This window comes from Astyanax mexicanus, chromosome 5, assembly GCF_023375975.1.
Source record: "Astyanax mexicanus isolate ESR-SI-001 chromosome 5, AstMex3_surface, whole genome shotgun sequence".
Taxonomy (NCBI): Eukaryota; Metazoa; Chordata; class Actinopteri; order Characiformes; family Acestrorhamphidae; genus Astyanax; species Astyanax mexicanus.
This window is the reverse complement of record NC_064412.1, coordinates 8,664,224-8,724,283: the sequence shown is the minus strand read 5'-3', so window position 1 is coordinate 8,724,283 and position 60,060 is coordinate 8,664,224. Positions and strand designations below refer to the sequence as shown.

The following is a 60,060-nucleotide window of genomic DNA, read 5'->3' as shown; positions in this document are numbered from 1 at the left end:
AGCGGTCCATTAAATCGTGGATCCTTCAGCTTTCCTGATATTTATTGCATCTTCTGCAGGAATCTGTAAAAAAACCCATCAGCAGTAAAGCTGTAAAGCTTAGCAGAGAATCCATTTCTAAAACATCCAGATAAGCGACCGGAAAAATGGCAAGAAAGAAATCCTCCCAATCTTAGCGACCTTCTGCTGCCCCCAACTACCCCTTCTCTCCACTAAAGCAAAGCATTCTGAGTAACAATCGTCCAGTGGAAGATCGTGATAAAGAAGAGCTCAGATACGAGGCAGAAAGCGCATGAACCAAAAGCAGAGCAGATTTATGATAAGAAGTTAATTAAAATCTTTATTTCATTACATGTGTTACATTCAATACCCAATGTGTTTCTTTAGGACACATATATGATAGGCATAAATACAAACAAGCGTTCTTTTTTGTGCCTTTCCTAATAGAATGAGTGAGCGAAACTTCACACCCTCATATTTACATGTAAAGTCCAACTTTATACAAAGTCGATGCCCTCAATATTTACAGAAAAAAGAAGAAAAGGACGTCTCTAACCAACCGAATAAAGGCCCAAGTCTTGTGCACTGGAAGAAACGGTTCATGAAAGTTGGTCTTTTTTTATAAAGAAGGAGGAATCTTCTTTAATTAATCGAGTGTGATTTTTATAGACACAAAATGGATGTGAGGTATTATCAATTTTCGGCATATTTACTTATTATTTAAAGTATTATTTAAAGTCTGTCGACTTTAGTTTGTTTACTTAGAGGGCATATGAGACTTTTATTGATTTATTAGACCAACACAAGACTTGTCCTTTACTGACTAAAGGCAATTCCTCTTTAATCAATGGAGAGAAATGAAAGAAAAGAAGAATGAGCAGGTTAACCTGAATGAGCATCATGGACCAGCTACAGTAATGTTTTAACAGTCATTCCTTTCAATCGACTCTTCTCTGTAGTGACCTGTGTTTTAAAAGTTGCGTGTCAAAATACAAAGACAAAAATGACACTAGAAGCGTCTCTCAGGAAACGAGAGACAAAACATGGATTTCCTGTGGATCAAATTCTCATTTTGTAATCGAAATAAAAAAGTTTGAAATAACGAAAATAACGTCTAAAAAAAAGACCAGTGTTTCTGACATCCAGCAGAAATTGCAAAAAGAAAAAAGTGGCACCTACATTTACCAGATAACTTACAAAATAAAACAGAAAGAGAACACAAGAAATGAAGGATAGAAGCCCTTATGACTCTTTGAATTGAAAATGTGTCTGGATGGATCACAGTCAAGCTGCAACAACGAACACCTACTGGTGAGATTGATCAAGAAATAAAATAGTGTAATAGAGTAGTGTATCCCACCACAGGTTCAGCCGCGCCAATCCCATAGTAAGCGCCAAAAAACGTGTGGGATCTAGAAGTCTAGAAGTACTGGAGTGCTCAGTAGTTTGTCAATGACTTTATAAAACTCAACCATTCTGGAGGACTTTTGAAGCCATCTTCACAACCGTTACATAAATAGATTCGATGGAAAAAGCCAAACATTCTCTGAATGGAGTATTATTAAGGACCTGGCATGATCATATTTGAGAGGGAAAGCGACAGACAGAGAGAGAGAGGGAGAGAAGAACAAAACGAAAGAAAAGAAAGAAGAAGAAAAAGACGAGGAGGAACATAAAGCTGAGGTCAGCTTGTTGGAGTGCATTGAATTACATGACCATGTCAATGCATATGAAGAATGGTAAAACCACCTGAGTTTGAAAAGAAAATTATTCATGTTATGCATCAACACAGACTGGCACTATTTGTGTATTTGTGTGTGTGTGTGTGTGTCTAAGGAGGACAAAGAAAAGCCATAATCAACCTCTCCTATATATATCTCTATACCCCACTCCTGCAACTGCATTAGTGTTTCTTAATGAATGATAGTATTCTCAGAGTCAATTGTCTCCTCTTGCATCTATATCGTCTTCTTTCCAGTCTTGGTTGATGTCAAAATAAAAGCATGTGAAATACAGTAATGAGGAAATGGAAAAAAGCATCCATTCTGGCATCAGCTTTTAGACCAGCTAGGAAGTTGTCATGGTTATGACTGGAGCTGCTGACAGCTCAGAGACTATGGCCATGTAGCCAAAAAAAAAAAAAACACAGTAATTCTCCATCCATCATGTGTGCGCCTGTGTGTGTGTGTGAGAGAGAGAGTATTTTTGGGGTGGGTTGTGTGTTTAGGGATTGAGGCTAGTCTCTCCGACCTCCTGGAACAGTGACGTGTAGAACTCAGGCTCCAGCTGCTTGTTGCGGTAACGGTTAACGATTTCGGATATTTTCTGTTTCCGTCGTACGTGAGGAGGGCTGTACGAGTCGCTTTCCAGGCGCTTCCTCCGACATGCGTTTATTACAGTCTGTCTCACCAAAAAGCCTGAAAAACAAAGACAGGAGGAGATGGATCAGAGAAATACACCTGCATCTTGTATTTAGCCAATTACAGTGCTGTAGCCTTTAACTTTATTCAGTTATAGATGTGTAAAAAAGGCATCAATAAAAAAATTGCACAAAGCACAAACCACTGCTGACCAAATTTAACTCACTCAAAGGCTTATTTTTTAATGTTCAAATAAACATTGAGAGGAGGGCTCTAAAGGTACAGAAAATTCACAGTTTGGTTCACACCTCAGTATAAACCCTGTGGTTCGGTAGGTTTTCGGCACAAAAAAAATGATGGTGAAAAAAATAGCTGGGCATTCTGTATAGCTGCACCTTTATTAACTTCACAATAACAATGAATCTTCATTACAACCCTGTTTTGCTTTTTTGAGATGGAATGTCTTTCATTAAATGCTTGAAACCAGGGTTCTCTCCTACTGTCATCATGAGAGACTCCATCTTTGGAATATTGTTGGAATAAACAAAATATGAGCATGATTGTCGAGCTTTATTATGAACAAAAACAACAGCATTACTTTAATTGCCTAAACAACCCATATTTTAGTTACATTTAAATTATTTTAGTGGTGTCAATCACTAAAAAATAAAATCTTTTTTTATTTTTATTTTTTTATGAAAATTTCATTAGTTTGTAACTTGAAGCCCAAGCATAGTTGGGTTATGCAGCAGGACAATGACCTGAAGTAAATATGTCAAAAGGCTCAAAGGATTTGCGTCCAGACTTAAATCCCTCAGAAATTATGTGGCAAGACCTTAAACAAGCAATTCATGCATAAAACCCTCCAAATTAAAACAACTCTGCAAAGAACATTGGGCTGCATTGTTGTAAGACTGATTACAAGCTATGAAATATGTTTTTGCAGCTGTTACTGCAAAGGGTGATACAAACTGTTATTTAATTTTGGATTTTCTTTTGTTAATGGGTGACACGGGTCTTGAATGCATTTTTTCTTTAATAAATGTAATCATAATTTTTTTCATGTTTACATCTTTATGTGTTAACTTATACTGTCTTTATATAACTATAACAAAATGTGCTGAAATATTTAAATGTGACAAAAATGCAGAACGAAATGAAATTTTACAGCATTTTCAATTCAACAGTAGAAAAAAAAAACACAGAGAAGAAACTTCATTACTGGTGATATTCAAACGATCCTGACATGCTTAAAATCAACAGGTCATACTAGAACAGAACAGTCCACGTGAGAACAGATTTACAAACAGGAACTAACCTAGTGATCGCCTGCTGACCACCATGTTGTCCACTAGAGGGATGACCATGCTGAACTTGCCCATGGCTCCGTGCAGCTTGATGCGGAACAGACCGGTTTTCAGTGGGTGGATGAAAATGACTGGGACGTCTTTCTCCGAGGAGCTGGATCTGCGACAAAGACTTGGACGATTATACAACCCTCGAAAAAACACCTCAGAGTTACACAAGAGTCCTCATGACTGAATCCTTCTCTAGGTAAAATCTTTAGTGTTTTTTTTTTTTTTTTTTTCTTAAAAAGTGGAAACTGTGGCCTAATGCAGGTTCTCAACCTTTTCATAACCCACTCATAACCCTGTTCATAACAAGACAGCATAACAACCCACAAGAAACAAACAAAAAAAAAACGATATAGACTTATTTATTTATTTGTTTAGGCTGTGTGTCTGCATCAGGCACCCGTGACTGAGATTTCTCAAACTAATGGTTTTCATCATTAGCATATCCTCTGCAATTATTTATTTTTGTGTTTCTATTATATTTGCATGTTTATATTTTGAACATGATTCAACTCTTAGATTTTATATATGGACTACTGCGTCCCCCTAAGGTGGTTTGTGGACCACTACATGGTGGTCCACGACCAACTACAAAACCCTGGCCTAACGGTTAGAGAAGCAACATAAAAACCACCCTTAAGCAAGACACCTAACCCCCAACTGCCCTTAATCACATGTTAAATACAGAGGTTTCATTCAAATGAACTTAAAAAGAGGTAAAACGATGGTGTATTGCTCTGTGGTTGCTATGGTATTCCAGGTGTTTACCATGGTGTTGCTAAATGGTTGCTAATGTGACTTGTTACGCTACATTTACACTGCTCCGTCATGCTGATGCACAGTGATGTATCACATTCATTTTCAATGGGAAGCGTTGGCTCAGTCAGACGCAGTCGCGCAGTGCATCGTGGCTCTGGGGGATGTGATACGATGAATAGTTGAGCTGAGGCGAACTTCATGCAAATGAATCTGTCCAAGGTAATACGTCTATCCAATCAGAGAGCAGGTGTTTGCGCAATACATGTCCTCAGCACAGCGTACAAAGACATTTGAGCTCTTCTTTCAAGCGTTCCAGAGAAGAATGGAAGAAAAGCTAATCATTGCGGTTTCAGGCTTCCCTGTCATTTTTGATCCATCCCTGCCAATGTACAGGGACTCCTTGTTGCTGAGATTATCACTGGTGGGTTTTGAAAACTTTGTTATAAAATTTAATTGGAGAAGTTTGCTTTTGTTAGCCTATATGCTCCTCACTAGGCAGTGTTATGAAGCTCAATCGAACATTTATATCTGAATATACATTTAACATTGGACGACGCAGTGAACGTCTTTGTTACGCCCACATGTGACAGTCTGGATTTGGAACGATGATGAAACTAAAAAAATAAATACAATGTGCTACAAATACTTTATAATACTTAAATCTTAAGTTATAGAAGTGACTTAACCGTAGAAATGCATTAATGGAGGTTTAAACAAGCCAATGTATTCCCATAATCAACAGGCAGTGTAAATGAAGTAAAATATAGAAGAGAGGGGTGGTGTTATTAACCTGGAAGCATTACTGTTGACTGCACTCTCCACTCCTGTACTGGTCTCCGCCAACAACTCGGACACAGGGAAGTTTTCTATAAAGAAGAACAATTACAATGTCAGAAAAGACAGTTCCAAGTGCATTTAGCAACAAGACTTGGAGAACTGGATGCAGGGCTATCGTTCCAGAGAACACAAATATACTGCTCTAAAGCTTAATACTGGAGTGGCCTTATACCCTTCTTCCCGATGTCTGGAATTAGGTACGCATATCAACAGATGCTCCAGAGTTCTTTCTTTTGGGAATACTTCTCTACAGAGAGTCTTTTAAAAAATAATTTGTAAAATGTAGATACATTTGTGTGGTGTTTTTTTTCTTCTTATTCAACACAAGTGTATAAAAATCCCTAAAACTCTGGATATGAGGTGCAAAAAAGCTTCAAGAGCAGTAACTATAGCTTTGTTGAAATATCTTCTAAGTCACAAACCTACAAATAAAAGCCTTATATAAAGATTTATGATCACAAAACAAAAAAAATCCTCTTACCAATGTCATCATATCGCTCCACCCAGACCACCAGTACTTTAGTCTCTGGACCCAGTGGAGGTATACTCCTGCCCGACGGCAGCTTCTTACTCTTCACTGTGGGAGACTGACACAAACAGGACAACCGTTACACAACAACTACACACACCCAGACAACACAGGGTTTCAGCTCTTTCCTGACTGAGGGGGTATTGAGGGTATCCTGCTTTTAAAACACATCTTTGTTATCGGATGCGTCAAGGGCAGACATGTAAAGTGAGAAGCCGTGTGCTGTAAAGGGAATTCTGCTACGGGAAAAGCAATCAGCAGCTTCTGTCCTCCCTGCAGCGCACTCTGCCAAACACTAGAGCCGTGCACTGCCTTTGTGCATGTTTACGCAGTGCTGCTTTCTCTTCGGAAAACTGAGAATAGTTGGCTGAAAGTCTGAGACCACAAAGAGAGACGGAGTGTAAATATGTGTGTGTATGCTTACCCGCTGTGTCAGGCCCATGTTGTCCGAGTGGTTGGGGAAGAGCTCCAGTGTGAGGTTGGGTTGTTTCAGCAGGCTTGGCAGCAGCTCCATCTGAGAATCAGAGTCTGCCGTGGGGAAACTGTTCTCCGATGACTCCGCTAAACATGGAAACACACACAGACATGCACACTCAATTCAAATAGCCTACTGTATTTTTCGCTCTATAAGGCGCACTATCAATAAACGTCTCTTTTCTGGTCTATTTTCATACATAAGGCGCAGTGGATTATAAGGCGAATTTTAAGAGACACCATAAGGAACTTCTAATTCAGCAGGTCTCTCCGTTAAGTGGTAGTGGGGGGTAGCTAACTAAGTTAAGTAAAGCTAAGTAAATAAAACTAAGTAAATAATTCTAACAAGCACTGGATGTTAATCTACAAAGATTACTCTTCTAAAAACTATTTGTTTGGGTTAAGTGCTTCCATTTATTTACAGAACGCTTAGATTACCGAATTTCTCCAGTAATAGGGCTGGAGCATTAGCATTAGTGGCTAACTGTTAGCTGGTAATGCTAACGCTGCTCCAGCAGTGCTAGCCGGGGTTAGGAGCAGGCTACAGGCTGATAATACTCACCTCAGAGCGGTAAAAAGCTAGCGCAGTTAGTGGATAATGCCAAAGCTGGTCCAGCAGTGCTAGCTGGAGTTAGGAGCATGCTACAGTCTTATAATACTCACCTCTGAACAGGGAAATAGCAGTTAGCAGTTAATGCTAATGCTAATCCAGCCCTGGTGCTGGAAAACTAAACTGAAACAACTGTATAATGCTGTACTTCAGTGGAGTGGTTCTATCTGACTGGTAGAATTTGTACATAAGGTGCATCGGATTATAAGGCACACTGACAATTTCTGGGAAAATTTAAGGATTTAAGTGCGCCTTATTGTGCAATTATCATTAATTATTAATTATCATTAATAATTTCCAGTCAAGTTCACTAGTACATACGCATCTCAAAATTTTTAATATAATTGAAAAGTTACTTTATTTCAGTAATTCAGTTCAAAATGTAAAAGTATTATATAGATGTATTACACACAGAGTGATCTATTTTAAGCGTTTATTTCTTTTATTGTTGATGATTACGGCTTACAGACAATACAAACCCAAAAATCAGTGTCTAAGAAAATTTGAATATTATATTAGAGCAACTTTTTGCAGTGTGAGCAGTGTGCCAAGTCCTGCTGGAAAATGAAATCCTCATCTCCATAAAAGTTGTCAGCAGAGGGAAGAAGCATAAAGTGCTGTAAGATTTTGTGGGAAAACAAAACTGCACTGACTATGGACTTAATAAAACACAGTGGATCAACACCAGCAGATGACATGTCTCTCCAAATCATCACTGATCATCAGTAAATTTTACATTTAATTTGTGAATCAAGGGAGCAGAGTCTGGAGGAAGAGTGGAGAGACAATGCTGAGTCAATTCTGCTTGATGTCTAGTATGAAGTTTACATAATCAGTGATGGTTACAGTTGTCTCACTGCAATATTTTTCATAAATATAAATATATACACACTATTCTAGTAGTGAATAGGGTATCCTCCCCTTGCTCTCACACACTGAAAACATTTTTGAGGTTTTAGTTCATGCTGATATGGCTTTTTAAGCAGTACAAGAATTAACACATTTCTACAATAAAAGTGGATCCAAATCAAATCTGAAGAGTCTGTACTTACCGGAGGAGTCACTGAGTGAGGGCACCACAAAAGCAATTTCAGTGAGGGCATCAGCGTAGTACAGCACTCTCTTCTCACCATTAAAAACCCCGCCTCCAGTGTCTCCCACCGACACACACTCATCTGCAACACGGACAAAAAAAAAAGAGGTAGAAAAAGGAATCAATATATATCATGATATGACATGAAAACATTCTGCCTCAGAAAAACCCAAAATCACACCAAAAAGTACACTGTTCAACAGGGGTCGGCAATAGGCATAAAACCTCTGGCCCGTGAGGTTGTTTGAACTATAATGACAAAACGAAAAAATAATGAAAAGAAAAAAATAATAATAATAATAAATAAAATGCTTATCTGGCGAGCTTTTGTTTACATTCCTCCCCTGTCTCTCTGTCGTGTTCGGCTTAATTTTAGGTTACGTCCGTCCTTGCGTCCTTGTTTTTTGCTCTTTTTTGGGCTCCCTATCTCCTTATAAGGGTGTTTTTTCCCGGCCGTGTCCCAACTAGTGTTCGGGTTCGATTCCGTGTGCGGAGCAGTGCGTTTTTTTTTTTGTTTTTTGTTTTCCTTGGGTTTAGCTGCTTTAAGATCAACTGTTCTGCAATTGGGTTTAACAAACCTCTGGGCTGGAGAGCTACTAGCCTGTAGCTCCATCCTATTACACTTCATTTTCCAAAACAGATTTTTTTTTTTGTGGCTGCCACGTAATGGCTTAAAAAAAGTCTGCCCCGCGGTCAAACTTAATTGCCGACCACTACCATACAACATAGTAAAGGCTGTACCTGGTGTTTCAGTGCCACTGGATGTGTTGATTGTCCAGCTGGTGTACACACTTCCAGTCCAGCCTGGGTGTTGCCCGACTTCCACTGGCCAGCCCAGAGACAGCAGCAGCTCCAGGAAGTGTGGCTGGACATTCGCAGACGACTCCACGTTTCTCAAGATCTACAAGAACACATGAACACAGTGAATCACTTTAAATGTGATGCAGGAACCTACTCCTTATAACTGTGTGTAAATGTCACTGGCGGTGTAAGGACAGCGCAGTGGGATGACCTGGCTTTGACTGCGTTTACCTCTTGGCTGCTCTTCTGCCCCGCCTTCATGTAGAAGATGAAAACGGTGTCGCAGGGTCGGCATGGTAACAGGTCTAGGAAGCCAATATCATCAAAGAATCCTGGAACAGCCGAGTCGAGAGCAATGAGGTGGGGAGGCAAACGGCTATTACCTGGCTCCTGGAGATAAAACACACACACACACACACACACACACACACGCTCTGAATTACTGCTGGTCTCCTTTCTGACCGTTTTGAGCTGTATCGCTGTATTTTCACCTTTTAAAGGGTAAGTGTTAGCACTCATTTATAATCAAGAGATACAGCGTCTCAGTCTGAATAAACAAATGCTAAATTTAAAACAAAGCTAAAACATTTAGCAGCCCTATTAATCATGTGATCTGTGTGTTGTTTGGCTGCTTTAAGGATCTGGAGTGATCGATGGGTGAGTCTAGAGTCGACTCATTGAGTGAATTGGTTCACAAATCGAGCCCAAGCACAGCTGCAGGGAAACTCAGGGACTGGATTATACCTCAGAATGTGTGTTTGTGTCTGAAAACTAAGAAATAAAGCAGAAAACGAGTCACAGAAAGTTACTGTTACAAAAACTAGGATTTTTTTCCAGCTCTATCTAGTCATATTCATGCATATATATGCTTTATGCTGATGTGTTAAGGCATTCTTGAGTTCTTAAGCTGAAAATACGCCTCACCTTTGTGAGCATGTTGTGCCCCTTTAAAAGTAGTAGTAGAAAAATATAATATATATATTTTTTGTAATCGCGGTACTCAAATTATTTGAGGAATCGGTTCACCCCTAGAAGTATCTGAAGAGTTGTTTATTATTTACTTATATATGTCTCTGCTACAGAAAAGCAGTAAGAAATGAAAGTACCTGAAAATAGCATCCACAAAAACAATGCTATAATGAAGTTCAGTCTGTCGTTTCTAATACCTTAAGAGCCTCTAGCGACAGGAAGCCGAAGTGTGACAGGAAGAGACGGGCGGTCTGGAACTCCTGTGCTGGAGGAGGAGGTTTGCAGTCAGTTAGAGGGTCAGGAAAAGGTTTGTTCTTCCACACCTCCTCAGTGTGATGCTCCAGGGTTGTCTCATACTCTATCTGCTTCACCATCACACCACGCAGCTTCTCATGCTGTTGCTCCAGCTGAAACAAAACACACACACACGCTCATGAAAATCAGCATGATTTTCACATTATACATTGAATATAGTGGGTCTTAAAACTACAAAGACCTGCTTATCTCCCACCATCTCCCTCAGCTCCATCCTATAAACACCTAAACATCACCGTGACATTACACCAGTTACAAATACAAACATAAACCTGCAGACAAGCTGAGCTTTGTTAGTTAGGTCCAAATTAGCTTTTTAACTTATTAAACCCTAGGCTTATTATTATTATTATTATTATTATTATGCAGTTCATTATAATATATATTATACGTGGAATCATCCAGTATCTCTCAGTAAATGTAAATTATTCAGTAAATGTTGTGAATAATTTTATATCTATTAGAAATGATTCTGTATTTATTTTAATGGATAGAATATATCAGCTATTTAATCTCCATCCAGGTCCAAGCATTCAGAGCGCCATCTGGTGTTCTCAAGATGCCATTAATGGACAAGACTGCCCACTATTTTATGTTGGAACATGAATTATGCAATGATCTATTTAAAATGATTGTTTAAAATGATTCAGTAACTGCTAAAAATGATTTATAACATCTTATATCTATATCGTAGTAACAATTATAAAAAGTTCAGCAACTGCAAATAAACTGATATGTAATATACAATATTTTAAGAAAAGTATTCGCTCACCCATCAAAATAATTAAACTCATATGTTTCAATCACTTCCATGATCACAGGTTTATAAAAACCAACCACCAAATCATGCAGACTGCTTCTACAAACATTAGTGAAAGAATGGGTCTCAGGCTCTCAGTGAACTCCAGCACTGTGGTAATGTGATAGGATGCAGCACCTGTGCAACAAGTCCAGTCGTGAAATTTCACTACTCACTACTAAATATTCCACAGCCAACTGTCAGTGATATTAAAACGCAGTAGAAGCAACTGGGAGTTCCAGTTATCAGAGTATTTTTTTCTGACATATATGTTTATAGGTCTTCTGTCGCCACAGAAACAAAGAAGTAGGATAACATGTACTTAACAAATAAACAATAAAAATAAAATAACTTCAGTTATATAGCACAGGACAAGTATGATTCCTGTCAGTCAAAATATACAGAATATAATAGTAACTATCAGTATAAACTCCTTCCGAGACCCCTCTTACCTCCTTATCCACTATATCATGCAGGTCGGGAATGCTGAGATCAGCTTTCACAAATGGAATCTTGTCCACCTCTTCTGGAAACGGACGGTGCTTCACATTAAACCGAATCCCTACATCGTTTTTGGGAGTTGGTCGACCCTCTGGAACAAACACCTGCTGCAGGAGAAAAAGAGATATGGATTTTCATATGGGAAACTGATCCACAGTACTGGGTACTGTATTTACCAGTCATGCGAACCAGAATTCTGCTCTTTGTCAGAAGGTGTGGACTGCCTGCTATAATTGTATGGTGAAATAACCACTGTTTTATTGCGGTGTGCAGTGGATAGGTGCCTGGGCTTTGACATAGTGCTGGGCGATTATGGCCTAAAACAAAATCTTCCATTTTTTACATGAATTCAAACAACAAAAAAAAGAGAAAGAAATGGTTCAAAACTAGGTTTACCTTTTAAAAAAAAATATCAAGGATTCAAAACATTGTTTATGAGCCTATAAGTTAATTATCAGGCGCTGACCGCATGTATACACAGACAAGGAGTTACACACACACACACACACACACACACACACACACACACACACACTGACAGACACTGGATTATACTTCAGAACGAGTCTATGGGAGGTGCCGATAACCAAAGTAAGACAGATAAACACTTCAGAAATGAGTTGTATTTTCAGATATATTAGATTTAAAAAAAAGTATTTATGTAAAATGGTGATTTCTCAATTTTGAGAATCGCATTAAAACTGTAATTTGAATTAACTGGGTATTAATAGGGAAAATCTGAAAAATCGACCAGCACTACTTTGACAAACCCCTTTTTAAAAGCTAAAATAAAAAATTACTCAAACTGCATGCTCTGACTGAATGCTGGGGTATACAGTATCTTACCTTCTGATTGGCCCTGGCTCCTCTGGGCTGATGGAAGAGTTGCATGGTCCAGGCATGACGGCCACACGTGCCTCGGATCAGCATTGTGACAGATGGACAGGGGTCTGATGACACACATGTATATCAAATGTTTTTTATTAGTTAGCCCAAACTGAACATGCTGAAACAGTGTTGAAACTGTTTTGCTGTGGATACCTGGAACAGACTACCAGAAAGTCTTTGATGTGCCCTAAACGTAGATATGTTTAAATCCAGATTAAAGATGTTTATTTTTTTCTTATGTCTGTGATTGTCATCTGAATTTTGTCATTTATTTTAATTTTTTTCCTCGGTTTTAATTTTATGTTCTTAGAATGTTAAGTTTCTGAGGTGCTACAGCTCAGGAATGTTTTCTTTATGTAAAGCACTCTAACTTGGCATTGTGTTTAAAAGTTCCTGTATAAATAAATTTGCCTTGTCTTGCCTAGACACAGTGGAAATATTTCCACTCAACAGGCAGAAAATTAAACATTAAAACCACTTTGGAAAACATATGTATGTATTATTATAATACTTAAAAAATATGTTCCAACAGCATTGCACTGATTAAATAAATGTTCTTATTCTTATCACCATTTTAGCACACAGAGCCGAAGGTGTGTCACTCACTCTGCTCGTTGCCAAGGGGCTGCTCTAGCATGGCCAGGATGACAGAATTGTCGAGGACGAAGTATCTGAAGTTGCTGTGAGAGGTGGACGTCAGCCGGGAGTATTTAACTAAAGTGTCCTCATTCAGCAGACTACAGGGGGAGGCGGGACCGCTCGGGGATGGGAACGCCCCCAGCACCTGCATTATACTGGAACAGAACACGCAAAGTAAACTATATGCCACTTCAAATGTTAAAATCAGCAGCATTTACAAAAATAACAAACATAAGCTTTAAGATTTTTTTAGATTTTTTTTCTAAACCTAGGAAAACGCTATTTTTTTGTAATCAAGTTTTTATAGTAAGTTTTATAGACAACAGATGTAACAAATAGAGTGTAACACAAAACTGACAATGTTTTCTTATCTATTTTAAATTATTACAAAATTGTTCATACATCCTTAAGAGCTAGGAAAAGCTTTATTAAACTATGTTTGGCTAAACTTAAACTGGACAAAAAAAGCTTAGCTCATTGCTGTTTTGCATGTGTGTCCACTATTTAAAAAAAAATGTTTTAAAAAAGTTTAAATCAAAGGAAAAAATAACAGGGTTGTAAAATGTTTTTTTTTTTTTTTATCCCAACCGACACCACACACTTATTATTACATAACAAAACAAGCAAAAATAATCAATAATCTGATGAATTTTATTCATATTGTACTGTATTTTCAGTCAAATCTCACTGTTATAATCTTAACAGTTTCAGGTGTCAAACTCACCATGACAAAGTGGCTTCAGCTGCATCTTTGACCCTCATGGAGGCAGGGTTATGCTCCTTATCACCTTTATACCTCACTTCCTGCTCACCTGTCTTTGACTTGCTGCCCGAGATGCCGAGTTCTACAATCTCTAACACCTCTATTAGGCAATCCTGCAAGATACAGACATACACTCAACCCAAACAACACAACCTGACACACTAAACATACTACAGTATGTTTAAAAAACAGAAAGAACACTATGCAGGATCAAAAATCAATAATGATCAAATATATTGAAATAATGATTATACTTTTCTCTGCTTACAGCTGTAATGCTCACTGTTTCTTTGAACCTGATGTGGTAAAGTGACGGTTCATACCTTCTCATTCAGCATGTCAGGATGCTCTGTGAGCCACACACACAGGCACTGGAAAGCAGCTACGATCATGGAGTGCAGGTCTCTGGAGTGGAGGGGAGCGGGCCGACTGCACTGATATACAATATAACCACAAACCGAGCTGACGGCTCGCTTACGATCAGACGACTCCACACTAGCCTTCACCTAGAGAGAGAAGAAATGTACATATCATTTTATTGTATTATGCCAATAAAATTACATTTAAAATGGTTTTCATCAAAATTTTAAGTGAAATATTTTTGATAAATTAAACTTTAATCTTTAATATGAATTCAAAACCAACAGTAAGAAAGGAGCTGAGCACTCGGTCTTAGGCTACGATCACACAACAGGTTCACACATTCGTCAGTCACTGTGCTTCACAAACTAAACCACTGCTTGTGCTGAAATTGCGAGTTGTAAATTGTTGAAACTTTCATACTTCATGAATGATCGGCGACAGAGGGTGACAAATTACACAATTTTTCAGTGGCTGGTCTCCAAAAACGTTTTATCACAAGAACATACCAGCACTAAAAGAACTAGCAATAGCAGGCCACAGAATCTCTTGAGGAGAATACACACTTGCAATGAAACCAAAATGAATGGGATCATATGAAGCAATTGAGTAAAATCAGAGTTTATAAATGTCTGATCATATTTATACTGAAATATGTACTTGTGTCCTCAACACAGAACTATATCAAATATTTCAACACCACAGACAGTTCTAAGTCTTTTAAACTGTGTGACTAAACACCATTTGATGTAGAAGAATGTAAGTTTATAGACATGCTTTCTTAACTTTTTAAGATAATTAAATGAATACAGTAGTTAATCACTATTTTTATTTTAAATGTTTAGCTTTTAGCTCCATTCACCCTATTCATAGAGGACTCACTTGCGCCCTCTAGTGTTTAACAGTAATTTACTGATATAACAGGGAAATAAAGGTTGGATATCAGTCAGCGACGACTCCGCAAACGTCTCTCAGTAGTTTACACTACATGACTGAGTGGGCGTGAGAATCAGATTTTTTTTTTTTCCTACCAAATCCCATGTCTTTAATGGGACCTCACAAAAGAGCAATGCTTCACGTGAAGTTTTGGTTTCATCTTTGCCAGCATCACAGGAGCTACCTAGTGTCTGACAGCTGGGCTTATCACAGTGTTATTCAACCACAACCACATCTTTTGTCAGTGTTCTTGTTTTCTATAAACTTCGCTATAAAGCTCATTATTTTACTTTGAGCCTCCAGCCACATCCTCCTTCGGATGGACAGCTAACTCTGACTGTTGACTGGCTTAAAAAAGGGACAGACTTAAAAAGCGGTTGTGTCATTGGCTTCAGTCTAAAATGATTGACATGAAATGATGTCCCCCTCCCTTTTCCTTTGTTAACGACCACTGGTTCTCCGGTCTGCCCAAGTGGATTTCTGAAATGCAACTGCATGAGATTTTATAGTAACAGAACGTGGAATCTCCTTTTCTTCCTCTCCTACTTTTAAGAGTGTAGTACAGAAAATACAACTCTCCCACCTACAATTCTGCAAGTTTCCCAACTTCTGTAAAACACCTGAGTCAAGGATTTGAAACAGTATGGGAAAGCCAAAGTTACACAAAAGAAGCAAAAAAATATACAGAACTGTCTAGTTTTTATTTAAACTGCTGAATGACATAAGAAAGTTGAGTACGTCCTCATTCAGTCAGTGCAGCTGAGGGGCTGAGACAAGCTGGAAAGTGGAAACAGAGATAACAGTGAAGCTAACTCAGCTGATGCGTAGAGGGTATGAACTGCACAAATCTGAGAGTGCGAGGCATATTTTCTTAGTAGATTGAAGTTTTCATTCACAGTGCAAAACAAACGTGGCCCTGTGCTTAGTATAAATCAGCTGATTGAACCATAAAAAAAAATGTCTCCATGCCTTAATCTTACATCCAGATCATCAAACTGAGCAGAACACCACTCAGCTGCCTCTGTAATGTACATAGTGTTCACCTCAATACATCACGGCCACCTGCAGCAGTTAAAATCCTATTTTAGAAAAACTCCACGTACCTTGGCGAGTCCGGCAAGCAGCTCGAGAGCGGCGAGTGAGATGCTCATATCAGCTCTCCACTGAGAGTTTAGTCTTTGGGTGACCAGGTGGATGCTGCGGATCAGCAGGCCAGCCGCTGTGTCTGTGTGAAGAGCTGGGATATAACACACAGCACGCCACAGAGAGCGGGTTAGTGGCACACACATTCACACACACCAAGCCAAGCGCAGACACACAGCCAGCAGCCAGTAGTGGTATGTCATACAAACAAGCACAGGGATGCACACATGCATGTACAGATGTCTTCAACATTATTGGCACCCTTGATGGGTGCATATACGCGGATAAGCATTGAATGTAGGCCTGTCACTGAGATTTTTTTTTGTGGATATATATATATATATATATATACTTTTTTCTTCACCTTCTTTAGTCCACATTGTGTGTATGGAGTCACAGTTATTAAAGCATGTCTGGCTAAAATACTATTCACTGTTATGTGTGTGAACAAACATTCAAATAAACACAATAGACAATATCACGATTATGAAAAATGATTGAGCTCATGTTCATTTATTGTACGATAAATCGATACTGCAAATATTGTGACAGGGCTAATTGAATGCATGTCAAACAAAAATATTATTTTAGTTTAGTTTAGTTATTTTAAGTGAAAAAAATCTAATAATTTATATGGAACAACGATTATTTTATTTTAAATCACACTGCAGCGTTTTCTCTAACATTAACATTTTGTAAACAGTGGTAGCCCTGCTTTATTTAGTGTGCAATATATTGTACAGGTTCACACCCTCTCTTCTAGACATCTCCAGCTTAGCCTGAATTTCCTCAGATGTTCTTTGTGGTGTCTATGCCACATCTTAAACAACCTTGGATCAATGGATCTCTCATCAATTTCCTCTTTCCACCAGATTATAGAAGGTTTCTGACTGTTGCATGAGTAGTAAACTTGTTATAGGAGAAACATGGTGTGAAATGGACTTGGGGTGTAATAAAACATGATAAAAAGTATAAATTGTGTTAAATAACCTACCTCTCTTCGACCCCAACATTCCGAAATACAGTGCTTTTAGCTAATGCTCCCAACAGGCTTACAATGTTAGCGATAGGTGCACAGTGTGGAAATGCATGAATTCCAGCCGTTGCTGAAAATGTCTCTAAAATATTCATGCATTTTTACAGAAATCATTTTGTAATTTGTTCCTCTATCCTACCCATTTACTCATGCTCAGTGCCTCATTTTAAAAGTCAGGGCCCTCAGAATTCTACCAATAAAGTGTGGAGCTACTTTGAGCTTTTCAATGGCGTAAAAATAGCAATTTCTTTGCATGGGCAAAGCCCATTGCATCGTAAGCCTGTTGAAAGCATCACTTAAAACTTGATTTGAAATGCTGGGGGTGAATGGAGGTTGGCTATTCAATAAAAATCGTCCTCATTATCTTGTTTCACTAAAGCCCAAGTCCAATTCACTCCAGATGCTTTTTCCTTTGATGATATTTTATTTAGAAACATTGAAATCAAACGTTTGGACAGCTTGTTTTTTAACAAGGTGTATTTTATATGCAGGGTTACCAATAATGTTGACCACAACTGTATACAATCAAAAATGCTGCACTACATTACATTCACATCTATTAATTGTCAAATCAACAAGAAATAACATTCTCCTACTAAAAAAAATGCACATGATTTCAGGCAGCTGACTGAAAAAGTTTCAGTTCTGAGTTTACATCAACTGCTATACACAGACAATCAAACAATTAGCAAGAAATACATTTAGACCATGCTGCATCTAAAATAAGACAACATGCCCTGTAGAATAAAAGCACTTCAGAGCATAGAAATGCATGTTTTTAATATCAACGAGACAACGAGGTAGATAACATATATAAAGCAAAAGCTGATCTGAGGCAAATGCATTTAATGACAAAAGCATCCAAAAAGATGAATTGTATACATCTCAAAAAAGAAAATAATATGTAAAATGTTCTGGTAAGAAAAAAAGGTAATATGAGTCTACTGCATCATCTATGACCTGCGTGTCAGCAGTGAGTCTCTCAGGACTTACCATAGTCTCGCAGCAATGCCTGGGCGGGTCTCTCGCTGTCTGGAGTGGTGGCCTCTGAGCTGCCTGCACTAGCATTGCTGATTCCACTGTTATTGCGACTGTGGCTCTTTGCCAGGGAATGACTTCCATCTACACTTCCCTACACGTGGCAAATCAGACAGAAGTGCAACAGTTTCAAAAAGATTTTATATATATATATATATATATATATATATATAGAACATGGATGAGCTATCAAACTAAGCTGAACTGCTTGAAGTTTTGCACCAGGAGTGGTATAAAGTTATCCAAAAGCAGTGTGTAAGACTGGTGGACAAGAACTTGCCAAGATGCATAAAAAACTTTAGAGATTAGAGATTAAATCAGGGTTCTTCCACCAAATGTTGATTTCTGAACTCTAACAACTATATGAATATAAACTTGTTTTCTTTGCATTATTTCACGTCTGAAAGCTCTACATCTTTTTTTTATTTCAGCCATTTTTAATTTTCTGCAAATAAATGCTCTAAATAAAAAAATATTTTTTTTATCTATCTCCCTATAGAATTTAAATTACTAATAATTACTAATAGAAAATAGAAAATGAACTTACAACTTCAGCTTGAGCACCTATAGACTCCAAAAGCGCAGAATCCTGAACAATATTCAGCATTGCAGCTGTAGACAGAACACAGTGTACATTTAACTTGGATTCAATGCTGAAAAAAATCTGTAATTTTTATTTGAACAAATTTGTGATGAACAAATCAGTGAACAGAAACAGTGAGGAAACACACCTAGTATCATCTGTGTGTTGATTGGGTCTGTCTCTGTTTGCAGGGCACCAATTAAGACATTGACCAGCCGCAGCTTCAGTGAGAGGAAGGTTACAGCTTTGTCATGAAGCGAGTTATCATCATTGCTGAATTTTCCTTCCAAAAGAACCTAATAACAAGTTTACACAATCAATTCATTTCTTCCACTGGCTGCTAGAAAGAATGGTATAAACATTTCTATAGTGATATCAGTCAAAAATAAGATTACATATGCAAAAAAATAAACAAACACCAGTCACGTTTGGACACCTGTATTTTCTTCATTGTAGATTTATATTAAAGACATAAAAACTATTAAGGGACACATATGGAATTACATAGTAAACAGTATAAAAAAAGTGTTAGTCCTCCACATTAATCCCCTGATCTAATCCTGATGAACTGAGAAGGTGATTTGAGGTGATTTAATTGGGAGGAAAAGCAACAGCTATTGTTCAGCACCTCCAGAAAGTCCTTTCTTCAAGATGCTGAGAAAACCATTCCAGGTGACTCTCCCTCATGAAGACACTGAGTTTAAAATACCAATAGTGTGCAGATCTGTCTTCAAAGATAAATGTGCTGCTTAGAAGAATCTAAAGTATAAAACATATTCTGGTTTATTTAACACTTTTTGTTTACAGAATAATTGAGCATGTGTTCCTGTGCAGCTTTTATATAGTCTTCAATATTACATTTACAATGTAAAAAAAGAAAAAAAAAAAAAAAAGAAAGAAAAATCATAAAACATTTTAGCCAAACTTTTGACTGGTACTGTATACATATATTAAATACACACAACACAAATCTAACTGCCCAGGTCTAACACTGCTGTCGAATACTTGCAAGGTACCAAACACACACATTACATATGTGTATTATTCTTTTTACTGTTACTTAAAATAAAAATCGATGCAATTTATATTGTGATACCAAAAACCTGTGTCAATAATCAGTAACAAAGCATCACCTCTGATTTGACTTTGCCAAAATGGTGTGGTAGAGGCAGCATAGACAGCAGAATGTTGATGGAAGCTCTTCTCAGTTCAGTGGGGTTCACATATGACTTAAATTTGGTCAATTCACTGCAAAAAAAATAAAATAATAATAATAATAAAACATTTAAAAGAAGATTTTTTTTTTTTAATAGATTTTAAAGCCTTATGTAAGCACAGAAAATTATCTAGCAAACTGACACCATCTATTGTCTAGTAGAAACGGAGAAGTTCTCTGTCCTCACCGATCAGGTAGAATTATTTCCAGTGCAGATATAAAGTAAGGAACCACTACGTTAATCCCTTTCAGATCAGAGCAGAACAGAGCAGAGGAGTTCAGAATAATACTGGCCAGAACTGGTCTGCAGATAAAGTCGGAAATCTGAAGGCCCTGGATGAGGACCATGTAGAACCTGAGAGGAATGAAAGACGATCATAACATAAAGAAGGAAGAAAAAGGACAGAATTAGTCAGGTTATACATACGTTTATAAACATATATATAAAAAAACTCATTTTGATATTTGTAGGATGTTTATAGTACCTACAAAACATGTTATTCTTTCATTTAGTCTAATAAATAAATATGATTAAAGTGATATAGAGGCCAAATATTTTAATTTCAACACATGAGGCACAGCTGCAGCTACAGAGCAGTGTACAATTCACTGATGATTATCTGATGCTACTGAAGTAACCTTCATTATAGCTTAATACAAAACTGATGACAGAAACCTTGATGAGGATTTTTACGGTACGGGTTGTTACATATTACATCATTTACTTGTCATTTTTTTCATAGCACAGTCTGATCTGGGAATTAGAACTTTTTAGAGATTTTATGTAAAATACAGTATGGATAATTCTTCAGTGGAATCTTTATTAAGTTTACTACATTTACTGCACCTGGACAGGTAGACGGGTAAAATCTCCTCTCCTGTTTTTTTGCTGCAGAAGATTCTGCACAGCGTTCCACAGGCCTCTGCTCGACCAGACTCGTAATTATCGGGAAACTCGTTGGCGTCAAACATGGGGTTTGAGACCATGGTGTCAGTAGACATCTGAGAGCCTTTCCTCCTCAATTCAACTCCAGCCTGAGTAGCAAGTGCTAGAAAAAGGAGAGAGAAAGAGAAGAGAACAGGACAGGAAGAACAGCAAAGTCTAAGTGACATCTTGTTCACCCATTAAAAGATAATAAAATAATAAATAATAATAAAAGGTTTTAACAGGGATTACAGACAAAGAGATCCACAGATTGAAAAGTCTGTCTTCAAAAAAAAAAAACGTGGTTTTGTTTAAATATTGGGACAATTTAATGGATTTAATTTAGTGAATCATATTAAAATGTACCGGAACAAGTGTGCTTATTTATAAAAAAAAAAAAAAACATTCCCCATTTTAATAAGATCCCTGACCTAGTCATTCAGTTCAGTTCAATAAAATGTAAATTAATCTGATGTTGCCAAAAACTACGTTAATAAGATTAATACTTCCATAGATTAAGGAAATATCAGCAGCTAAATAGACCAATTGGTACTTTTGGCAGTGTGGGCAGTGTGCCAAGTCCTGCTGGAAAATAAAATCCGCATCTCCATAAAAGTTGTCAGCAGAGGGAAGCATGAAGTGCTGTAAGATTTTCCAGGGAAACACTGCACTGACTTTGGACTTGATATAACAGTGTGAAGTGTGAAGTTTCCACAATCAGTGATGGTTTGGAGAGACATGTCATCTGCTGATGTTGATCCACTGTGTTTTATTATTAAGTCTAAAGTCAGTGCAGTTTTGTTTTCCCACAAAATCTTACTATGTAATAATAATAACAATAATAATAATAATAATAATAATAATAATAATAATAATAATAATAATAATAATAATAATAAAAAACACAACAACAACAAAAAAACAAGCTCTCCTGGTCAGCCTCCCTGTTATCTCACCACTTCAGACTTTTAAGACAAATTACTGTCGGTCAGCATCTCTAAGTAACACAATAAAGGGCACAATATGGCAGAAACAAATTGCACACACATCCACAACATGCAGAAATATCCATACAAAACGTAAAATAAACAGAAATGAAAAATCAGAATCAAATGAGAACCAAAAAAAATAAATAAATAAAAGCTACAAAAGTAAAACACCAGGCGAAACTGAGGACAACTTTGGTTGTTGTGTTTCTTTGGAGAAGATCGGTTAGTAGAGGTCCTTTAGGTGGATGATATGGGCAGCAACTGGTTGTATGATGGCAGGTTATGTTGCATCCAAAACAGGCTCAATCACGACAAACATTCTCAGCCCTTTGGTGATGGTTTATCTGATTTATCTGATTAATTGATTATCTCAATTTCATAGGGGAATTTCTGAATATTTGTTGCATTTGAGCCAATGACATTTGGGCAGCAGTCAAAATACAAATACTCCCCGGACCCCTAATACCAGAACCAAGCAGTGTATGGTCAAATCTCTTGCCCCAAGAAAACAATATTGCGACAACAGAAAGAGTGACGGTGTCAAAGCAAAAGATCAAAATAAATTAATAAATAAATAAAAAGAAATGTAACCAAATATTTGCAACTGGTAAAGCTTGTGTTCCTACTTACAAGATTTATAAGAAAGAAGAATTTGGAAAAATGTTGCTGCAAGATAACAGAGATAAAATGGAAACAAATCAAAGAACAGCAGTAATAGAGACCCAGATACTGTGAAGAATGTCAAAATAGTAGTTCTTCGGTTTATTTTGCGACCAAGATAGTTCTAAAGCTAGCTGAAGCTAAGAAGCAAATGAAGTCTATAACAAGATACTGAGCTTCAATTATTCATCATGCATGAGTAGAAACAAAACGAAAAGGAATAAAGCAAACATAAATGGACATTTAGCTTACCTAAATCTATCCACATTTCACCTCAATACTTCAATATTCAGCTCAGAATACTGTTATATACTTCAGTTCCTGAAAATGTGTTTGTTGCAATGGTTCACCTACATACTTAATAATGTCCCTATTAGAAAAAAAAACAATGCTGGATTTAATGTAGGAAAAATGACGGGCATGTTCAGCTGATTATTTACAACTACTATAACCTCAAATCATGAAAAGTTGAACAGTAAGGAAAATGCAAATAAAAAAAATGTTTATAACATTTATTTTGACTCTGATTTTGACTCTGTAAAAAAAAGTATAAACCCAAAATATATTTAATGTTTTGTCTGCTCAATTTTAATTTAATGGTTAATATACATCCATTCCTGCGATTCAGACCTGCAAAATATTATAAAAAATATTGGAGAAGGGCAATTTAGGGCTAAAAATGAAATAATAAAACAAAAGCAGCATCTTCAATAGTATTTGCATACTTCTCCCTGTACAGTGCAACATCACTAAACTAATTCATTGTATAAAGAGTGAGGGCACAGTGATCCTTTATCTCTGAACGCTTGGAAAACCATAGTCAAGCACTACAGTACAAAGTCACAGACAAAAATGCTATGTTGATCATGTGTAGATACTGCACTGACAGAGGCATCTGCAACGGACCACCACACCTCTCACACTGTGGCCAGAAGAATCTATATTCCAGACCAAAGACGAGAAAGAGAATCAAGTCCAAAAGCTAGGGTCTGTCATGGTATGGGGGTTTGTCAAGACAATTCTGCGACTAAGGCAGAAACGTACTAGCATCTCAAAAAAAATTAGAATATCATTGAAAAGTTAATTTATTTCAGTAATTAAGTTCAAAATGTGAAACTCAAATATTATATAGATGTATTACACACAGACTGATCTATTGTGAGTGTTTATTTATTTTATTGTTGATGAGTACAGCTAAAGATAACCCAAAAATCAGTGTCTCAGAAAATTTGGATATTTTATAAGACCAATTGGAACTTTTGGCAGTGTGGGCAGTGTGCCAAGTCCTGTTGGAAAATGAAATCTGCATCTCCATAAAAGTTGTCAGCAGAGGGAAAAAGCATGAAGTGCTGTAAGATTTTGTGGAAAAATAAAAATATAAAACTGCACTGATTTTGGACTTGATGCAACAGTGGACCAACACCAGCAGATGACATGTATCTCCAAACCATCACTGATTATCAGTATATTTAGCATTTAATTTGAAAATCAAGGGAGCAGAGTCTGGAGGAAGAGTTGAGAGACACACAGTCCAAACTGCTTGAGGTCTAGTGTGAAGTTTCCACCAATCAGTGATGGTTTGGAGTCATGTCATCTCTGCTGGTGTTGATCCACTGTGTTTTATCAAGCAAAAAGTCAGTGCAGTGTTTTCCCGGAAAATCTTACAGCACTTTATGCTTCCCTTACAACTTGACAACTTTTATGGAGGATTTCATTTTCTGGCAGATCTTGGAACACCGGGGAAAGTGTTGCAGGACTGAAATGTAGGAATGGATGTATATTAACCAAAATGAAGTTGACCTGAAAAACATGTAATATGTCTTTGTAATAATAAAGAGATTGAAGATCCTTAGTACTAATATGGTTAAATAAAGGCCAAGCATTCAAACTGTAAAATGCTGGCAAACATTAAAGGATATAAAACAGTGACACTAACCTAAAATAAACTGATTGACATTTAAATTCATAGTTTTATTAAAGCAATTTACTGTACACGCTTCTTATTTGTTGTACCTAAATCATTAGGTTCCCCACACATCAGTGATAAATGTGTGTAATGTGTGTAATTTCTTATCCTTCATATTAAAATGTTTCGGCACATGACTACAGGGTTAGAACAATGTATTCTGAGCTGAGTAGTGCTGGCATTGCTTCACAACATTACAGCTACACGTCACAAATAACTCCAAGCTCCAAATGTTGTACAATCTTGCAGGTAGGAATAGCCTATTTTGTATGAGGAAAAACACGAATGGAAATAAAACACTAACAGGAAAAGGAAGAGAGAAAACTGAGAAAAGAAAAAAGAAAAACATGTTATTGCAATAGGATGTAATAACGCATTACAGGTCTGAGCCCAGTGAACATCTTACCAGTCATACTACTTTCTCTGCTGAGGCCAGAGTGGAGTTTACAGTGAACCAGCGCAGCATCAAACAGCCACTGACCAAACAGGTTCAAAACACTGTTGACTTTTGGTCTGGTGGGAGCAGGCAGGGGTCGCGGCTCTGAGCTCGTCTGGTTTGGACTGGACAGGGGCGAGGTGGAGGAAGGCTGATGCGATACTTTGGATTGGCCAGTCTGTAAAAGACAAGCAAGGATTTACATAGAAGCTTAAAAATACTCCAGCACTGAAAAAAATAAACCAGATCTGTTATAATTTACTATTAGATATTTTGATTCAATTGATGCAATTGCAACTGTGCACTGCATCATGCATTTCATATGAATAATAGCTAAAACAAATAAATACAATATCATATACCTTATATATAAATAGAAGCCCATTTACATTTAGCCCCAATTTGCACGACACCATATTTAATATTTAGTGCAGTATGAGTGTAAATATCATATTTCCACTTTAGTGCACTACACACAAATACATTACAATTCAAATAAATTAACTTTTTGGAAATAAATTAAAAATGGTTATTTCACACAATACTTCACAAAATAAAAATAAATCATGAGTTCAGACAGTTTACTCCAACTTATGTTTCAAGAATAAAGTGAATTCTATGCAGCTTTATAAAATAACTGGTAGCCAATCAGCAGGAAGCTGGACATGAGTCAAAATGTTATGGGTCATAACATTTATTTTCAACATAAAATTACTTTTTTAAATTTCTTTTTGATTACACATTTGTAATGAATACCGCAATTAAATGAACATACGGACTGGCAAAATTATCTTTATGGTATTCATTATATATGAAAACATGAATATACCTGGTCAGTTTTATCCGAAAATAAACATTTTTGGATCTGAAAATCACTACATTTAATAATGTAAATATGTAAAGATATTGAAATAATTCATAATAATATTAAAACAAAGTTCTAAGAATAACTTATGAAATAGTGAAAATCACACCCTGTCCGTAATGTAATTTTTACATACCGTTGTGGTTTTGCTAGTTGTCTTGGTAACCGCTGTGGGTCTGTGTCTGCGGCTGTGAGGAGGCGTGGTGTTGGTGGTCGTTGGGGGTGGTGGCATGCTAAGTCTATTAACAGGAGTGGGCGGGGCACTGTCTGACCGAGGTCTGGATATACCTGGCAGATTAAAAAGACAGAAGATGCACACACAACCAAACACACACACACACAAACAGGTACACACAAAAGTCAGATAAAATAAAAGTTGTGACGATGACCGTGACAAACCACTCTGAGCATCACAATTTTAAACGTCTTGCCAAATCTGGCCTCCAGTTTATATCCCAGTCCAAACATCTGTACACACAATGTTTGGGTATATGTATTGTGCGTTGTGGATTTACAGTAAATGTGCATCTACTGAAGAGCTGTTTTTACTATTATGAAAGCCATAAAGCCGCCCCTCTAAGCAAAAATCTCTAATTATAAGATAGTCCATATGGATCGAACACCTGTGGCCATATGTATGAAAGCATGCTGTCACAGACACACACAACCCTTTGTCTTCACTTTCTTCATATTTCTTGACATTGTGTAAAATTGTGTTTCATTCTAGTGTCAAGTTACTTTTTTATTTAGTTTTTTTTTGTTGCATGACAGTGATGATATGTACAATTGATGTACAGCTAAACAACTGAGCAAATTAAATGAAATAAAGCCTTTAGCATCACTTCTCACACTTGGTATGAGTTTACAATTGGCTGTTTCCTAGTTGAAATATACAACTTGTACACTGCCAGCTCAGCTAACTTAGATTTAACATTTTTTGTTTAGCAAAAGTCTGGCTGCCTTTCTCTGTGTAAATGTCACTTACGTGCGACTTAAGTATTACTACTGAGGTATATTTGTGACTACAGTAGCTCTGCTGAGGTGAACACATTGTGCTTTGTTTTTTGTCTGCCTGAATATTTTAAATGTTAAATAGTATTGTTTTAATGCATGACAAAAATACATTTAGGCTATAAATGATATTTAATGATGGCAAATAGTGGCAATTTTTATGAAAGCTTGTGATAAACCATGTTCGCTGTTTGGTCTTGGGCAAAAGGTTTTAATTTTGCTTGGTTTTGATGTATTATTAAATGTCCTAAAAAAGTGCATGCCCATGAAATTAATCAACATAAAATAGAAACAGAACCTTCAACTGACATAATCTTGCCCATTTCTTTGATTATTCTATTTATGCTTTTTTTTAACCTGTTAAGACTTCGCTCACTGTGTGGTTATATCCCACTAAAAAACATTTAATTGCACTAAACTAAAATGCACTACTTAGTATTACAAATAGGTTCCACATTTACAACTAATTTTGCTGTACTTTTTTCCCCATTAGGTGTCAGTAATTTCCAATTGCGTACAACAAACTAACACTATAGGGTACAGACTATTTACTAATCTGAACAGATTGTGGGTTTATTAGGTCTTTATAAGGTCACAATTTCTTTGTGAACATACCCTTTACACATACAGTTTGGCCACAGGTGGATCCATATTCAGATCTTAACCACAGTAAGTATTGATTGGGTGAGTATAGCAAGCTAGAGTCATTGATTTATGCTAGTCTAAAGGAATTCTTTTGTTCACAGATAGTCAGAAAAAGTGCAAACTAATTACAATGGCTGCAAACAAACAAACAAACATCACCGAAAGAACGCAACAGCATTAACTTTGGGTTTTTCTAGAAGTTCAGAGCAGGCCTGTGTGATGAGATGAGGAAACTGGAGATTGACAATATCTGATTGTGTGCTGATAAGTTAATAAGACATAATTGATCACTTTTTCTTTTTTTTCTCTCTTTTTTTTTTAAACATTAATAATGTTTACACTACGCACTATATAATACACCCAGGCCTGGGTTTAACCACAATACAGTCCAGTGAACACCGGAACATCTGACAAGTCAGTCTGCGTTCTCTGTTACCATCAAGGATAAGATGCTTAAAGCATAGAGCATATTAATGATTTGATGCTCAGCATTTTCCATCACTTCCACATGCAACATTTTTAACCACCCAATCAAAGTTAGACCCAAAGAACAAACTGATCCTAATAAAAGTCCTGAATGATTTGTCAGGAGCATTTTTAAAAAAAATACCATAGGCTGGAAGCCTGTCACGAAAATTGTTCCTAGATACAGCAACACCTGGGGACAAATAGGATTACAAATGCAGATGTATCAAAATAAAAGCGTATACTCAAAACACACGGAGGCAACATATGAAGTAAAAAAATATATATATACTAACCCTATTATCATTTTTATTTTTAAAGCTTTGATTCGAGTTATTTTTTATCCTTAATATTTTGGATTTGGAATTATATCAATATAGGCTGATATATACATATATATATATATATATATATATATATATATATATATATATATATATATATATATATATATATATATATTTTTTTTTTTAGAATCAATCTAGATATTTCAAACCGACACTTGCTGCTGTATTTATTGTACAGACCAAGCGATACTGGCCACATTACTACAATAGGCTAACTGGCTTCGCTTCTTCACTAATTTAAGCTCATTTTCATTTACTTTTATTAGTTTTAGTAGATCATTTTTTTTCATCTGTTTATTTAAAAAAGGGTTTGAAGCTGTGAAAAGTCTATGTAAGGACCTGTAAGCTAAGTATCATACAGTTGGTTGAAATATAAACTGTAGAGCAAACAAATGTTGCTTTTATTTCTAAAGCTGAGCAAGAGAGAGCAAGTCTATGTTTACTGGCACCTCCTAAACAAAAACCTGAATCTCAAAAAATTTGGATATCATTGAAAAGTTACTTTATTTCAGTTAAAAAATATATATGAAACTTGTATATTATATAGATGTATTACACACAGAGTGATCTATTTTAAGTGCTTCTTTATTTTATTATTGAATCAGTGTCAGCTAAATCAGTGTCAGCAGAACCATTATCTGCTGTTGTTGATCCACTGTGTTTTATTATCAAGTCTAAAGTCAGTGCAGTTTTGTTTTCCCACAAAATCTTACAGCACTTCATGCTTCCCTCTGCTCACAACTTTAATGGAGATGTGGATTTTATTTTCCCGCAGGACTTGGCACACTGCCCACACTGACAAAAGTACTTATTGGTCTTATGGGACTTTTGTGTTTTTATTGGCTGTAAGCCATAATCATCAGCAATAAAATAAATAAAGGCTTAAACTAGATCACTCTGTGTGTAATACATTTATATAATATTGGAGTTTCACAATTTAAATAAAATTACTGAAATAAAGTAACTTTCAATGATATTCTATTTTTTTTAGATGTACTAGTATAACTGTACAAGTAGTACAAGTACAAGTGTAATTGTAACTTAAATAACAACCAGATCACATCTTAAAAGTAAACAATGCAGAAATCCAGCTATTCCAAAGAGCTTACTTTGTGTGTTCTAGTGACTGTACTACTTCACACCAAACATATAAAAAGAAAAAAAAAAAGAATCAGATGCAATGTGAGGCTAACCCCATACTGAGTTAGTTTTTATTTGATTAGGTTGGACAGGTATAGTATACCTAGAGAGGGAAGTCTCTCTCGAATATAGCTCCTAGACACTGTTGTTCCTGAGAAACAAGAAACATAATAGTTCTGTAACACGACTGTCACATTTTAACCCACACAAGGTCACTAAGAGAAGCGTTTTGATCAATGCAAACTGCTAATCAATCTGAAAAGTAAAGCAGTCAGGATTGCTTGAAGCAGAAAGCTGCATTAAAGATTTATCAGATATTTTGTAATGTACTGCAAATCTGAGATACGGTCATTCCTGATTTTAGGAGTATGCTTCAAGTCTAAGCACTATGCTTAATATACAGAGACACTTGCAAAAACTAGGTTTAAGCAAAAAGATCAGATCCTAAGTCTCATCAAGCACAGGCTTTCTAGGGTTAGTCAGACTTTCTGCCACAATCAAAAAGCAAGAGATGCCATCATTAGAAATGTATGATTAATTTACTTGCAATAAATTCTTATTGAATCAAAAGCCTGAAGTGCAATCTGGCCGCGATTGCTAACTTGGCATCTAACTCTAATATTAGTGAACCCCTAATGCCCAGATTTACATCACGGGAGTAAAAAGAATAGGTGCACTTTTTCTGAGTACCATGAGAGGGCAGAGTTTCGTGACTCTTGTTTTTCTTAAACACTGCCACACCTAGAGAGGGAAAGAGAATCACACTGTGGCACAGGTCACAGCTCTCAGACACCAGAAAAAAAAAAACAGATATCATTAAAAAAAAAAAAAAAAAAAAAAAACAAGTCAGATGATCATGCAAAACCAAAATGAACATGATCTGATCATAGAAGTATATATCCTTTTTTCTAAATGTGATGGTGAAGGACTTGTGTGTGTTAATATATTATTGACATTTTTACCATTAAGTTTTTTATGAATATATTAAAAATCCAGCAGCATTTAAAAGTGTAAAACCACTATTTTCAACAGTATATTTTTATCTATTTAGTTTTAGATAAATGTGTGTACATTTTAAACTGTATGTTTTTTTTTGTATACAATATTTACAAAATTAATAAAATGTCATTAATGTCACTTTTATTTCTCTCTATAAAAAAAAAATCACACAAACACTAAACTAAAACACTAATGAACAGGTCACTTTACTGACTGTGTTATGGATATCAACAGTTTTCACCAACAATATTATCACTTAAGCTGGAGTTACACTACAAGACTTTTAACCCAGATTTCCAGTTGTTGCGAGTCTGTGCTAGTTGGATCTAGACTGCAGGCTCTGCTGCAGTCGGAGCTCAAGATAACATCGAAGTCACAGGAAATCAAGTATTTTAAAATTATTTATTGAAATAAAAAAATTTGCTTTAGAGGCAACTATCTTAGCAGTAACTATGCTGCCTGCCTGTGCATGCACCATGTACAGCAAAAAACACAGTCTTTGCTTTTTGTACTTAAGAAATAAAACAAAAACTATAACCTATATGTACAAACACATTTACACAATTAAAACAACAACTATTATTATAGAAATGATCACTGACGCATTCCAGGAACTATGTTAGCATACATCCACCTACAAAAATCAATATTTGTCTTTTTTGATTTACGTGTTAGGTAAAACTTTGTCCTTAACAAGAACACTATCACAAATAAATAAATTAATTAATTAATTAATAAATAATAAAAGTCTTGATTTTTTTTTCTCCATCTTACCTAGAAAAGCATCCACCAGACAGCTGATGCCCCTCATCGCCCTAAAGAAGATCTGAGGCAGCTGTTTGAGGCAGGGGTGCTGGATCACCTCCTGAGGCACACTGCTCACCCCCAGCAACTGCTCTTGAAACTTGGGAGTGGAGCTTACGATCACAGGGTTACTCAGGTCCACTGGGTTACTGAGAGAGAAAAACAGTATTCAGTTATTTAAATTAATTTAAATCATTCTGAAGAAAGAGTACAGACTTAACACCAATAAATTCCTTGTATGAATAACAGTTACATCACATACATCACTTTCAGTGATGCCACTTTAACCCAGCAGTAAAATGGTTACAAACCAAGACACAAAGGGAGGAATCCTGGCTAAGAACCTGGTGCTACAACAACTGTTAATGCTACTGCCTAGAAGAAACAGCTAGGTTGATACTAGAAACCCTGGTATGGTATGATCAATAAGGGTAATAAACAGCTGGCTGCATACCTGAGCATGTGTAAGAAGCGATACCAAGTCTGTGCCACACAGTCATTATCCATTTCTGCAGGTATGAGACTGGCATCCTCCTCTGGCACTTTAAACGGAGGGAAGGATGGTCCGTATGTGAACCTCAGTAGCCTGAGAAACAGACATTAACAGACACAGTAAAAACACATTAAAGAAAAGATACATACAGTATCTATTGTGTGTAGATACTGTATGTATATGTGTCCAAGTACAAGTGTGATAGCGTATATTTGTATTCTTTTATTCTTAATGCGTTGATTAACTCACTTTTTTTATGCAAATGTTACCAGGTTACCATAAAATCTAGGGACGAATTACAGGACATACACAAACGCTGCTGAATCCGTCCTAAAGCTACTAGATTTTAATTTAAAAAGCATCAAAAAGTTCATAAGATAGCTTTAAGAAGAGGAACAGTGTGATCAATCGCATACTATTATTGTAATTAACCACTGGAAATGTACATACAGTCATTGACTACATTACTATCTACTACTGACTATCTACAGTAAAAAAAAAAAAAAAAAGTTTGGATACACCTTCTCATTCTATGATTCATTTTTATTTCTTTATTTAATGTATTTCCTTTACTGTACATTAAAATCAAATTAAAATTAAAGACATAAAAACAATTAAGGGACATTTAGGTAATTATGTAGTAACAGTAAAAAATCCCCTTATCTAAATCTGATGAAGATTTGAGATGGTGATTGGAGGTAATTTGAGATGAGCTGGAGCTTCACAGCCTGAAGGAAAACTATTGTTCCACTATTGTTCAGCACCTCCAGGAACTCCTTCCTTTAAGACGCTGAGAAAACTATTCCAGGTGACTCTCCCTCATGAAGACACTGAGATTAAAATACCAAGAGTGTGCAGATCTGTCCTCAAAGATAAATGTGCTGCTTAGAAAAATCTACAAAATAATTCCACATGTTCGTATATAGCTTCAATGTCATTAATATTAAAAATACATTGAATTAAGAAGAGGTGTGTCCAAACTTTTGACTGATACTGGTCTTAAATTATTTAGACAAATAATTACATAACTAAATCAATGTAATATACCATTAATATTCAAATTATTCTCATAGTAAACTAAATGACTAAAATAAAATGATACAATAACATCAGACCACATATAAAAATCCACCTGGAGGTGAGAGCGGCGATAACTTTGCTCCACTGCTCCACCACTGGAGGGTGGTGTCTCCAGTTAGCCAGCATCTCTCTGGCAGTCTTCCAGTATGGAGGGGTGGGGAAACAGCGTGTGCAGGCCAGAAACCAGACCTCAAACAGTACACTGATTAGCTTCTCCGCTAGCTTCTCAGCTATCCCACCTAGAAGAGAGACAGAAATAGCATGCTTGTAAACACTTTTAAAAAATAGCATGTGACATTCCTCACTACGACACAACAGACAACACAAGAGATAAGACTGCAGATTCTTTCTGGGGCAGAGTAAGCTCTGGGAGTCTCAGGATGGCTGAGCGACAAGATGAAATAACGAAGATTCAGTGGAGAGAGATGCTCAGAAATAAAAAAGAAATTATGAAGTATGAGTGGCTTCTGACCTCCTACAGTAGGCGGGGCAAGTAACGTGTCGTTGATGCGGAGGAGGAAAAGAAGCAGCACCTCCCAGGTTTCTCTGGCCATGGAGGAGGAATCACGGGCCAGCTTCTGCACCGCAGACAGCACCTGCTGACACAACCTGAAGTGCATGGGGCTGAACTGTTCAGGCCTAAAAGACAGAATATAAAGATAATCAGTCACAATTACAGATCAACTACCTCAATTACCTCTTCAAAATTACACAATGCAAACATGAATTAAATCGATACACTTAACACTATAGACGGAAATAATCATACTTTGCATTAAAGTCATTTTAAAAAAAAACAGAAATAAAAAGACGTACAGCTCTGGAAAAAATAAGAGAGCACTTAAAATGATGAGTTTCATTGATTTTACCAAATTAAAACCTCTGGAATATAATCAAGAGGAAGATGGATGATCACAAACCATCAAACCAAACTGAACTGATTGATTTTTGCACCAGGAGTGTAAAGCATGAAGTTATCCAAAAGCAGTGTGTAAGACTGATGGAGGAGAACATGCCTAGATGTATGAAAACTGTGATCAAAAACCAGGGTTACTCCACCAAATACTGATTTTCGAATGAATATTTATGAATATGAACTTGTTTTCTTTGCATTATCTGAGGTCTGAAAGCTCTGTATCTTTTTTTGTTATTTCAGCCATTTCTCGTTTTCTGCAAATAAATGCTCCAAATGACAATATTTTTATTTGGAATTTGGAATTTCCGTAGTTTATAGAATAAAACATCAATGTTCAATTTACTCAAACGTATACCTATACATAGCAGAAACTGAAGTGGTCTCATATTTTCTAGAGCTGTAGATGCAAAAATGTTTAATTATTAATTGTGTGATTACATTTAGTATGAAGAATAAATCCCATAAGTCTCATATTTAATAAATAAGACCATATTATTTTGAACAAATACTATACTGGTCACTTCTGATTTACTCAGCAATATTAGCATTTCAGTTTTATGGTTATTACACAGTATCTCAAAACATCGTTATATACTCCCATTTAGGTGAATCACAATATTTCAGGGTATTTTTGCAATAATGACAAAACATTGTATTAAAATAGTGATTTTTGTTGTTCTATTTAGGCATTCAAGTCAACAGAGAAATCAAAATAAACGTTGTCAGTATATATATAGCTAATCACTGCTCCATTTGTTCACAACTGATCAACTGAACAGCTAAAGTATTCTCGAGTATAAAGTTTTAGCTTTAAAATTTTTAGCTTTATTCAGATTTATATAGAATTTTAAAGCTCTCCTAAAACAAAACTCTTACAGTGTTGCTAAAAAGCCCCAGTTATAGAATTATCAATCCTCATGTTTACAGGCTTTTACCAGCTCTACTGAAACAATTCTCATAATATCATTAAATCACAGAAATACGTACAGACACACACAATTACCTCGGCAGGAAGAGGTTGTGAAGATGTTTGAGGATAGTTTGGACATAAAGGTTGGGCTCTTTGATGATGGGTTGGGGTATGGAATCTCGTGGTGACACCAGTGCCATGATCCAGTCAGTATAGACATCCACACACAACTTAACTGTATCTCCATCCAGAGGAAGGGTCAGACCATAACACAGTACCTCCATAGTCCATTTCACCTGTGAATGATCAGAGAAGAATAATTAGAGCAGAAATTACAATGCATTTTCTGTCAGCAATAAATATTAAAAGAAAAAAAAATTAACAATTGACATTCCATAATTTTATTGATTAGAGTGAAAGAAACAAAATTGGGCAGATACGTCATGGAAAGTTTCTTAATACAAAATTTTCTTTTTGTTCCTTTAGATTTTATTTATTATTGCATGTAACACTGAACATCCTGCAATATGAATAGCGTGCATATATGTAAATTAAAACCAGACAAAATGAAACATTTAACCGAAGGCTGGGGGATTTTACTGCACAACGTGCAAATACACTGAAAGGCTATGATGCTAATTTGCTCTGAACGTGCAGTGTCCAAACTTTTGACCAATAGCTGCTTTATCCAATAGCTCCTCCATACACACCGAGTACTGGAGAGCAGGGGACAGAAAGGGTTCTGGTGTGTGAGACCCAATGCCGTTTATTTTTTACATTTTCGGAAAGAATGCGATTAGTTCTATAGACCTTTAGAATTTGGTCTTCGTATGTCAAAAGTTGTGACGTACATGGGCGTGCAAATTTCTCCCTATTCATTTTTAATGGGCAAAAAAAATCGGACATTAATCAATTTTGTATGAAATCCGATTAAAAGCAAGAACACCATCCCTGATCAGGACACATTTTAGCATTAGAATGGAGTAGATATCTCGAAAAATTGTGGCCAGCGTTAACTGGACAAGACTCTGAAAGAACAATAATAAAATAGAGGAAAACTTAAGAAGAACAGTACTGTGATTGCAATAAATGTAAATTGATTAAACGGAACACTCATATCCAGAACTGAAAATCAGTGTACTATGAAGAACATCTTGCAAACTTTTTCCACTGATTCTTGGTCACAATCTTGACCAGGCTAGTAAAGTGTCATCAAAAATGCAAAGGGTTTACAGTTATAGTATAGAGTTTGGCCTTCAGGGATATTCAAAATCAGGAATATGAAATATCAGGGGTAGCAGATCTCCAGGATCAGGATTAAACACCCCTGCTTTAATACCAATTATAAATCAGTGGGAGAACACTCGCATGCCTTGTTTACAATCTTGAAAGGTCGTAAGTGTTTTATTAAACTACAAAAACAGCAGATTTGGGGCTTGTGTTATTTCAAGATTTGAGTAAATAGATCTGACATCAGGTTGTAAAAACCTTTTATATCCTCCCGAGACCCTGACTTTAGGACCTAACAAGCAAAAAAAAAGTTTGTCTTCAATTAGAAATTGTTGTTTCTTTTAAAATTTTAGAACTATCTTTGACCCAATAAATCCAAAAACAAACTTTTATCTTTCGACAGTAAGCAAAGCAAAAAAACATAAGAAGAATAGTTTCAAACATAAAATTGAATCAGAGTTTTGTATCTGGCCCATGTTTCTGTCTGAACTGGCTGTAGAAACCTTTGACTGGGATTCCCATCCTCTTGATTTCAATCAGTTGAGTGTTGAATGTTGTCATGTGGCCACTAGATGATAGAGCAGTATGTCCATATAAGGCCAAAGGGTTAAAGTTCTGCAAAAGTATTAAGTATAATGTTGCAGAGAAGCAGAAATTTGACGTCCTCATAAGAGGACGCAGGGTCTCAAGAGGATATAAGTAAAGTATACTTGACTTGACTAACTCTACTTGCATTAGCATTACAGACATATCTTTTTTAAGTAAAAAAATGCTGATATTATAGCATTCATACCCAAACGTTCTACTCTTCTAAAGTATATCAGTTAAATCTAAACATCTATCTTCTAAACAGTTATCTGCCCAAACCAATATGACTCAGATATCATCCTGCTTCCCCAAATCTACAAACAGGCCCTGCATTTCTGTGCAACGATCCAAACCACACTGCTGTTAGTGGGCACGAGGCCTGTGTGGAAGCTTGGGGGTGGGAACAGTCAATAAAAATCAGATCCAGGGAGGGAGGCAAGAAGGGAGTTCACAGGATATCCTTCTGCTGTTATCGGCCTGCACAGAAGCCCGCAGGAACCACGGCTACATTGCAACGAGGGGGGGGATGAAGTGAGATATGTGCACACACAAACACACACACACACGTACAATACATACACTGGAGCTTATGGAAGGGTGAACATTTGTACTAAAAACTAAATACCCACACAAAAAAACAAAATAAACTGGGGGGGAAAAAAAGATATTACGCTCTTGCATTAAACACAAATGTACATCTAAAAAGGTTGTGATTAACAAGCCAAAAAGGAGCAACATAGGACATTCTCCTGTGCCATTTCTAGGAACATTTCCATGGCAAATCATGTAAATCCACTGAGAAAACAGAATAGTTTAAGCCTGGCAGGAAAGAAAATGCCTTAACCAAAATACACACCCCCTAAAACACACACTACACTACAGCACTGCACTGTTAGTGATTGTAACTTCACAACAGAGTGATTCAAAGAGACATGTGCTTCTAAATATAGAACAGCTCTGGTATTATTTATAAGACTGATTTTTTTTTCATCAAAACATAAAAATGAAAGCAACAGGATAACTTTTACCTTATAGCTTCAGAAACAGCTTCAAAAACATTCTAATGATCCACTGACTGTAAAAGGACTAATAGCATCTCTATAATTGTCACTCCAGTCTTCGTGTGCCTGAAACTGCACTATGTAACTCCGGCAATATGGGCTGGACAACGCTCCCAAGAACTGCGTAATGCTGCTTAACCCAGAGACATACAGTATTTGTGTGAAATCCTGTAACATTACTCTACCACCTCAATCCACAGGTTTCTTTTACTTTCAGCAATATTTCTGTCTCTGTCAGCTTGTCCAGAAATGCATGTGTAATATGTGCAATCATAGTAGTGGCTCAAATCACAAATTAAACTTCCCAGCTGTAGGAAAAACCCAGAAGCAAGAAATACCAAATTCTCTATTATGATGCTTTAAATCAATTAGGTTCTAGTCATGTAGGTTTCGCATAAAACCATAAACCATATTATTTTCATTAATAACTGAAATGCATTTCTTTGAAGTAATAAAACATGCCACTCCTGCTTTACATTTTTAATAAACCTTTTCTAACCTTTACAGTAATGCTTTTACTGTTTAGTGGCCCTTTAAGATCGTATAATATTTTTAGTTACAATCGGTTACTTTTTTCGAAAAAAATCACCTATATGATGATATTATTTTGCTGTGTAACAGATGGAAAAAAAAAACAAATAATCAGCTATGTATCATGTTAGATCATTGTAAGCCAATATTTGTTAAACATTTTATATATATATTCTGTATTTTGACTTAGTACAGGGTTTAGTACAGTTTTCTTTCAATACATTTCCATGTCTTTACCATGACATTTCCATGACTTCAAGGGAAATTTCCATGACCATACAATATTTAAAACACCAGTGCAGACATGGACAATAAAACTAAAAATCAATGCATCAACTAAAATCCAAATTGATTACAGTAGACCTAAAGTTAATTTGATGAAATAAAAAAAACACAATCTTCAATACAAAAATGTGCATCAAATCCTGAGAGCTCCGTCGTGTAGGGCTAAATTATTGAACTAACTATAAATGGAATACGGAATAAATGGAAACACAAAGATTTATAGAGCAAATTTCTATTACATATCCAAAACATTCTGGGTATTTTTTATTTTTCCTTAACTTATCCAGGCCTGGAAAGTTAAATTTTGAAATGTCATGATTTTCCAGGTTTTTCATGATTGTACAAACCCTGGTATTAGTCCCAAAAAAGCATTTTTTTCCATTTTCAGTTTCAGTTCAGTATTTTCAATTGACAAATATCCCTGGCCAACACAGTCAAGAGAGTCTTAAAAATACTGCAACTTTAAAATGTTTTATGTCTTTTTTTTTTTTTTTTTTTTTTTAAACAGATCCTTTCTTACCTCTTTATCAGTCTTGAGGAGGCACTCAGAGGCAGGGGCTCCAAGGCTGGCCCCTAGGGGGCGTACCACTGCGTTGGCTACATCCCGGCCAACAGTAGGTGGGTAGGAGTGCAGCACGCTCAGGTGGCCCTGATCACTCTGGACCACCAGGTGCAAAGACCTCCACTCAGAGTACATGGCTGAGGCTTCTAGTGGGTCCAGCTATGATCTGAAACAAAGGGGGGGGGGGGACAAAGAAAAGTTGGAGCAATTAAGAAATTAACTGAGCAATACTGCAAGTAACATCAATCTTAGAAATTTACTGCAAAATATAGAGAGCATTTACCCCAGTGCTGACCTTGCTTTACTGTTGTAGGTGAGATATATAAATCGATTTTATATATATATATATATTTTTTTGTGTTGACTTACCAGGCTGTACATAATAAAGTTCCAGCTTTATATATACCAAGATTTTATGTCCATTTAATAATGTAAGATCTCTACGATCCTTCAACCAAGGGTTAATAATTGTTCCACAAACTAAACTAATGTTAAAGGGTGACCAGGCTTTTGCAGCATATGCTCCCAAACTGTGGAATAATCTCCCTACTGACATCCCTGCTGACTACATCGGTTCATGCTTTTAAGAAACGTTTAGAGACTTATTTGTATTCTCTTATTCTTCTCTATTAGTACAGTTGAGCCTAAATTTTGATGAGTATGTTGACATTTGATACCTTGATTCTTTTTTGTATTAGATTATTGTATTTATTTGGTAAAGCCTTTTGTGGGATATATACATATATAAACTTGATTTATTTTCTTACTAAAAAAGTAGCTGTAGACAAAAAATTAAGTTTGCTGAAGCTCAAGAAATCAAACATTTGTTGACATGTTGCAACGGCATTAATATGTATAGGCCAGTTAGTGACAGCGCCAATGACAAGACATTTAAATATATAAAAATATATATATATATAAATTTTTGATTAGTCGATTAGTCAGCGATTATGTCTGCCATGTCCTTCTTCTCTAAAAACAATAGAAACATCTGAACATGCTGAGCTGAGCTGGCATTTAATTGTCTCAACATTGTTTAAACGTGGAAAGCACTAATACTTAGCAATTAAATATGCAATCTGTTGTGTTTGGGCACTTTTGGAGACACAGACTAAATGCAAACTGTGTGATTGAGCCATTTACCCATTACAATTAGTCAACAATGAAATTTGTAGTCGACAAATTTAAATAATCAACACTGACAATGATATCAACTTTTTTATTTGTTGCAGCCCTATCTGTTACCAATAGTAAGATTAAAGATTAAAATTAGCCTTTTCCTGTTATTTCATGTTTTATTGGTTTTAAAGTTATTGCAATGTACAGGAAAATACCACAACTGAACTACTGAACACATCAGATCCACAGCAAGAAAAACACAGCAAACATCACAACATACAGTGGTTGCACACAGTACTGATAGTGCAGTAGTAATTTTTCCCCAAATTAGGTTGGCATTTTATTTTATCTACCTTTGCAAACATTTGCATTGATTAAAAAAAAAACTACATGGTCACTAAAAGCAGATTATTAGTCTGTTTTTCTGTGTTCAGTCTAACTGTCTGAACATTTGGTAGTCAAAATGGTAAGACCTCTTGTACACTGTGAGAACACAAGTATTATTTGTATCAAAATTAAAATTTTTAAATAGGAAAATCCTTATAATACCCCTATCCAGAAATAAACTTTCTGCTGACATTTCTGCCAGATACTGAAACCCATGTTGATACTGATATGCCATCTCTAATATTAATAATATTCTAAATAAAGCACACTTATCAGTTTTGTTAATTTCACAACACATTCCATACTACTCCCACTGATGTAGAACAGCTAATTTCGCACTGCTGATCTACAGGGCACAGCTCAATAAACAGAGCATTACCATGTTTTCACAACAGTGAAAAGCCCTGGTTCACCCACCATAAACAGGTGTGACTGAGGAACCAACCATTTTAACAAAAACGTCTGGTTAATTCATGAGGGCTACACAAATAATCGCCCATTCCTGTGCAAAGCAATGACCTTTATTAGCAACTGATTAACTAAAAGTACCACAGGCAGAGCATTCCACTTAGTAGAGAGACAAATGAAAGACAAAGAATCTTCCTGGATTTTGCACAAGATTAGAACATAACAACATAAGATTTCATATACTGTTTTAATGTGGACAAATATCATATATTCATTTATTAAGCTCACAAGGACACAGGGCTGTGAGTGGCCATCACTCTGGCACTTAGGAAGCAGTGATGGTTAAGGGCCCTGGGGTCTCGAACTGAAAACTCTGTCATTAATAATCCAGTGCTTAAACCGCTCAGCCACCACTGCCTTAAGAATACCCCTGAAAGATATTATAATATAAATTGTAAATAATGCCCAGGATTATGCAAACTAGAGAAAAGAAAAATCAGTACATGAGACTAGGGGTGGGCGATATGGCTCTAAAATAGTATCACGATATTTCAAGATATTTTTGCGATAACGATATACTTGGCGATATAGGAAAACAGAAAAATAATTCATTAATTTCAGGAATATAGTATAATAGTATAACAGCATAATCATAATGTGGCAAAATAAATAATATAGCATAAAATAATATAATGCAGCAAATAATATTGCAGAATATTTTCATGCATATAAACTGCAAACTAAAACAATTATACGATAAATACACTTAAAATTTCACAGTAAATAATAGACTACTTTTAAAACAGAACATCTCTATTATCAGGATATGGATTTTTAATATCATGATATTTCTGTGTCACGATATATTGTATACGATATAATATTGCCCACCCCTACATGAGACCTGATCTCTGGAAAATAAAACAAAAATAATAATAAATGCCCAGAAAAAGTGTAGCTATATTTTGTTTTTCAGCTGAATATTTAACAGTGCAACATGTTATTAGTGCAGAATATGAATAGCTTTATAAATTTAATCAAGTAACATTAGGAACTAGACTAGTTAGTAATTTGGCTAATTATATTAGCATCAGGGGAAATGCATGCTATTTGTTAAGGCCCTAATGCCCACATGTGGTAGCTCCTAACTGAGTCTGGGTCATGATAATATCATTTAGAGTAATAATCATGCAGATGATTATTTCTAAACCATTTGTCCAATTTTAAAATCCTTCAGAGCTTAACTTTTATTCTATCCAAACCATGCAAACCTCCTCATAAAATAAGCTTTTACTTTTATTTAACATATGTGCTCAGTGTCAGATGTTTACTGTGATAATCGATTGATTTGACAAACCTCAGATGTTCATCTTGACTAAAAATAGACACAAACTAATCACTGTTAATCACATTTCAACATCACTGCCTCTCTGCAGCTGGAGAGACAGAAAACGGCTCACATTATTCAGTCTAACCAGTGTACAGCTAAGCTTAGATCAGAGGGTGAAATTATCAAAACAAAGGATGGACTGACATTACAGACATTCTCCAGGTTGTTTCCAGACATTCCTATCCTAGGCTGATCTCCACACAAACTGAAATGTGAGTTAATAATAGAATCATACTCCTGTTTAAGTCATGTGACAGAGCTTAATGCACTTCCACAGATTACTGACACACAACAGCAAGGCTTTCATGTTTCCTGTTTAATCTCAACAACTACCCAACAATACTGTAAACTACATGATGGTTCAGCATGTTTTTCATCAACATTCAAGCATTGGACAAACTAACCAAAGACAAAAACAATACTGTAGTTTCACCTTGTGGAAGCAAGGGGACAAAAATATTTTAAATCAGTTTGGTCCTGGGCACTGATTAATGTGGTGTTTTTCCTGATCAGACAACCACTTAAACTTTAGAAGAAATCACTAAAACGTAGGGCTGAAACAATTAGTCAAAGTAATCTACAATGTTATGCTATGTTATGGCAGAGAGACATTCACAGGTGAGCAGACATGGGTCGCAGAGCATGCTTTGCAATACTCATAGGTTGCAGCCCTACTAAATGTGAAGGACAGTAGGAGCTACTCCAAATCCAAAAGACTTGGCAACTATTTTATTAATCGATGACAGTCTGAGAAAAGTTTATTTATTAAGTTAATTCGAGGTCTTTTGTGACTCTGACGTTACGTGGAAGTGTTTAAGAATAACAACCTATTGTATACTTACATTACAAAGACATATGTTGCTGTGTTATTAAATAACAATAATAAAATTATGTAAATCTCACATTATTTCTTCATGTAAACACTAGTTAGCTCATATTTTAATAACAGTAAGCTTGCTAGGTAGGTTGTGTGTTCCTTACAGTTTTTACAATTACAGCATTAGTACAAAGACAGTTTGGTTTACTAAATAAAATGCTGGAAAACAAATTTAGCTTTTTGTTTTCCCTTTTTATATCAAAATAAAAATCTATTCATGGAACACAAAAGATCGATAGATAAATCAACGATAAAAAAAAACCTGCTAGCTAGTTGCATCCCTAAACATAGAGATACATAGAGAACTAACTCTGGCATATTACAGTAAAACAGAGCTTGTGTGTGATTTAAATTGATAATTCAAAGTTAGTTAAGCAGCTAACTAAATAAATGAAAAGCGTGGCTAACGTTAGCTAGCTAGACAGGTAAAACTTCCGTAGCCAGGACTAGCTATCTAAACCGGTTAGCTAGCTTTAATTCAAGGACTTTTCTGACTCTGGCGTTGCGTGGAATTGTTTGCGAATCACAACCTAGTGTATGCTTACATTATAAAGACTGTTGCTGTGTTATCAAATAATAATAATTAAAATAATGTAACTTTTGGGTCAATTGCTCATGTTAATTAACTTAAACACTAGCTAATATTTGTACTAACAGTAGCATTGCTAGGTAACTAGATTGGGTGTTCCTTATAGTTTTTTACAATTACAACATTAGTACAAAGACAGGTTCGTTTATTAAATAAAATGCTGGATAACAAATTTAGCTTTTCGTTTCACCTATTTATATCTGATTAAAATCAATCAATGAATAAAATAACTGTCAGCTAACTTAGTTGCATACGTAGACATACAGATAATTATCTAACTAGCATGTTACAATAAAACAAAGTTTAGTGTCCTTTTAAATTATTAATTTAAAGTTAATTAAGCTATTAGCTAACTAGTTAGTGAAACGGTGTAGCTATCGTAGGCTAGCTTGACAGGTGAAACTTCCGTAGCCAGCGCTAACCTGGCTAGCTAGCTGCTTAGCCTCCAATCTAGCTTTCAAGTGCTGCAAAACACAACAGCTATTTACTGCTAAACAAACTAAACCATGACATGTTAGCATTATTATTTAGTTAATGTTAAGCTACAACTATTGTCCAAACGTCTAAATCTTACTGACACACTCAATTCTGTTCTTTTTCTTCGATAGACATAGCTAAGCTAAGCTAACTGGCTAGGTTAGATAGCGGGCAAGCTAGCGTCAGGTTAACGAATATCAGTCGCTTAAATTCCCTAAAATTAATATTTACAGCTGTTCATATGACATTAGACTAGAGTGCACGTGCATTTAATATATTTTAGCCTAAATATAAGAGTCCGTAAGTCCTTCTAAATCCATTAGCTGAATTCCTGTACAGTTTTAGCTAAAATAGCTAACTACTGTCTTTCCCGGTTGTTGTGTTATTAGCTATAGGTAGCGTTAGCACCACAGCTATCACTGCTCACTCTGTCTCTCTATTTATTCCCTGATTGATCAATCACATTAATTGACAGATGAAACAGCTATTTTCATCGACCAGCACATACACAGCGCTCACTTTTGTTTTAGCTAGTTAGCTAACATTACCCACTGTAAACAGGGACTGCCTCAGCCCTAGCTAGTCGCTAACTGTATTCAATAACACACAGCCACACTGGAGGAAGAACCAGGCAGAACCGAGGAGGTGAACCGCCCCTCTCCCCGGCTCCACACTCCGAGCTCGGGATTAGCCAGCCCAGCTAGCTCGCCCCCTGCGCTAGTGTTGTTGTTGTAGGCCGCAATGCGGGACAATCTGGCAGGCGACACACACACAGCCCGGCCGCAGAGCCACAGCCCCGGACAACAGCCTGTCCACATTTACCTGCTTTGGGTTTCATAGCAAACGCTCGCAGCTTCTCAGGGGTTCTGTCTGGAGAAACGGGGTAAACTTTGCAGCATCTTTGTCACTAACTAGCCGGATCAGATCCTCCTTCCCATCGTCATCCAGGCGGTAGGTAGGGTTTGGCTGCAGCGTCGAGCAGCAGGCTCCTGCAGGGGGAGCCACAGCTACTGGAGCTTCTGCACACATGGAGCTCAGAGGACTGGAGTAGAAGGAATCCATAGAAAGCATTAGATAGGTTACAGTAAGACATTCACTATATACAGTCACCTCCAAAAGTATTGGAACAGTAAAACCAGTCCATTTATTTTAAAAAGTTTTACATGAAAAGATCAACATTTCAGCGTTTATTTTTCAGGTTTTTAACTTACATCTAGATTTTATGGAAGCCCATTCCTGCTACCTGAATCAATCCAGCAATGTTTTATTATTATTATTAAAAAACTGCTATCCATACCTGTCAAGTCTCCCGTTTTGGCCGGGAAACTACCGTATTTTACTCCTCTTTCCCGCCGTCCTCCCGTATTAGTATTTTCCCGTAAATTTCCCGTATTATACTGAATAAAAAAATGTATAGGCCACAGGCGACAATGCACTGACCGCTGTGTGTCTCTTAACCAATCGTGGTGCCGGTTCAAGGAGAAAGTCCCGCCTTTCAGGAGAAACAGCCAATCAGTTAGCTGGTTTTGCGGAGCGCAGTTTAGTGTGCGGGAAGCCCCGCCCCTCCCCTCGCTGTGAGTTCAGGCAGCTAGTCGGAGCAGCTGTCGTTAAAACTAATCTGGATATACGGAGATTTTTCTGAAAGAAAGGTAATTAACCATGTAAACTGTGATGAGATTGTTTCTGATAGCTGGTTAAAAAGACTCTTCTTTGAATCAAAACATAAATTAAACCCACTGTGTGTTTAATAAAATATAGCTTGTGACTCAGTTAGCTTAACTTTAGAATTAGCTAGATAGATATTCAGGGTTTGAGAAAAATCTACATACATATATATATATATATATATATATATATATATATATATATATATATATATATATATATATATATATATAATGCCCTGCCCTGATGTGCCTGATCAGCCAATAACTATCATTTCCAAACTCTATTTGTTCAGGGCTAGTTTTAGGGTTTGTTAGAATTTGTTTAAATCTCAAGTATTGTGGTAATGTATTATAATGTAATGTAATGTATTATTTAGAAGGGGTAGAAGAGATGGTTGAGCTGGAGAGAGAGAAAATGTGGAGAGGGCTGAAATTAACTGAACTGATCAGGAGTGGACTGAACGATAGAAAGAAGTATTAATGAAAGATTATTAATTGTGTAGGCCCCTTAGGACTATTATTTACTTATGGAATATATCTGATCCATGTCCTTTTTGTAAATTTGTGCACCCTTCAATTTCAATTTTAAATCTATTAAATAAAAAAATATATATATAAAATAAAAAATATATATTTATACTTTATACTTAAAAAAATGTTTCCCCTCGTTTGGGCTGTTGGGGCGGCGGAAAAAATCCCTTATTTTTAAGTCCAAAACTTGACAGGTATGCTGCTATCTCGTTATTTTGAGATAGTAACTGTTAAAGCATTATTTTGAGATAGTAAGTCATTATTTTGAGAGAGAGTGAGTCGTTATTTTGAAATAGGAAGTCATTATTTTTAGGTAGTTTTGATATATTTTGAGACTGTAAGTCATTATTTTGAGGTAGTTTTGAGATATTTTTAGATAGTAAGTCATTATTCTGAGAGAGTGAGTCGTTATTTTGAGATAGTTTTGATATATTTTGAGATAGTAAGTCATTTTTCTAAGATAGTAAGTCGTTATTGTGAGAGTGTTGAAATATTTGAAGACAGTAAGTCATTATTCTGAGGTAGTTTTGAGATATTTTGAGGCAGTAAGTCATTATTCTGAGATAGTAAGTTGTTATTTTGAGATAGTGTTGAGATATTTTGAAACAGTAAGTCAAAATTTGTAAATATTAAATTAATTAACTTGGAAACTCAAAATAATGATTTATTATCTCAAAAATTAACATAGTATCTCAAAATAACAGTGGCATTTTTTAGGCCAATGCAATGTGTATGGAAACTCAAAAAAAAAAAAAAAACACCCTGCCTTGGATTTAGTGGGACTCAGTCCCCAATATCTTAGTATTTTATTCTTTTGTTTATGAGTAATGTCCATTGGTCTACCAGCAGATACCATAATGTTTTGAGATGCACCTGTACATTGCTGAAGTTTCATAGGCCCTAAAATAGAACCCATTCGGACCTCATGAATTGAATGTAAATTATTAAAAAAGTAGTTTCTGCATTAAAACCAACATCAGAATAATAAAGTCCTCAGTGGGTTACTATATCTTATTGCAAAAAAGCATTTTAGAAGTTGCATTTTGCTGTAAATGTGTTTTGAAATTGCTCTGAAAATTGTGTGAAAAAAATGTGAATCAGCTGAAAGAGTTTTGTTTCAGAAATCATATGTTCCTATGAGCCGTTTCTATGGCTTCTTTATATCAGAATAAGGAAACATGAATAGAACCACCCTGGACCACTCATCACCTGACAATGCCCACCAGAGTCCCACCCACTAGATCAGCTAAAGAAACGCCATTTTAAGTTTGTTTTATGAGCACTGTGCTTCTTTTGAGGGAGGGATCTGTACCTGCTGTTCATGGAAGGTCAGCAGATGAGGGAGATTACTTTAAGTACTTTAAAATAATGATTTTTCTTTTCTTTCTATCATCATCACATGGGGCATGGTCAGCAACAGCTTCTTTGCATGAAATTCACAGAGCCCTTAAATGGCTCATTCTGAAAACTGGACTGAAACTGGCAGGAATAGAGGTGGTGAGATCTTTATCTTTATGTGAGAGTGATTGTGTGCAAAGTGCTATATGAACATGTTTTGTGTAGCACGCAGACCTATTCTAACCTGTGTAAAACAAGTATAATATGTCCCTTTTAAGAAGAAATGTGTAAAATATATTCATACATCACTATGTTGGCTTTGAAAGAGATGGCTGTTAGGATTCTCCAATCCACTAGATGGAGCCATGATCACACTGAATTCAGAGGCAGCACAAGTCTGAACTCTGTTTTGCAACCCAGTAGGAATTTGCATTCTCTGTGCAGTAATAAAACGACATGAAAGCAGAAAGAAAAGATGAAAGTGTGTTGCTCAGATTCCTTACTAAATTTGACTGTTCTGGGTAGCATATTTCAATGCTTTCTTTGCCCAAATGAGCGAAACGTCCTTGGGAAGTACTCTACTTTAGTAAATTTCTCTGTATCTGCTGGCTCTGAGTGGGCCTCAGGTATGCAGATGTAAATGCACTTGTCAGCAGAACAATTATGCTTCCTTCAGGCCTTAAGTGGCTTGATTACAATCTGATGATGAGCCTGTTCTTTTGCATGCAAAACTGCCATATTGTCTTCAAATGTTAACGCCATTCATATCTGCGTTCTTCCATACCGTGCATATCTGTGTTCTTTATCCTTAAGCACCCAACGATCGTTTGGTGATTTGATATATCAGCATGTCAGGTTTTATGTGGAGCAGGCTGTTGCCTGCCACCGAAAGACACACATATGCACACAAAATAGCTTTTCACAAGCCAAGTAGGAGGGGGAAAATGAAGAAATAGCAGTTCATTGTGTAAAAGAGGAATCTTATCTCAGTGACAATACTCTTCTTGTGCCGTTGTGCTTTGCATTACTTTGTTGCTGATTGCTTTAAAACACAATGACTTTGTTTGACATTCATTGCATTTTCCTGAGAATAAGAAGACCATTCTATTGGAATACAACTGCATTTGGTTTATATATGTGTTTATACCAAGTGCTCTCTTTTTATATATGCATATAGAGCAATAATTTCAGGCTTAAAAAATTGTCATAAATGTGGGGGCGTCTTCACAGCATTTCTATGTATTTTATTTAAAAAATACATTTTGTTTTCAGTTGTATGTGTTTAAAAAAATCTAATATATATATAATAAATATATATGTATATATATATATATATATATATATATATATATATATATATATATATATATATATATATATATATATATATATTTAGTTTTTTATGTTTTTAGTAATGAAGATCACATGTCCATATGTTACATTTGTTAAAAAAGCTAAGGTTTTAATAGGATGTTCTAAATGATCACATATCTATGTATCCACCATACCATATATAATATAATAGTTTTATATTATTGCATCTGTAGTATAGTATATGTCTTAATATATGTACAAAGTAATTCCATGCAGAATTGCACTTGAGTTAATTGGGACATACATTGTAGTTACACTGCAACTGCACTATGTAACTTTAGTGGAGCTGCACAATAACTTACTATAGTTTAGTTGCACAGTAACACTGTATCTCATATTTAATTCATATTTGTGTTTAATTCTGTTACATGCTCTCTTTATAAACATATATAGATTGATCATTTCAGGCTTGTTAAATAGTAATAAATGTGAGGGCATCTGTTTTTTTTTTTTTTTAGTAATGACATGCCCACATGTCCACAAGTTAAGTAGTATGTTAAAATAGCTAAGGTTTTAATAGGATGTTCAAAATGTTTAATTATCTGATTTTATATTTTTTCATCTGTAGTATAGTGTATGTCTTGATATATGCATATAGAAAGTAATTCCATGCAGTGCAAGGCAGCAAGATGGACAACAGTTAGGAACGTTTTAAAATAAATACATTTTTACACTAATAACAGTCTTTTCAATGTCATATGTTACTTTACAACATGTGTAATGCCCTGCTAAGTGCAGTTTAGCCACTGACCTAATCTTAGAGTCTCTGTAAAATGCGAAATCCACCGGAGATCCTATGTAAACCTAGTTACTTACACAGAGGTTGGTTGTCCGTGTCCAGAAAGTAAAAATCCACCTTGTGTTGTGTTGTCTGAGCCAGGCAGTTGGAACAAAATCCTGGAGTGGATTTTTTATTTTCTTGACCTGGACTACCCACCACTGCTTACACAAGATAGCTAGCTAGCTAAGTAACTGGTGTAAACCAAAGCGTTCTAAATGTACACACCTATCTATCTCAATTGTACTTTGCTGGTGGTGTTTCATAGACAAATTCTAACCATTTGTTCCTTAGCTTTGAATTACTGGGTAAAGCATTTTTTTTTACTAGCTACTGCAGACAATGGAGGTTGAGGAAGAGTTTGATGTGCTGCAGACCTACTGTATTTCACAAAAAAAACTAGAAAAACGGATTTTAGTGGAAGGACACCTTTAAATCTAGTCTGAAAGCTCATTATCATTCCATGGCTTTTTTGTTATTCATGTCTTGTCTTTTTTTATATGATTTAGTCCTAATATTGTGAAGCTTAATGCTTTATCTGTGCAGCTGTTTGTGTTAAATGTGCTCTATAAATAAATTGACTTTGACATTGACATTGTGTTGTGATTCACACTAAAGTCTAACCAGTAAAAAAACAGATTGTCAGTAGTTTTGTGTGCTATAATATAACGGGCAAAGCATCCGTGAAGCCTGCAGTTTTAATCACGGCTATTTACAGTAGTTGAAACAACTTTTGCCAATTAGCTCTTGGAGAAGTTACACAAGGTACTCACTTACTTTTTCTAGCCTGCACTGTGGATGCTTACTCAATGTCCTCATAAAAACAAAAACAGCACGACTGCATGTTGTTAATAATATAGTTAGATTGTGTTTGTCTATAGTTTTGAGCTGAAGTCCAGAAATCAATATTTGGTGGAATAACCCTGGGTTTTTATCACAGTTTTCATGCATCTTGGCATGTTCTCCTCCACCAGTCTTACACACTGCTTTTGGATAACTTTATGCCACTCCTCGTGCAAAGATTGTGATCATCCATCTTTCTCTTAATTATATTCCAGAGGTTTTCAATTTGGTAAAATCAAATAAACTCATCATAATAAACTCATAGTAACCTTAACTCCACTGTAGTCAATACAAATCCCTCCACGCACTCCCCTTTATGTTCAGCTGTAAACATTCAATTAAATTTAACTCCAATTTATTTTTATAGCTCTTTTTATAGCATGTTATCACAAAGCAGCTTTACAGAGAAAACTGGTCCAAGCCTTTTTTTGAGCAAACACCACAGTGATGCCAATAATTGTGGTGACAACAGTGGCAAGGGAGTGGCAAATCTCCCTCACATTTAGAGGAAGAAACCTTAGGAGGAACCAAGATTTAGAATCATGCATTTGTTGTCAAGCTGAGAGCTACAGAAGCAGCATCTGAAGTGAAAGAAGCATGTGAATTGAGGTGGTAGTAGAGTAACAGGTATGTGACAGGATTTTACACAAATATAAATTAAATATGAGTTAACTATAGTGCAACTATAGTGACTTACTAAGTTACAGTCCAGCTCCACTAAAGTTAAATAGTGCAGTAAAAGCGTTCTGTCCTGGAGCTGATATGATAGACACGCCACCATTCTCTCTGCTAGAGTCAGTGGAGCATCACCGTGGTTCTGGAGCCGATATTAAAAGGTAGAAATGCTCCATAATGTTTCTTTAAGCAGTCAGCTTGGGAGTTGTGTGTGTGTGTGTGTGCGTCTGTATGCATATGCATGTGTGTTTCTATATTCATGATATTCTACCGTCTAATATATGACAGGCAGCCATGCGGAGGGTTAAACAGCAGCTGTCACCTAAATCAGTGCTGACGGACCTCGGGGTGCAGCGGCAGCCCACTGGGGGGTTGACAGTGCCTTGTTCGAGCAGACAGGGGGCGACACTGTAAGAAAGCCCCTGCCGGAGCAACAAGGACTCCTACCTCTCTCAAATGACAGTACGCCTCTTTTTTTTATTCCCAATAACCACCCTGTGGAGTGGTGCTTGTCGTTCTCTAATTACTCGTGTTGTCTCAAAGCTGCTGTTGTTGTTTTGGAAGTGCTAAGAGGGTCGAACGCGACTTTTAGTGAGTGGTAAGACAGTTAAAGCTCCGGGGGGCATAAATAATACAATGCTACACTTGCTCAGAGACAGAGCGAAATGAAAACAAACACATTTACAGTGAACAAGAGAAAATAAGAGAGAAAGCGAGCGAGAGAGGGAGGGAGGTGCAATAGTGCAGAGCTTCTTTTTTTCCCCTTCCTCACTGGATCAAAAGCAGAGTCGAAATAGAGTGGAAAAGGCCTGGAATAAGCCCAGTCAAAACCAAACTGCTGTTTTAAACATTTCCACTTAGAACTGTCATCACTTAAACCGTATTCACTGCACCAATCATTAAAACACACACACATATGCTTATGCACGCAACCTATATATTTATCACAAGCAGATACTGTGATGATTAAAAAAAATCATCCTACATTTATTAAAGAGAATAAATGCAACATATAGAATAAAATGCAATTAGCGAGATGCACACGTGACCTTGAATTATACAACAAAGGCCGTCCTGTCCCCAAGTGCGGCTCAAAGACACGCAGAGGTCCCTAATCTGTGCATTATGCATGCAATATTTATCAGCTCTCTAAATGCAACCATTCATTCCATATGGCTGTATTTGAACTTCCACTTTAAATATTAGCGGAATGACTGGGCGCACACAATTCTGTTTATATAGCGAGTTTAATTCAGCCGTAAAGCTTTTCTGAAAGCCTTTCCTATCATCCATAATTCATCAGTGATTTCACTTACACTTTGTTTTGCGTGGTTATCATTACTTAAAAGGTCATCACAGAGACAGAGCCCAACATGGGCTTCCTCTGCCGAACGCATGCCAACCCTTACCAAACACACCAAAAATAGATTCACTGCAGCGGCAATATTAGCAGAAACAACTATGAAGTTACAGGAGTAATACTGTACTCGCGATTAAATATAAAGTACCGGTAAAATAAAATACTATATTAAAGCTATACAGGAACACATGCAGAATTGCAGTATTTAGTAAACCAAATATGTTAAACAAACAGAATATGTTTTTAATACTTTAGTATCACATTTATCTTTGAGGACAGATCTGCACACTCTTGGTATTTTAATCTCAGTGTCTTCATGAGGGAGAGTCACCTGGAATAGTTTTCTCAGCGTCTTAAAGGAAGGAGTTCCTGGAGGTGCTGAACAATAGTTGCTGCTTTTTCTTCACACTGTGAATCTCCATCTTATCACTAATCGCCATCAGTTCATCAGATTTAGATCAGTGGATTAATGTGGAGGAATAACACTTTTTTGATGATCTTTAATTGTTTTTTTTATGTATTTAATATTAATCTACAATGTAGCAAATAAATTAAATAAGAAATAGAGAAAAACAATGAATGAGAAGACAAGTTACTGTCATGCTTTTATTTATTAAAAGCATATTTATTTATTTATTTATTTATTTATTTATTTAATTTATTTATTTATCATATATATATATATATATATATATATATATATATATACACACCATTGCAAGATTATGTGAGTGAACCCATTGGAATTACCTTGAAAATAATGATCTTCATGACAAGAACAGATTAGTTAATAACCTTTAATAATCTATTTATTCCTTTATTTAATGGAAAAAACACCTGTGAAACCATCACTTCCAATCTTCTTTCAATAAAAAAAAAGATCTTTTTTCCAGTTTCCAGCTTTTGGGGACGTCATTACCACAGAAGCTCACTTACTTTTTCTAGCCTGCACTGCAGATGTTTACTCAACAGAATACGACTAGAATAAATACATAAAAAAATTACAACTTTTTCCTCAGTTATTAGTTTGTTAAGTTTGTTCAGACTTGTATAACAATCAGATAACTATAATTTGCTGATTTGCTGTGAAACAGTCGTTTTACAAAGAAAAGAAAAAAAAATCTTGATTTTAACGCACAGGATTTCATTCCGAGCCATACTGAATCATTCCTTTCGGCCCATTCATCACACTGTATTCACACAGTATAAAGAGCAGCTGGTGTTTTCAAATGTTTTAAAAAAAGAGAGAGAAAAAATGAAGTAAAGACGTCTATGACAGTAATGATAGTTTATGACAGCTTTTAACTTCAACCATCAGTCAGTTTTTCTCTTTAAAGCATTTCCATTCGTAAATGTAGCATTGAACTGCTATTAAACTCTGTGAGCGGTTTATGCAGTAGCTATTTGTGCTTGTTGGAGAATCAGTGATGAGTCTCATGATAAATCTTTGGTACTGAAAGTGCTAGTGGGAACACAGAGGCATGCAGTGCGTTTGCATTTTACTCAGCAGATAGTTACACACGTGAAGGCCGCGGGTTTTCAACATTGAAACATTATGAAACTACTTCATTTCTCCCACACCACCGCATTCTCTCTCTCTCTCTCTCTCTCTCTCTCTGACCTGCTGTTGAAGGGGAACCACCCCGTTTCTCACCAAACACCACCTTTTCTTAATATCTTTGGCATCTTTTTGTCTCTTTTTTACTAGAGCAGGCAGTTTTTTTAAATCTAAATGTCACAGCAGGGGTGGAAAGTCACCACGTGTGAACATGGACTGTCCATACGCTCCTATCTCTCTCTGTTCTACATAAATGAAACTTGTAAAGAAATTACTTCCAGTGAAATTAGTTGAGATAATACAATCACAGTAATCTGTTAGCAAGTGACTCAAGAACTAAGAAATGACTAAGAAATATTTCACACAATAAGTGTTGAACACTTTTTAGATTTACATACAGTACTGTGCAAAAGTTTTAGGCACCAAAGCAAATCACACTAATCCATTTATCTCAGCAATATTTAGAGTGTTTTACCTGAAAAAAGCACCACATATGATTTGAACAGATGCAAATAGACATACATACAGTAAAACGTAACAAGGAATCCTCATTTTTAACTAAGTATGTTATATCCTGTGAGCCGAGCTGAAGAACAAAGTGTAGTTCCAGATTCCAGATTTCTCCTGGATGCTCCTCAGCCAGCATGCGTATATTATGTTTAGTTCCATCGGCAGCTCACCTGATTTACCAAATTTACCAGTAATTTACCAAACCAGGTGTTGATTAATATGATGAGAGCTAGAAATAACTCTATTAAACTCAGATAAGGAGAGATTAGGAGATGTTTTAATGAATAAAGTAATTATAAGGAATACAGTATTGTAATGCTGGTGATTTACTGAGCTGATAATCTAAGAACCACTTACTTCACAGAAAAGGATCCCCAAGCGCAGTCGCAAAGACCATCAAAAACGTTATGATGAAACTGGCTCTCATCAGGACCACCCCTAGGAAAAGGAAGTTGCACAGGATAAGTTCATCTGAGTTACCAGCTTCAGAAACCGCTAAAAGTTAACATTCCCCTAGTTACTACATGATTCCTTATGTGTTCCTATATAGTCTTCAGTATTAATTTACAAAGTAGGGCAAAAAAAAGTATTTTTAATGAGAATATGTGTCCAAACTTTTGACTGGTACTGTATAGTATATCTAGTTTTATGGCAGATCTTAGCCTCTGAAGTTTATTCCAAGTGCTGGTTTTGTATTCGGTAGCTCTCGAAAGTCTCAAAATGAGGTCTGAAAAGAGTTTATGCACAATTTCACAAAAAAAATAACAAGAGAGAGCAAAAGCTTTAAATGTGGTCACATACAAAATTTACAGTAATTAAAAAATAATAATAAAATAATGCAGTAGTGAACACAACACAAAAAGACCACAGAAGACAACAAACATAGATCATAGCTGACGATTCTGCAGTGAAGAAACCACTTCCAAAACTGAGAGGATGACACTCAACACTGCAGATGGATAATAACTAGTGGTGTGTGTCAATTTTTTAAAAATCAGATCAATTACAACAATATTCTGTAATTAAACTTAATACATGTTATTTTTAAAGATTTATGTTTTATAATTTGTATTTAAATGTGAAATGTGGAAAGAATTAATGTAAGATTAATAAATGAAATGATATTTAGTCTATGTTAGTGCTGTCAATTGTTAAAATGTATTTATGATAAAAAAAGAAATGCTCATATTTCCTTGTATTTCTTAAAGGAGTTTAAAAATAATTGTGTGCCTGGAAAACAGACTAAACTTTTCTTTATTATAATATAATAATATTTGTGTGTGTGTTAGTGTGTGAGTGAAAGTAAGAGAAAGCGAGAGAGAGAGAGAGAGAGAGAGAGAGAGAGAGAGAGAGAGAGGGAGGAAGGATAGCGAGTTAGTTAGGAGATTTAATCCATATTTCAACATATAGTAAATAAAAAGTAATTAAGTTACCTTCTGAACACAGAATTCACCACTAATACATCACCAGGCTCTGTAGACTTAATTATGTGATTATTTGCATTTAAAAAAAAAGTTTAATCTGGAAAAAAAATAAGTTAATGTGTTATTAATCACTGCATTAACAATAATAATCCAAAATAAAACCAATACAGACAATGAAACCCAAAAGCATTTTGGACGAAGAAATACAGCTCTGGAAAAAAAATAGAAACCACTTCAGTTTCTGAATCAGTTTCTCTGATTGTGCTATTTGTTTGAGTAAAATTAACATTGTTGTTTTATTCTATAAACTACGGATAACATTTCTCCCAAATTCCAAATAAAAATATTGCCATTTGGACCATTTATTTGCAGAAAATGAGAAATGGCTGAAATAACAAAAATGATGGAGAGCTTTCAGACCTCAAATAATGCAAAAACAAAAAGAATATAAGTTTTAAGAGTTTAGTTTGGTAAAATAACCCTGATTTTTAATCACAGTTTTCATGCATCTTGGCATGTTCTCCTCCACCAGTCTTACACACTGTTTTTGGATAACTTTATGCCTTTACTCCTGATGCAAACATTCTAGCAGTTCAGTTTGGTTTGATGGCTTGTGATCATCCATCTTCCTCTTGATTATATTCCAGAGATTTTCAATTTGGTAAAATCAAAGAAACTCATCATTTTTAAGTGGTATCTTATGTATTAAAAATACTCCTTACATTTATAGTTCTGTTTCATTTGTCCAATTACGTTTGAGTCTGTGGAAGTTTCCTTTCTTTAAACTATTTAATGCATTTTTTCCAATAAACCCCTTAATTAAAGCTGGACAAATCCACACTTTATTCACATTTTGATTGCCTAATCAAAACCTTCTGTAGTGGTAAAATGGCAACAAACAAAAAAAAAAAAACGTCACTGTTCCAGTACTTTTTGGGGTGACTGTGTTTCTGTAAAACATATAATATAGAATGTAATTCAAAGATTCCTAACAACCAATGGAGACCTGGGAGACCATCAGCACTGCCTTAGTTAGAAACCAAAAACCCCACAGCACTTAAAACTGCGCTGTTTACAAGACAAAGAGAGGAAATAATGAAGCTTCAGTCTTGCTAAAGATGACTGAACAAACACTTTGGATCTGAAAGGTTGTAAAACAGATCAAGATGCTCTTACTGAGAAATGAAACAAAAACATTTCCAGCTCAAATAAAGAAACTTCTGGTTTTATTGAAACAAAAGACTGATCACCCTGGAGTCCAGAACTCGACTTTATTGAATGTGTCTGAGAGGCAGAGAATAGTATAGAATTTTGGGGTGAAAAACTAAAGGTTTACTTAACAGAAAAGTAGCTATTTAAAGGTAGAGAATGGTCTGATATTATAATTAGATGTTGAGGCATCTGTTTAATTTTATGTCCAAAATAAACCAGAAAATGTTTCAATAAATAGCCATATATCCACCATTTCTCTCTCTTCATCATAAAAATCATTTATTTTCTTTACTATTGTATTTTTTTATTATTTTAAGTGCCTTCATAAATAAAGGAGTATAGGTAAAAATAAAACACATTTTTAAATAAAAAATTGATATATGACATGGTTATTTGTTGAAAAGGCAATATTGACAGGATTTTATCATATTGTGATAAAAAATAACATTTTTTTTGTCGCAACAAAGTACTTTTTGGAGAAATTATTTATTTTCTGTACTATTGTATGTTTTTTTTATTTTAAGTTCCCTCATAAATGAAGAAGTATAGGTAAAAATAAAACACATTTTTTTTGAGCATATTGAGGATATGACCATCAGTGACCTTTTTTTTTTACAATTTATTACAAAGCATAATTAGTCCAGATTAGTAACAAATTTCTGGTTATTTTAAATAACATTTACTGTGCTTAGTATGGGAAAGTATTTAAACAGTGTTTTTTTAATACTATGTCCCCACTGATGTATTTTAACTGTGGTAACTGTAATATATTGTATCTTTAAAAAAATATATAGTGTATCCAACAAAAATCTTTAAATCTTTAAATACGGTTTATCACTTTTTATCACTGAAAAACGAATATATTTTGACTGGAATTTGACTGGAATTTTCTGCATATAAATAAACAGTGGTCTGTCTCTGTACAGTTCTCTACAACTTTAATCTGATTTATAGATACTGAGCTGGGAAATACCTTGAATTGTAAATATCATCATTACCATTACAATCACTTGAAGTTTCCCCATCATGACAAGCTTCACATCAGATGTCATCTCGTATATACACTGTTGTTTGCTGCTCACAGACAAATGAATGCAAACAAACCAAGAAACCCAGTCAGGATCTCTAAAAATATATAGCATGAGAGAAGTGACAAAGAATCTGAGAATATGCATCACTTCTCCTCCTCCTCCTCCTCCTCCTCCCTGTTCTTCTCTCTCTCTCTCTCTCTCTCTCTCTCTCTCTCTCTCTCTCTCTCTCTCTCGCTTTCTCTCGCACACTGTCTCTTTCCTCATTTCAGCCAGCACAAATCAACAGCACATATAAACAGGGCCTGGCTGCTGAATAATGCATGGGGAATCTGCGTACCTTTATTCCACACTCAGGCCTTCCCCCCTTTCTCCGCAGTGTTGCGGCAAGCTTCTCATTTTCTGTGACAATGAAAGTGAGCCGTGGCCGAGACTGATGAAAAATAACATCGCTCTTGATATCTTTGCAGCCCCCCTCCTCCCCCAGTTCCCTTCGCCTCACCTCCCCCTTCCACGATAAGCAGCGATTGTGGTATTTTAGGAGAAGAGATTTTTGCACATTGTTAAAAAAAATAATAATAATAATAACAGTTCGGTGTAGAGGAGGAAAGCTTTTGGAGAAATAATAATTCATAACACAAATGCTTCTTTCTGCTTTTTTGGTGCCTGTGTTTTCTTGTATTTACATGCAAACGCAACACAATTTATAAAATGAGTAGTAATAAACTGTTATAGAATGATGTTGTTTGTTTGTATAATTTTGTATTTTTTGTTCACTTGTTCACTTTTTCTGTTTACTTTGTGTGTTATTGCCATTGCCAGCTCTTGTTTTCCTTTTGTTTTTCATATTTATGAAAGTCTATAAGGTTTCTGGCCTGTAATGACTGTAAAACATCATAATCCCAACCTATTAGCATTTATCATTTAGAAAAAGAATTGCATTACTGCATTACTATTAGTATCATTCATCAAAAGAGAAAGTGTTTCTTTCTCATACTCATATGATATAATCTGAAATTAAGCACTTGCCCTTCAACTAGAATACTCATGTCTCATTTTATACTTTTTATCGTCTCTAGTATGAATATTCATGATGTGCGGACATCCCACCTCTCATTGGCTAACAGCAGTGTGGCACTTCCTCCACTACTCTGCACTGGGCAGTTGTCTGTCCATTTTCTTTTATTTATTTAACCTTTGTTTAACAAGGAGGTGCCTTGAGATCAAAAATATATTTTTGAGGGAGACATTTATTGGTTAACGCAGGCAACAGGGTAGAAGGACAGTTTCATGTGAAGCATGCATTGCATTTTAAAAAGAGCTAGAATAACAATTTCTATTGAAACATTATCTTTACCTTTAATCATATCGGTCGGTATAATATATTTCCGAAATCAGTATGAACAGTATAAAAGCAACTGCCCTTGATGTATGTAATCACACACTGATAAAGCTGGACAATATGGCAACTTTTTTTTCTAAAAGATAATCTTATGATACACATTATTTATTGTGATTTGACTCACAGACAAAAGGCACTCATATATTCTCAAAAACCCATTTCTATTCTTTAATGTTTGTAATACATAATCTAAGCTCTGGG

The 60,060-nt window shown here is 35.8% G+C and overlaps 1 protein-coding gene across 11 annotated transcripts; it reads right to left on the bottom strand.

The window, feature by feature from the left end:
• Positions 1-313: 313 nt before the first annotated feature.
• ralgapb (Ral GTPase activating protein non-catalytic subunit beta) lies at positions 314-45,156 on the bottom strand. 11 transcript variants are annotated; one of them, XM_049479260.1, is made up of 34 exons: positions 44,982-45,156; positions 38,871-39,078; positions 34,749-34,951; positions 33,302-33,468; positions 32,882-33,068; positions 31,711-31,842; positions 31,227-31,405; positions 30,144-30,194; positions 29,557-29,604; positions 28,112-28,159; positions 25,982-26,133; positions 24,951-25,158; positions 22,549-22,584; positions 20,852-21,053; positions 20,192-20,359; positions 19,922-20,036; positions 18,937-19,084; positions 18,753-18,817; positions 18,161-18,299; positions 16,092-16,225; positions 14,016-14,198; positions 13,654-13,805; positions 12,897-13,084; positions 12,249-12,352; positions 11,354-11,506; positions 9,985-10,194; positions 9,050-9,208; positions 8,759-8,918; positions 7,977-8,099; positions 6,265-6,401; positions 5,793-5,898; positions 5,265-5,340; positions 3,679-3,827; positions 314-2,417 (listed from the first exon to the last, which is right to left on the bottom strand). In XM_049479260.1, exons 2-34 carry the CDS (start codon positions 39,045-39,047, stop codon positions 2,224-2,226), a joined length of 4,653 nt encoding a protein of 1,550 aa, XP_049335217.1. In that variant the 5' UTR covers positions 39,048-39,078; positions 44,982-45,156; the 3' UTR covers positions 314-2,223. The 11 variants fall into 11 exon arrangements, with proteins under 11 accessions (XP_049335217.1, XP_049335218.1, XP_049335219.1 ...); XM_049479261.1 differs by having other exon boundaries at positions 11,354-11,509; positions 16,092-16,213; XM_049479262.1 differs by having other exon boundaries at positions 16,092-16,213.
• Positions 45,157-60,060: the final 14,904 nt, after the last annotated feature.

Excerpts from the sequence above, each read along its gene's own strand:
- ralgapb (XM_049479259.1), bottom strand. The coding sequence starts at position 39,047 with ATGTACTCTGAGTGGAGGTCTTTGCACCTGGTGGTCCAGAGTGATCAG. Across the intron at positions 33,469-34,748 it reads CACAACCTCTTCCTGCCGAG|GCCTGAACAGTTCAGCCCCA; the intron begins GTAATTGTGTGT and ends TCTGTCTTTTAG. Across the intron at positions 25,159-25,981 it reads CAACTAGCAAAACCACAACG|ACTGGCCAATCCAAAGTATC; the intron begins GTATGTAAAAAT and ends TGTCTTTTACAG.